Source organism: Sciurus vulgaris (assembly GCF_902686455.1).
Source record: "Sciurus vulgaris genome assembly, chromosome: 11".
Classification (NCBI taxonomy): Eukaryota; Metazoa; Chordata; class Mammalia; order Rodentia; family Sciuridae; genus Sciurus; species Sciurus vulgaris.
In genome coordinates, this window is record NC_136472.1 from 15550914 (window position 1) to 15602807 (window position 51894).

Sequence of the window (51894 nt, forward strand, 5' to 3'; positions counted from 1 at the left end):
AGGTTTCTAGAGACATATGAATTGCCTCAACTGAACGAGGAGGACATAAAGAATTTAAATAGACCAATTTCAAGTACTGAAATAGAAGAAGTCATCAAAAGCCTACCAACAAAGAAAAGTCCAGGACCAGATGGGTTCTCAGCTGAGTTCTACAAAACCTTTAAAGAAGAGCTCATTCCAATACTTCTCAAAGTATTCCATAAAATAGAAGAGGAGGGAACCCACCCAAACTCATTCTATGAAGTCAATATCACACTGATACCTAAACCAGACAGAGACTCATCAAGGAAAGAAAATTTCAGACCAATATCCTTAATGAACATCAACGCAAAAATTCTCAACTAAATTTTAGCAAATCGCATACAAAAACATATTAAAAAGATAGTGCACCATGATCAAGTGGGTTTCATCCCAGGGATGCAAGGTTGGTTCAACATCAGGAAATCAATAAACGTAATTCACCATATCAATAGACTTAAAGTCAAGAATCACATGATTATTTCAATAGATGCAGAAAAAGCATTTGATAAAATACAGCACCCCCTCATGCTCAAAACACTAGAAAAAATAGGGATAGTGGGAACATTTCTTAACATTGAAAAGGCCATTTATGCTAAGCCCATGGCTAATATCATTCTAAATGGTGAAAAACTGAAAGCATTCCCCCTAAAAACTGGAACAAGGCAGGGATGCCCTCTTTCACCACTTCTATTCAACATTGTTCTTGAGACTCTAGCCAGAACAATTAGACAAACCAAAGAAATTAAAGGGATACGAATTGGAAAAGAAGAACTCAAACTATCCCTGTTCGCTGATGACATGATTATATATTTAGAGGAACCTGGAAATTCCACCAGAAAACTCTTAGAACTCATAAGTGAATTCAGTAAAGTAGCAGGTTACAAGATCAATGCTCATAAATCCAACGCATTTTTATACATAAGTGATGAATCTTCAGAAAGAGAAATTTGGAAAACTACCCCATTCACAATAGCATCGAAAAAAATAAAATACTTGGGAATCAATCTCACAAAAGAGGTGAAAGACTTCTACAATGAGAACTACAGAATACTAAAGAAAGAAATTATAGAACACCTTAGAAGATGGAAAGATCTTCCATGTTCTTGGATAGGAAGAATTAATATTGTCAAAATGGCCATACTACCTAAACTGCTATACAAATTCAATGCAATCCCAATTAAAATCCCAATGACGTACCTTACAGAAATAGAGCAAGCAATTATGAAATTCATCTGGAAGAATAAGAAACCCAGAATAGCTAAAGCAATCCTTAGCAGGAAGAGTGAAACAGGGGGTATTGCAATACCAGATCTTCAACTCTACTACAAAGCAATAGTAACAAAAATGGCATGGTATTGGTACCAAAATAGAAAGGTAGATCAATGGTACAGAATAGAGGACACGGACACAAACCCAAATAAATACAATTTTCTCATACTAGACAAAGGGGCCAAAAATATGCAATGGAGAAAAGGTAGCCTCTTCAACAAATGGTGCTGGGAGAATTGGAAATCCACATGCAACAGAATGAAACTAAACCCATATCTCTCACCATGCACAAAACTAAACTCAAAATGGATTAAGGACCTCGGAATCAGACCAGAGATCCTGCATCTTATAGAAGCAAAAGTAGGTCCAGATCTTCAACATGTCGGCTTAGGAACAGACTTCCTTAACAGGACTCCCATAGCCCAAGAAATAAAAGCAAGAATCAATAACTGGGATAGATTCAAACTAAAAAGCTTCCTCTCAACAAAGGAAACTATCAGTAATGTGAAGAAAGAGCCTATAGAGTGGGGTAATATCTTTGCCAATCATACTTCAGATAGAGCACTTATCTCCAGAATCTATAAAGAACTCAAAAAACTCTACTCCAAGAATTCAAATAATCCAGTCGACAAATGGACTAAGGAAATGAATAGACACTTCACAGAAGAAGATCTACAAGCAATCAACGAACATATGGAAAAATGTTCAACATCTCTAGTAATAAGAGAAATGCAAATGAAAACCACCCTAAGATTCCATCTCACCCCAATTAGAATGGCGATTATCAAGAATACGAGCAACAACAGGTGTTGGCAAGGATGTAGGGAGAAAGGTGTACTCATACATTGCTGGTGGGGCTGCAAATTAGTGCAGCCACTCTGGAAAGCAGTGTGGAGATTCCTTAGAAAACTTGGAATGGACCCTCCATTTGACCCAGCTATCTCACTCATTGGCCTATACCCAAAGGACTTAAAATCAGCATACTACAGAGATACAGCCACATCAATGTTCATAGCTGCTCAATTCACAATAGCCAGACTGTGGAACCAACCTAGATGCCCTTCAATTGATGAGTGGATAAAGAAGCTGTGGTATATATATACAATGGAATATTACTCAGTCATAAAGAATGATAAAATTATGGCATTTGCAGGCAAATGGATGAAATTGGAGAATATCATGCTAAGTGAGATAAGCCAATCTCAAAAAGCCAAAGGACGAATGATATCGCTAATAAGTGGAGGATGACACATAATGGGGGGGGGAGGGAAGGGTTAGTATTAGGGTTAGAGTTAGGGTTAGGCAGGGGGGCAAGTATGGAGGAAGGAAGCACTGTATAGAGGGAAAAGAGGGGTGGGAGGGGTGGGGGGAAGGGAAAAAATAACAGAATGAATCAAACACCATTACTCTATGTAAATTTATGATTACACAAATGGTATGCCTTTACGCCATGTACAAACAGAGAAACAACATGTATCCCATTTGTTTACAATAAAATAAAAAAAATAGAATAAAATCTGTATTAAAATGAAAAAAAAATAAATTCAAAAGAAGTTAGCTAGGAAAGAAACTAAGTGTGTAAGAACTGATAAATGGATGAAGAAAATACAATACATATGCATTAGGAAGTTTGGCTCAATTGTAACAAGAAGGAAATCTTGTCATTTGTAACAGATCATTATATAAAGTGAAGTAAGCCAAGTTGAAAGACATTTTCTGAATGATCTCACTCATGTGGAATCTTGAAAAGTGGTTCTCACAGAAGATAAGATTTGAGTAGTGTTTACCAGAGGATGGATACAGTAGGGGGAAGGAGAGGTGGGGAAAGGATGATCATTAGTACTACTTTGCAGTTAGGAATAAGAAGCTCTGGTGTGTCATGGCACAATGGGGAGACTATAAGTAATTATGACCTAGTGTGAATATCAAAATCCAGAAGCAAGGTTTTTTTAAAGTTTTCACCAAAAGGAAATTATAAGTATGTAAAGATATATTTAACCTTATTTAACACAGAAGTTCATGTATAAAGCAATATAACTGTTAGACAATATGTACAATATTTGTGTTTCTATTTATTTATAAAAATATATTTAATTAAAAAAATATAATAATGAGCTTGATCCCCACAGGCACTTTAATTGCTTCTTCCTTAGAAAATAGGACAAGGAGCTGTAGATAATCTCATGGGGGAAATCTCCAGAGGTCTCCAAATCTGTATAATTATCTCCAATTCTCCATGAATTTCCCTCTGAAATTCCTATGACTCCACATCACTTTGTTTTAGAAGAAACACTCTGCATCCCAGCTCCACTGGATATCCTTTCTTCATCTGCATGATTATTGTTCGTATGCTGCCTTCTCCAGACCTGAGAATTTGCTATGAGCCTTTAACTTTGGTCAGAGAAACATTCAAAGGAAAAAAAATCACAATATTATTTTCATGAGACATTCTATGGATGTTTCACTCATTTATGGGCATGACGTGTGAATTATCTGGGAGAGAAGTAATATTATCATATGTATTCTACGTACAAGGAGAGGTAAGTAATTTTTCCTAGGGCGCAAGAAGAACTCATGGTAGATTCTGGATGGTATCATTGTTAACTCTCCTTCCTCCTTTTCTTCTAGTTTACAGAACATGGAATTTCTTGTCAACTACTTGAGAGACACCTCCTCCATAGCACTTATTCCATTTTCCATTCCTGATTTTATGAATTTAAAAGTACCCCTCTGGATAAACTGCCTTTCTCTTCCAGCAGAGTGGTAACTTCTCTATTCCATAACATTTCAGTGAGAAGTATAAGCCACACAAAGACACCGGGCTATCTATGCCTGATATAAGTTATTTGAAATCAGAAAGAAATATTTCTGAATGCTTGTAAAAGCTGAGGTGAGTCTAGGTATAAATGTCAAAACAACTATCATGGGGACTTTAGTGATTCATAGAATAAATCTTGCTTCCTTCAAAAAAGAATACATGAACAAAAAGTATGACAGATGATGCTTTGATTAATTAGTGACCTTATCTTGTTCACTATATATTTGGATGTCATCAGATGCCAACACAAAGAAATGCCAGAAGGAAACTATCCTTCTTTAAACTATAAAATGATCCTAAATAAATTAACAGGCTCTGAACTACATTTAATCTTTTCACCATTGTCTCAGGATTATTCTTGGAAAGTGGCTGTAACTGATGAATTTTGAGTCTTTCTCATACTACCTGTTTAATTTTAGAATCTCACATCAATCCCCATATTCCCAGTAAACTTACTGGTAAAATAAGAATAACAATAAACCTACTTCACACATGCACAGAACATGCAACACTTCTATGCAAATCCCTTATCACTTCTTGTAGAATACAGAATACACCAAAAGTGATCAAGTGCATTGAAACTGGCAACCATGATGTCTTCACGGGAAGGCTTCCAAATTGACTTTGTTAAATACATAGGAGATATGTGTTAGGCTGTGTCTAAATTAAAGTCTGGATTTCAAGAAAGAAATTTTCAAAAGGACTGGTGCATGGAATTGCAGTAGCAATTATCACATGCTTAGAGTAATGAGAGAATCAATTGAGAGCACACAAAACCTAAACAGCCATCGTGTTAAGAAAAGAAGAAATTGGCGAAAGAAGCTTAAGACATCAAGGTATGAGTATGAGTATACACCTCACATGTGATCCATCATCAAAATAACATGGACCATTATTCCATTCTAGTTACATGATAGCTAGCACCCGTCAGGATGTTCTTGGCACCCCAAAATTTCTTTTCCTTAGTGTCTCATTTAGTTCTCAGCTCAAAGTAGATTCATTAATGTCTTCTATTTGCAGATGGAAATTTGATGTTGAGAGGAGTTGCTATAAAATCAATGACTCATGGGTGGGAAATGGTAAGACTGATGAGAATCTCTTCTAGGAGTCTAAGCTCCACGTCTTCTGTTTCTGGCATGCCTTCACTCACAATCACCTCTGCAGGCAGCACATGTTCCCACCATCCAAGCTACCCACCCACAGCCACTGTGTGAGAGATGTACTGTGCTGATTTAAGAGCTGAACTCATCTCTGCCTAATCAAATGTTATATCTTCAGGCACATCACTATCAACATACGTACATGTGCTGCTGATAAAAAGCATGAAAGGTTAATATACAATGCAGAGCTTATCAGTTAATGTAGGGTCCTTCTGTGGTTGAAACAAGGACCGTTTCACTTTTATTGATTTGATTATTTGTTCTGTCTCTAATGAGATGCAAATATTACTCTAAACAAGAAGAATTTTCCATCTAATCACTCCCATGGATGACTATGAAGCCCCGAATGCTGCTTATAACTCACTTGAGCTCCTCAGATTTTGGAACCCTCAGCATGGCTTGATTAGCAAGGGCCAAAGATGAGACTGTCAATGAAAGAATAAATCTTGTGTATGCATTTTCCATTTTCAACTCATTACTTTATAATTCTGTCCTTTCTTCTTTTAGCTGTAAAACCTCTAATGATTCTTAGAAAACTGATGGAGAACAAGACAGCAGTGACACAGTTCATCCTGATGGGACTGATCAGTGACCCAGGTCTGCATCTTCCCCTTTTTGTGACATTCCTCCTCATCTACGCCATCAATCTGGTTGGGAACATGGGAATGATCCTGTTGATCATCTTGGACTCCCGTCTCCACACTCCCATGTACTTCTTCCTTGGTAACCTGTCTCTGGTGGACTTGTGTTACTCCTCAGCTGTCACTCCCACATTCATGGCTGGGCTCCTTATTGGAGACAAGGTCATCTCCTACGATGCTTGTGCTGCTCAGATGTTCTGTTTTGGAGCCTTTACCATTGTGGAAAACTACCTCCTGGCCTCAATGGCCTATGATCGCTATGCAGCAGTGTGTCAGCCCCTACACTACACCACCACCATGACAACCAGTGTGTGTTCATTTCTGATCATAGGCTGCTATGTCTGTGGCTTCCTGAGTGCCTCCATCATCACTTGGGACACATTCAATCTCATCTTCTGTAAGTCCAACGTGGTCCATCATTTTTTCTGTGATGTTCTAGCAGTCATGGTTCTCTCTTGCTCTGATACACATATTAGTGAGCTTGTTCTTTTTTATATTGTTAGTTTATGTATCTTTTTTTCCCTCCTCATAATCTTAATATCCTATATATTCATTTTTATTACAATCCTAAAAATACACTCAGCTGGAGGACATAGGAAAGCTATATCCACCTGTGCCTCCCACTTCAGTGCAGTCTCTATTTTCTATGGGACTCTAATCTTTGTGTATATACAGCCCAGCTCCAGTCATTCTGAGGACACAGACAAAATTGCATCTGTGTTCTACTCTATGGTCATCCCTATGCTGAATCCTGTGATCTACAGCCTGAGGAACAAGGAGGTTCAGACTGCATTCTTGAGGGTCTTGGTTGAAAGAATCAAGTGAGATCCAATTGGTTTTCCTCTAAATGTGACTTCACATTTTTCTCTGGTAGTCTTTAGAATTCTATCCTTATTCTGTATGTTATTCCTTTTCATAATAATATGCCTTGGTGTGGGTCTGCTGTAATTTTGTATATTTTGAGTCCTTTATACTTTCTGTATTTGTTTTTTCATTTTATTCTTAAGGTTTGGAGAATTTTCAGATATTTTTTCTTTGAAAATATTGTGCATTCCTTTGGTTTTTGTCTCTGAAACGTCATCTATGCTGATAAATCTTAAGTTTTGTCTTTTCATGTTATCCCATATTTCTCAGAAGTTCTGCTCATGGTCTCTTGACATCTTTTCTCCATGGTCAACTTTATTTTCAAGATTTTATATTTTGTTCTCATTGCCTGAGACTCTATCTTTGAAATGGTCTAGTCTGCTTTTGATAGTTTTCAATGAATTTTTATTTGGTTTATTGATTCCTTCATTTTGAGCATTTCTGCTTTTTCCCCCAGAATCTATATCTCTTTTTTGAAGTAATTTTTTACTTCCTGTATTTTCTCCCTTACATTGTTCTTTGCCTCACAGATGAATTTAACTATGAACATTCTAAACTCCTTCTTTGACACTTCTTCAACTATGTTGTCAATAGATTCAGTTTAGCATAGTTTTTTTTTTTGTTTGAGGCAATTTGTTCCCTCTTTTTTTTTTTTTTTTTATTTTGTTTGTATGTATACCGATCTAAGAGTTGGATTTGAAGAAGTAGAGTTTCTATCTTGTGGAATTATAGTGTCCCTGAACGTTTCCCATAACTGACAGTTTAGAGGGAGAAAAATAATAACAACTGACACAAACAATTCATGGTGTTAAACTGAATAGCTCTTTGATGAAATCTACAATGTTCATTGTTAAAATAATGAGGAATGATATGGTCAGTTATTGTCCACAGTGAAAATAGTAAGTTTAAATCAGGGCTTATAATTTCATGTGATGAACAGGAAGTGGTGTAAACTGTGCTGATTGTGAGGGAGGAGGAGAAAAAAATGGAAGTAAACAATTAAGGAATATTGAAAGAGAGCAATAGAGTTTGGCTCTTGGTGGAGGAAAAGTGAGACAGAGATTTCAGGGAAACCAATAAGGAAGATAAAATAATATAAAAATAATAAAATAAAATAAAACAAAAAGTAGACAATTGAAAAAGGAAAAATACACAGAATAGAAATAAAAGTTTAAAAGAACAAAATCAATATATACTAATCAAACATTTTAGTTCTCAAAATATTGATTCATGAAAAATAACTATCTTCAAGTGAAATCGGTAGAAATGAGGAAAAAATAAATATATATATAAATATGCATAAGTATGCAGTTAAAGATGGAGTTCTTTAAGAGGAAAAGTAGAGATGGGGTCATGGAAAAGGGTTTGTAGATTCAAGAGGTGAGAGGGACATACACTGAGGTGACATAGGATGTTTTTATGAGAGGAGGACAAAAAAATAGAAGTGAAAGAATTAAAGAGGGAGAGAGAGAGAGAGAGAGAAATAGAGTTTGGCTGTTGGCAAGAAAAAAAGAGAGAGAAACAAAGGAAAGCAGTTATGAAAAGTCAATAGAAAATTGATCCAAAATATCCTAATCAAAAACCTAAACTTCCAAAAAAAAAAAAAAAAAAAGAAAGAAAAAAGAAAAGAAAGAAAGAAAGAAAAGCAGAAGCAGGATGAAAAATAGCTATCTTCAAGAAATGCTAAAAGAAGAAAGAAAATCAGAAACAAATATGTATGTGTATAAATGTAGAAATTTACATCATATGTCAATCACTACCCATTCAGAAACAAAATAAAACATAACAAAAACAAAAAAACAAATAGCCAAATAGTCAATGAGAGGTTTTTTCCTCCTGTCTGTGCCAAACTGTCCTTCCATTTCTCGCTTCCCTTCTCAGCAGGACTGCCTGAGGAGATGTAGAAGGTGCTGGCAGCTTGACATCCTGGATACTGTCCTTGGCCTGGGTATGATGGGTAATTGCAAGTGAAGCTCCCAGGGATGGACTTTCGGTCTGATATTGCCCCAAGTGTTTTATTATGTGGAGTGTTTTGGGGTGTTAATCAACACAGTTCTAGGATTGGATCTCACAACTCTCCACCGGGTACCAACCATGGAAAGGGGGAGTCGTTCTTTCACTGGTTCTACTGTTTGGGGATACTCTATTTTTTTGGCTTCTCTGGGACTATTTCTGAGCACCGAGCTCAATCACTCTGCCTCATTCAGTTTCTTCACTAGTCCTGCTTGCTGCTAGGTTCAAGGGTGCAGGGAAGGGGTGGGCTTTCTCTGGCCTCTCTGATTGTATTATCCCCTGGCAAAATGGTCTCTATTCCAAAAATTCTCTGTGCCAGAGATACTCCTTATTTTCTAGGCTCACTTTAGATCTCACAGGCTTCTGCCTGATTCATGAATTGGTTTCATTCTAGAACTCAAGGAGCTAAGCTCCCACTCTGAGTTCTTGCCACTCTCTCATGGACGTATTAAAGTGTTTTCAGCTTGGGTTCCTGTACATGGCTAGGGGTCTTGGAATAATATATACCAATCTCTGAAAGGAAATGGGTGCCAATCAAGATACTATACTCTGCAAAGCTAAGATTCAGATTTGACGATGAAATAAAAATATTTCATGATAAACAAAAGTTAAAAGAATTCCCAACTAAAAAACCCACAACATAAAACATTCTTAACAAAATATGTCAGGTGAAGAAATAAAAATAAATATGAAAACCAGCAAAGGGAGAAACCACACTAGAAGAAAATCAATTTTTTAAAAAGTGAATTCAAATTGAAAACCAAAAATGATTCAAAATGACAGGGCATAAGAATAAATTCTCAATAAGAACATTGAATGTAAATGGACTAAATTCACCAGTCAAAAGACATAGATTGGACTAAAAAATATGACACAACAATATGTTGTCTCCAAAGGATCCACCTTATAGGCAAAGATATTCACAGACTGAAGGCAAAAGGGTGGGGGAAAAAATGACCATTCACATGGATCTCATAAACAAGCAGGGGTTTCTATCCTCATATCTGATAAAGTGGACATCAAATCAAAATCAATCATAAGGGACAATTCCATACTACTTAAGGGAATTATATATCAACCGACATAACAATCTTAAATATTTTTGCCCCTATAATGGAGCCTCTATATATATCTTAATGTAGATTGAACCCTTTACAATCTCAAGAATCAAATAGATCACAACACAATAATACTGGGTGACTTCAACTTGCCTCTCTCACAAATCAATAGATCTTCAAAACAGAAACTACACAGTGGGAGAAAATCTTTACCACACACACTTCAGGTAGAGCACTAATCTCCAGCATTTATAATGAACTTGAAAAAAACTTTTCACCAAGAATACAAATAAACCAATCAACAAATGGGCTAAGAAACTGAGCAGACATTTCACAATAGAAGATTTACAAGCAAGATTTACAGATATATGAAAGAAATATTCAGCATCTGCAGTAATAAGAGACATGCAAATCAAAACGACCCTAAGATTTCATCTCACCCCAATTAGAATGGCTATTATCAAGAATATAAGCAACAATAGGTATTTGGGGATTTGGGATTTGGGGAAAAAGAAACACTGATACATTGCTGGTGGGATTGCTAATTGGTACAGTCACTCTGGAAAGCAGTTTGGAGAATCCTTAGAAAACTTGGAATGGAACCACCATTTGACCCAGCTATCCCACTTCTATCCACCCAAAGGTTTTAAAATCAGCATACTACAGTGACACAGTCACATCAATGTTTATAGTAGCTCAATTCACAATTGCTAGATTGTGGAACCAACCTAGATGTCCTTCAATAGATGAGTGGATAAAGAAACTGTGGTATATATGCATAATGGAGTATTACCCTGTCTTAAAGAAGAATGAAATTATGGCATTTGCAGGTAAATGAATGGAGCTGGAGAATATCATGCTAAGTGAGATAAGTCAATCCCTAAAAAAGACAAAGATTGAATGTTTTCTCTGATAAGTGGATGATGATACATAACCAGGTGGGGCAGAGGGGATAAGGGAAGAAGGGAGAAAGGATGGATTGTGTAGAGGGATATGAGGGGTGGGAAAGGGTTGGGGGCATGAAAGATAATGGAATGAGACAAACATCATTACCCTAGGTACATGTATGATTACACAAATGGTGTGACTCTACTTCATGTAAAACCAGAGAAATGAAAAGTTGTACCTCATTTGTGTGCAATGAATCAAACAAACAAAATAAAACAAATCCTAAAGGAGGTATTTAGATAAAAACCACAGGCAATATTTTCTGAATATTGGAAACAAAGCTAAAACAGACTTTTCAGATCATTTCAACAACTCTTTTAGGGAATAATAAATGAAACTTGCTTTAATTGGAAAAACTGTGTAAGAAAATGGAATCAGATCCTAAATCAATGTTTTTGAAAGTCAGAGACAATGATATTTACAGAAACACCAATATGCTGGTATAGATGTTTACAAAAGAAATCAGGGAAGTGGTTTGTGTTACAACATTAATGCCTATTTTACAAAGGGACTCCAATGGAGTTGATTTAAAGGAGTTTTGAAAGAACAGTTAAATATCAAAAATTTTCTCTATTGACTTAAAATGCTGTCAATAATTATAAGGAGATTTCATGTCTATATCCAATGTAAGTCTTAAAGTTTGAGTTTAAGTCATGAAAAAATTATATCTCAAAATTTTATTAAATATGAAAATGCTAAAGGAAAAAAGAAGGTATAGAAATAAAAAATACAATTAATAATTTAGTCTTACCAGACATATATAGAATATTTCATCCATCAATGAATGAATACACTTTCTTTTCACCAGCACATGGAACATTCTTGAAAATAGGCCATATGTTATGCCACAGAGCAACTCTTAGCAAAAACAAAAAATTGAGATAATGTGTTACATTTTATCAGATCACAGTGCAATGAAATTAGAAATGAAGGATGAAATAAAAAATAGAAGTTATACTAATATTTGGAGACCAAATAATACACTATTAAATGATGAGTGCATAGCAGAAGAAATCAGGGGTGAAATAAACAAAGATACTTAGAAGAAATGAGTACACCAGTACAACTTATGCAAATCTCCGGGACACTGAGAAGGTGGTTCTATGAATATCATCAAATAAGTAACCTAAAATTACATCTGAAAGCCCTAAAAAAAAAAAAAAGAACAACATCAAAACCAGTAGAAGACAGGCAATAATTAAAATCAGAGACAAAATTAATGAAATTGAACCAAAAAAAAAAAATTGACAGAAATTGGTTTTGAACAAGCAAACAAAATTGACAAACCCTCAGCCAAACTAACAAAGAGAAAGAGAGAAAATCCAAAGTTTAAAATTCAAGGTGAAAAAGGAAATATCACCACAGACACCACTGAAATACAGATAATGATCAGATGCTACTTTGAAAATCTTTACTCCAATGAAAAAGAATTGTGAAGACATTGACAAATTTCTAGAGACATATAACATACCCGAATTGAATCAAGAGGATATTGAAAATTTAAACAGAGTAATTTCAAGCAATGAAATAGGTGACTCCATCAAAAGTGTACCAACAAAGAAAAGTCCAGGATCAGATGGCTTCTCAACCAAATGCTATAGACCTTCAAAGAAAAATTGACACCGATATGCCTCAAAATATTCCATGATATAGAAAAGGAGGGAACCCTTCCAAATTCATTCTATGAAGCTAGTATCACCCTGGTACCAAAACCAGACAAAGACACATCAAGGGAAGAAAACTTGAGACCCAGATCCCTGATGAACACAGATGCAAAATTTCTCAATTAAATGCTGGCAAAACACATACAAAAACCTATTTAAAAGAGTGTGCACCATGATCAAGTAGGGTTCATCATAGGGATGCTAGGTTGGTTCAACATACATAAATCAGTACACATAATTAACTACTTCAATAGACTTAAAGACAAGAATCACATGATTATCTCAATAGATGCAGAAAAAGCATTTGAAAACATTTATCATCTGTTCATGCACAATGCACTATCCCTACCAGAGATAGTAGGAATGTATCTGAACATTGCCAAAGCTCTGTACTCTAAAGCCAAGTCCAACATCATTCCAAATGGATAGAAATAGAAAACATTCTAAAAACTGGAACAAGACAGGGATGCCCCTTTTCACCACTCTTATTCAATAAAGTCCTTGAAACCCTAGCCAGAACAATTAGAAAAGAAAGAAATTAAAGGGATATGAATAGGAAAAGAGGAGCTCAAACTGTCCCTATTTGCTAAGGACATGATTCAATATTCAGAAGACAAAAAAATCTCTTATCATAAAGTTCCTAGAAATCATAATCAAATTCAGCAAAGTAGCAGGGTGTAAAATCAACACCAATAATTTAATTGCATTCCTATATACCAATGTCATATCAGCTGAGAGAGAAATCAGGGAAACTCCCCTTCACAACAGCCCCAAAAAAGAAAAACAAAACAAACAAACAAACAAAAAACCTTTGGGAATAGATTTAACAAAAAAGGTGAAAGATCTCTACAATGAAAACTACAGAATGCTAAAGAAAGAAATTAAAGAAGACCTCATAAAATGGAAAGATCTCCCATGTTCTTATATAGGCAGAATTAATATTGTCAAAATGACCATATTATTAAAAGTTCTATACAGATTTAATGCAATTTCTATTAAAATCCCAATGATTTTCTTCATTGAAAAAGCAATCACGAAATTCATTTGAAAATATGAGACCCAGAATAGCCAAAGCTATCCTTAGTGAGAAAAGTGATGCAGGAGTCATTACAAAACCAGACTTTAAATAATATTACCAAGCTATAGTACCAAAAACAGCATGGTATTGGCACCAAAACAGACTTGAAGACCAAAGGAACAGAATAGAAGACACAGAGACACCCACATAAATGCAGTTATCTCAACTAGACAAAGGTGCCATAAACATACATTGGAAGAAAGATAGACTCTTCAACAAATGTTTCTAGGAAAACTAGAAATCCTATGTAGGAAAATGATATTAAACCTCTGTCTCTCACCCTGCATAAAACTCAATGCAAAGTAGATTGAGGACCTAGGCATTAGACCTGAGACTGTGCACCTACTACAACAAAGTGTAGGACCAACTCTCCATCATGTTGGCTTAGGAACTGACTTCCTCAGTAAGACTCCTACAGTGCAAGAAGTAAAATAAATAATCAATAAATGAGAGTGTATAAACTAAAAAGCCGCTTAACTGCAAAGGAAACAATCAAGAATGTGAACAGAGAGCCTACAGAATGAGAGAAAATCTTTGCCACTTGCAACTCAGATAGCATGTTAATTTCCAGGTTATATAAAGAATTAAAAAACAACAATAACAACAACAAAAAAATTAACGCGATCAATAAATGTAATAAATAGCTAAAGGAACTAAACAGAACTTCACATAATTACAAATGGTCAAAAATTATACAAAGAAATATTCAATATCTCTAGCAATTAGAGAAATGTAAATTAAAACTACACTGAGATTCCATCTCTCTCCAATCAAAATGGTAATTATTAATAATACAAGCAATAATAAATGTTGGTGATGATGTGGGGAGAAAGGTACTCTTAAACATTGGTGGGGGCCTGCAAATTGGTTCAACCACTTTGGAAAGCAACATGGAGATTCCTCAGAAAACTTGGAATGGAACCACCATTTAATCTAGTTATCCCACTCCTTGGTCTATACCCACAGGAGTTAAAATCAGCATACTACAGTGATGAGGCCACATCAATGTTTATACCTGCTCAATTCACAATATCTAAGTTATGGAACCAACCTCAGTGCCCTTCAACAGATGAAAGGATAAAGAAAATGTGGTGCATATACACAGAGGAATATTACTCAGCCATAGGAAGAATGAAATTATGGCTTTTGCAAGTAAATGGATGGAGCTGGAGAATATCATCCTAAGTGAAATAAACCAGTCCCCAAAACAGAAGGCTGAATGTTCTCTCTGATATGTGGATAGTAACTCACAACAAGGGACTGTGGGGAGGGGAAGAATAGAAGTCCATTGGATTAGACAAGGGGGAAGGAAGGAAAGCATAGGGAATGGAAAGGACTAAATCAAACATAACTTTCCTAGCCTTGGATTTGAATACATGAGGAGGGTAACTGTGTCATGTAGAACCATAGGAATAGGATCCTAATTAGAATAAATTATACTCCTTATATGCACAGTATGCCAAAATACATTCTACTGTCATATATATCTCAAGAGGACAAATATAAAATGTTTAAAAAGATTATATTCTAAAAAGTAAAAAGAAAATGTGCTATTTTGTTGTGAACAGAATAATCTTTAGGATTTTGATTTTAACCTGTGGATTGGTGCAAGATTCCTTGATTCATCCTCTCAGGTCCTCTCTGTGTACTGAGTTCATCTGAGGGTAAGTTCTTCATGTGGTGCCTTTGCCTTAGCAAAGTCTGTTTTGTGGGAAAGGAAAACATTAAGTCCAGAAATTAATGCCTGAATTAGGGCTAAGCTACCTTCATGTCTACTTATCAAAACTCTAAGAACATTCATGTGCTGACTCATTTTATGTGTTTTTTTTACCTACCACTAATCAATGCAGATGTATTTAAAACAACAGGACTAGGACAGAACATAAGTAATGCTCACTAGTGTCACTTACTGTCACACACACACAGTTGTGGCAAATTTGCCAGAATTACATGTAATGGGGTTACTTGTTTGGGATAATTTTTGTGTTAATTTGAATAGATTAAGGGATTGCTAGAGACCCAGTAACACATTTTCCCACATGTGTCCTTGAGGGCTTTCCCTGGAGTCTAGTATTTAAAGCAGTGGACTTAGTGATCAAGATGAGGAACCATCTGCCAATCCACTGAGGGCTTGTCTGCAGAACAAAAATAAAGAAAGGGACAGTTTCTCTCTCTCTCTCTCTCTCTCTCTCTCTCTCTCTCTCTTTCTGTCTCTCTCTCTCTCTCTCTCTCTCTCTCTCTCTCTCTCTCTCTCTCTCTCTCTTTCTGTCTCTCTCTCTCTCTCTCTCTCTCTCTCTCTCTCTCTCTCTCTCTCTCTCTCTCTCCTTTTTCTGGGACATCCATCTCCTCTCACCTTGCACACTAGAGCTCTGATCTGACCCTGCACTTTGGCACTCTGGTCTTTAAGACTTGCCCAAGTCATGCTCACCTTCCAGGCTTAGACCTTTAAACTCAGAGGATCCCACCACCTCCTTTCTTGTCCTCCACCTTGCAGATAGCACATGGAGGATGTCCAACCTCAATATCTCCAGAGCTGTAAATAAGAAAGCTCAGGAAAAAATAAGAAGCTTTAGTACATTCATATATTGCCACAAAATTTCAGACCACTAAAAAATTAAATGGAAAAACAAATAATGTTGCACACCTTTGTTTCCGCAAATGCTTTGGAAATTGTTGATTCTGACTACATGTTCACTGTACTTGAGTTGCCTTCTCTTCTCTCATTCCTGAGTACTTCACACCTCCTCTTTCTCACTGATATCTTTGCTCTCTCTTCACAATGAGATCCTTCTTCACGCCTGAGGACTCTTGAGCCTGCTGTTCTCGGTGGGAATGTCCTCACTCAATCCAGGTCTGTGCTTCAATGCCACACTGTCATGGAGTCCTCCCATGACCACCTGTTCAAAATAGACACACTTGACTCATCACAAAAAATGATCCCTCCTCCCTTGTCATTCTTCACAGTTCTTATCAACCCTCACCTACTCTGTTTGCTTGTTTCTTGTTTAACTTCTCCAACTATATAAAATCCATGAGAGCACTGACTGTATCAGGTTTGTCCCAATGTGATCATTGATACATTAATAGATGCAATGTCACAGTCAATTCTAATAAATATATGTTGAAAGAATGAATAATTTAAATTTGCATGTAATTGTACCCGTATTCTGAACATTTTGCACATTGATTATGAAGTGTGCATAATAAAAATCACATAGATCAAAAGTCAGTGCATCTCCAGGCAGCACTTATTTTCTGATTTGGTGAAATCTTTTCCCTCAGTTTTCACACTTTTGACTTTGACCCGAAAAGGTTGTCTTTTTTAAATCTATTTTTGAATTTTTATGTAAATTATTTTATGTTATTTTGTTTACTTTATATATATATAAATAAATATATATATATATATAAAAGAGTAGAGTATATTTTGCCATTTATCATACATGGAGTAAACCTTGTTCTAATTATAATCTCATTTTTTGAGGTTGTATGTGATGTGGGGTGTCACTGGTTATGTATTCATATTTGTACATAGGAAAGTTATTTCTAATTCCAAAATGATGTTCTTAAAATACCAGCATGAGGTAGATCATTTCAGTATCTCAGTATATTTACTAGGAATTGATAACTGAGTAAGTGGCAAGTAACATTAATGAAATAAATATTTGTAAGTAAATAAGCCCTTTTGAGTAAGACTAATCAAGCAAATGCTATTTCATAATTCTTAAAGACACTAAGAATAAAATTATTTAAAAGATGCATATCTGCTTACATTTGAGCAATCACAACATACACCCAAATATGCAATTAACTGAAATGATTCTAAATTTCCAGGTAGACCGTAAACACGACTGTATATAGCACTAGTAAGCATAGGTACATCAGCATGCTAACATAAAGCTGGATCTTCATGTCTTTAATTAGATCCTCAGGGAGCTCATATCAGTGTCTCTGGCCCTTGGGTGGTGGCATTTACCCTACCATGTGGAGATCCCATCAATCTCATTTTTTCAAAATTTCCAAATTAAGTGACCTCATTTTTTCCTTTTAGATGTGATCTACAGGAAAAAGTGGTCACAGAGCTCCTCACAGGTATTTGGTTTCCCTCACAACCTTGTTCCTTCCCATCACTGTGGCAGAAGGTGTGCTTCTCACCATCGCGGTGGGTGAGCAGGTTTAAAATAACATGTCCTCTCTACCCCTCCACCTGTCCTAGGGCTTCCAGTCTCTTCATCTAGCCACAGGGGCTCAGGGTTCTAATTCTCAGGTTAGAGCCATCATTTGTTCTACCTTTAAATGAACTGAAAAAACAAATTCTTGAGCCCTTACTAATTCCCTGAAATAAAACCCTTAATGCAGAATCTCTGATTAGGGGAGTTCATAATATTACTTTGTCCTGAATCAGCTTTTTCTTCCTTCCACAAAGTCTATGGCCTTAATATCTTTTTCCCATGCATGTGCCCAGGGTTTCCTTCCACATCAATTATAAAACACCAATCTCTCATTTGGAGATGAACACATCTCCCCCTATGTCACATGGTGTCTAGGGGCCTTCTGAGACTTGAGTCTAGTTGGAGATCTAGAAGCCAAGAGCAGTGGCTGTGGATCCTGCCCCTCATCTCTTTGTCTTGCAGAGCGACAGCCAGAATGAGATGCAGTAAAATCTGCTTGGGAAACTCAAGTGTTTTCTCTGATATGTGGAAGCTAATTCACAATAAGGGTGGAGGATAGGGAAGAAAAGAGTTACTTTAGATTAGGTAAAGGGGAGTGAAGGGAGGGGAAGGAGTATGCGGGAAGGAATGATAATAGAGTGAAACAGACATTATTACCTCATGTACATATATGACTGCATGAGCAATGTGATCCTGCAATATGTATAATCAGGAAAATGAATATTACACTATTTATGTATGATCTATCAAAATGTATGAATGCATTCTACTGTCATGTACAACTACTTAGAACAAATAAAAAATAAAATTACAAAAAGAACCATATGGTTGTCTTTCCTGTTCCTGTGCCCGCTCCCTTCCCTTCATTCCTCGTTGTCTGATACATTGAACTTCTGTTCTTTTCCTCCCTCCCCTTGCTTTAGGATAGTAGTAACATATCAGAGACAACATTCACTACCTTTGGGTTGTTTTCCACTGGCTCATTTCACATAGCACAATTGTCTCAGGATCTATCCATTTTCTAGAAAGTGTCATAAAGTCATTTTTTTCTGGGTGAGTAATATGCCATTGCATATATATATATCCTACATTTTCTTTATCCATTCAACTCTTGTAAGGCACTCAGGTTGGTTCCATAGCTTACCTATTGAGGATTGAGCTACTACAAACACTGTGTGACTACGTCACTGTAAAATGCTGTTCTTAAGTCCTTTGCATATATACCAAGAAGTGGGATAATTGTGTCAAATATTGATTGCATTCCAAGTTCTCTGAGGAATTGCCATACTGCTTTACATAGTGTTTGTACCAATTTGCAGTCCCACCAGCAATGTATGAGTGAACATTTCTCCCCACATCCTCACCAACATTTACTGTTACTTACGTTCTCGATTGCTTACATTCTGACTGGAATGAGATGAAATATCAGTGTACTTTAATTTTCATTTCTCTAATTGATGGAAATGTTGAACATTTTTTCATATATCTGTTGACCAAAACTCAGCTCAAAGTGCATCAAAGACTTAGAAAATACAAATCCAACACTCCATTGTGTCAGCTTAGGAACTGACTTCATCAGCAAGACTCCTGAAGTACAAGAAGTAAAATCAAGAATCAATAAATGGAATGGAATTAAAATAAAGTTTTCTTCACAACAAAGAAAACAATGAATACTGTGAAAAGAGTATTGGGAGAAATGGGAGAAAATCTTTACCACCTGCACCTCAGATAGAATGTTCATCTCCAGGTTATACAAAGAACTCAAAAAACTTAACATCAAAAGCCCCCAAATAACGCAATTAGTGAAAGGACACCTCACACTTAAGGTGGACACACTGTTGGTTAGGAGTCTAATTTGCATTTTAAGTCAGGCACCCCCAGGATAGACTTCATCTCAGCAGTCTCTGCACTGACTCTATAAGAGATAAGGGTCACTTCCAGGACAAACATGGAAGCCTTCCAGTAATTTCTTCAGTGTTAAAATGATCATTCAGATCCCTGAGCTGGTCCATTTTTCTCCCACTCTCTTCAGCAACCTTAGATTTAACCAGCAGCTTCCTTGTACTTACTAGTTTGACAGAAACATTCATGGTGTCTCAGATTGTTTGTGCCGCTGCAGTAACATACCTTAGAGGTGGTGATTTGTAAAGAACAGGGAGTCATTACCCTACCATTCTGAAGTGTGAGAAGTCTTAGATAAAGGAGCAGGGGATCTGGAGTTTGCTGAGGTCCTATTCTTTTCTTTTTCAAGTAAATTTAATTTTTTTAAAAAAACATTTAAAAATATTTTTTAGTTGTCGATGGACCTTTATTTTACTTATCTATATGTGGTGCTGAGAATCAAACCCAGGACATCACATGTGCCAAGCAAGTGCTCTACCACTGAGCCACAACCCCCGCCCCTTTAATGTTATTTTTACAGACTGCATTTTGATTTGAGGTCCTATAGTTTATGAGACACCATCCTGCTACAATGTCTGATGGTGGAGAGGGAAGAAGGAACAATGCTGCACATTCACGTGACAGGATAATAGAATGCAGTGTCCTCATATGGTCATAGGCAGAGAAGCAGAAAGGCTTCAGCCAAGACCCTCAAGCTGTTCCATAAGGGCATTTATTCCTATCACAGGAAAAGAGCTTCAGATCTTAATCAATTAGTGGCTGAGACTCAATCACCTTCTCAAGGTCATGACTCCCAATGTGATTACACTGGAACTTTGTTGTCCACGTGAACTTTGAGTGGACACATGCCTTGAACCACAGCTCATGGTTACTCAGATCCTTGTTTTGGAGTATTTTATTATGAGTATCCAGTATTTTGTGTTGCTCTATTGCCAGAGTATGTCACAGCCTGCTGTGCTCTATTTAGTACTGAAAATACAGTCATCAGTGCTTTTTCAGTCTAACCATTAGGAGATCCAATTCCAGAATCCCCAGAAGCAAATCAGAAAACTCATCCTTAAGATTCTGCTCCTGTAGAACCAATTTCAGTATTGAAATTAGGTTTAGGCAAAGTTCTTCAGGGAATTGGAACTAAGAATTCATTAATATATACTCCATGTATTAAACATATGATAAGGATGATTCTTGTGATTATGAAGCAGAATAGTCCACATTTCCAGCTGAGAAGAGTCCTCAGGCCCTGAGAGAGTATGAGTATTGGAAGGAGGTTTCAGTAGTGTATAGTCTGTGCTCCTACAGAGCTACATCTGAGATTCCTAATGTTTGTATCACAAAATTCTTTTTTTAATATTCTGTGACCAGTAATAAGCTTATAATCAACGTTGTATGCATTGTTGAAACCATGTAAGGAAAATGTATGTTAAAAGTAGAATTCAATTATATTTTGTTTTCATCTACTTCTCTCGGTACATTCATCAGTTTTCTTGCTTTAGAATAAAGAAAAAACTTACAGATTTATAGGCAGACAGACTCAGAACAATAATATTTGAAGATTTCAATACTCTACCTTCAGCAGTGACAAGATCTCCCACACAGAATTAAATGCACCTAACCAAACGGGCCAAAGAGATGTCTACAGGACATTCCACCCAAGAACTGCACTCGACGATGCAGAATTAGCATTCTCTTCAGCACATGCCGCGTTCTTCAGGATAGATTATAAGGCCACGAATCATTTCAACAAAAAATTCTAATTAATTTCTAACTTGTTCTAGTTAGTTATACATGACAGAAGAATGCATTTATACACTTTGATAAGTCATACATAAATGATGTGTAATTTCTCATTTCTCTGAATGTATGTATTCTGACCACAATATATGAAAATAGAAAGAAATAACAAGTAAATCATTTGAAATCATTCAAATACATGGAAATTAAGCAACTTTTGAACAAGCAGTGGATTGAGAAGGAAATCAAGTGGGATACTTATAAATTTATTGAAACAAATGCACATGGAGACCTTCCCAACCAAATAGATAGATCAAAAGCAGGGCTGAGGACATTCATAGCCTTCAGTGCCTACATCTGAGATGCAAAATAAGCTCAAATAAGCAATTTATCACTCACTGTAGTTTAACAAACTAAAAAAAAAAAAAATTAGAATAAGCCAACTGAAATGAAGTAGAAGAGGCATGACATGGTTCATGGTTCAGAATGCCTGTAATCCCAGTGGCTCAGGAGGCTGAGGCAAGCCAGCCTCGCCAATGGCGAGGTGCTAAGCAACTCAATGAGACCCTGTCTCTAAATAGAAAATACAGAATAGGGCTGGGGGTGAAGTTCAGTGGTTACAAGCCCCTGAGTTCAATTATTGGTACCTCTCCCCTAGAATGTAGTAGAACGAATTTGAAATAATAAAGATCAGAGGAGAAATACAAGAAATGGAAACTTAAAAATAGATCAAGAAAATAAAGAGCTGGTTTGGAGAACATAAAAAAAATAGACAAATTACTTACTAGAATAACTAAAAAAAAAAAAAGAGAAAATTCAATTAAATAAAATCAGAAACGTAAGAAAAGACAATGGACACCTCTGAAATACTGAAGATTGTTAGAGATCATTATAAACAATGATCCCTAAAGGAATTTGATGACTTAGACAACATGGACATCATCCTAGACACACATAACAACCCATAGGGAATCATGAGGAAATAGGAAGCCTGAACCCCAGTAACAAGTAGCGAGACAGAAAAAGGAATAAAAAGCCTACCATAAGAAAATGGCTTCATTGGGGAGTTCTAGGGCACATTTAAAGAAGAAATAAATATCAATACTCTTTAAGTAGTTTTAAAAAAAGAAGAGAGAGAGAGAAGTAGAAGAAGAAAAGGAGGAAAGAATTATTCCAAGTACATTATATGAGGTCAGCATCATTGTGAATCCAAAACCACATGAAGGGCAGAAGAAAAATAAAAAAGGGACCTGCAGTTGAATATCCTTAATGAACATAAATGCAAAATTGCCCAACAAAATACTAGTGAGCTGAGTCCCATAGCATATTTGAAATAGTATTCACACAGTCAAGTGGGGTTCGTCCCAGACAAAAGGACATGCGGCATATGCAAATCAGCAAACAAGATATGCCACATCAACAAAGAACAAAGATAAAAACCATATTATTATCTTCATTCATGAAGGAAAGCCATTTGATGTAGTTTCAGGATTAAAAAAGGCACTTAACAATCTAGGTATAGAAGGAAACTACTTCAATATAATAAAGGCTGTTTATAATAAGCTGTCAGCTAACATTATGCTGCTGGGAAATACTGAAAGCTGTTTGTCTAAGAATTAGAACAAGAACACTCACTTTCATCACATTTTTTTAAGAAATAAAATACAAATGTTTTTACTTATAGATGATATGAAGGTGTGCATAAAAAAACTCAGTGAGTCTATAGACTACAAGCACTAACCAGGGAGTCCAGTCACAGGATGCAAGATACATGACAGTAGAATCCAATCTGATATAATTATGAAAGCATGGAGCATGTCTTGTTCTAGTTTTGTCCTCAGTAATAATTATTATTATTATTCCCTTCCTCTCTACAGATCTTTCTGCCATTTACACATAGTTATTTTGTTAATTAATTTCCTTTGTATGTACACAATGGTGATTTTCACAGTGATGTATTCATATATGTACATAGGAAAGTTATTTCAGATTCATTTCACTGTCTTTCCTCTTCCCATCCCTTATCTCTTCCCTTCCTTCCCTTTTTCTACTCCAATGAACTTACAGTCTTTTTAAATCTCTCTCCCCTTATTCTTCTTACCTTCTCCATATAAGAAAAAAAATATTCAACTTTTGCTTTTTGAGATTGGTTTAATTCAGTTACTATGATAGTCTCCATTTACTGGCAAATGCCATAATTTCATTCTTCTTTATGGCTGAATCATACTTCACTGTGTATATCTACTATATTTTCTTTATCCATTCATCTGTCATAGATCACCTAGGCTGACTCCAGAGCTTAGTTACTTTGAATTGAGTTGCTGTAAACATTGATATGACTGCATCACTGTAGTATGCTGGTTTTAAGTGCCTTGGATATATTCTGAGGAGTGGGATAGCTGGGCCAAATGCTGGTTCCATCCCTAATTTTTTAAGGAATCTCCATACTGCTTTCCATAATGGTTGCACCAATTTAGAGTCTCACCAGCAATGTGTGTGTACACCCTTTTCCCTCCATCCTCACCAACATTTATTGTTACTTGTATTCTTCATTGTCATCATTCTGACGAGTGAGATGACATCTCAGTGTAGTTTTGATTTACTTTTCTGTAATTGCTAGAGATATTGAACATTTTTTTCATATTGTAGACTGTGATATTTCTTCTTGTGAGAAGTATCCTGTTACCCTGTCCATTTATTTATTTGACTATTTGTTCAGATTTTTTTCTTCTTCTTTTGAAGTTAATTTTTTTTTGTGTTCTCTGTATATCTGGGATATTTATGTCTTGTCTGAGGTGCAGGCAACAATTTTTTATAATTCTGTAGAATCTTTTTCATGTTCTTGATTAAACGTTTCCATTGCTATGAAGAAGCTTTTGGTCTTGATGCCATCTGATTATTGATTTTGATTTTATTCTTGTGTTTAGGGGTCTTGTTAAGGAAGTCGGAAGTGAGTTCCTGAGTTTATACATTCAAGCATTAGGCCCACATTTTTTTTCTATCTGGTGCAGAATTTCTAGTCTAATTCTTGGGTCTTTGATCCACTTTGCTCTGGGTGATAGATAAGGGTTAAATTTCATTCAACTACATGTGGCTTTCAAGTTTTCCCAGGACAATTTGTTGAAGAAATTATCTTTTCTCCAACGCATGGCTTTCACACTTATTCCAACTATAAGATAATACTCTTTAGATGGGTTGGTCTCTGTGTCTTCTATTCTAAAAAAGAAAATTCACTTGTAAGTGTCATGATAAGAACAAAGCAAAAATAGTCAACCCCAAAACATGATCAATGAATCAAACACACTACCATAGGAAATCATTTACCCACAAAGAGAATATAAGAGAGTGAGATAAGGAAAGGAGTTGTAATAAAGTCAGAAAACAAATTAACAAATGACTTTAGTATGACTTTCCTAATCAGTAATTACCATGAATGTAAATGAATTAAATTCTCTAGTAAAAAAAAAGGCACTTGAATGAGTGAACAATAAAAACATGACCCAACTATGCATTCCTTACAAAAAAATTCACTTCACATCTAAGGATATAGATTGGTGGAAAGGGAATCAATAGAATAAGATATTTCATGCAAACAGGACTCAGAGAAAAAAAATAAAAGGGAATCTCCATCCTCATATCAGTTAAAGGGACTTCATATCTAAGTTAGAAGAGATAAAGAAGGACAATTCATATGCATCAGGGAACCAGAAACCAGCAAGACATAATGATTTTAAATATTTATGCCCCAAACAATGAGCATCTATTTACATCAAACAAACCCTTTGCAATTTCAAGAATCAAATAGACCACAACACAATAATACTGGGTGACTTTTAACACTCCACTCTCACCACCAGATGGATCCTCCAAACAAAAACTAAACAAAGAAACTGGAGAATTAAATAATACAATCAAGGATAGAGACTTAATAAACACATACAGCGTATTTCATCCATCAGCAAGCAAATACACTTTCTTCTCAGCAGCTCATGGACCTTCTCCAAAATAGACAATATGCTATGCCACAAAGAAGCCATTAGTAAATACAAAAATTATTAGATACTAACTTGTATTCTGTCAGACCATAATGGAATGAAATTAGAAACCAATCAAAAAATAAAAAAGAGAAACTACTCCAAAACCTAGAGATTGAAAAATATGCTATTGAATGATGCAATGATAAAAGAAGACATCAGGGAGGAAATAAAAAATTCTTAGAGGTAAATGAGAATAATGATATAACATATCAAAATCTCTAGGACATTCAGAAAGCAGTACTAAGAGGAAAGTCATTGCATAGACCTCATACATTAAAAGAATAAAAAGTCAACAACTAAATGACCTACCATTACATCTCAAAGCCCTAGAAAAAAAGAACAGATCAACACCAAAAGTAGTAGAAGACAGGAAATAATTAAAATCAGAGTTCAAATCAATGAAATTTAAACAAGAGAAACAATTCAAAAAAGTTGACAAAACAAAAAGTTGATTCTTTGAAAAAGTAAACAAAATTGATAAACCCTTATCCACACTAATGAAGAGAAGGAGAGAGAAAACTGAAATTACTAGAATTCATGATGAAAAAGGAAAGATCATGACAGACACCATTGAAATACATAACATATTTAGAAGCTACTTTGAAAATCTATACTCCAGTAAAATAGAAAATATTGAAGACATTGAGAAATTTTTAGAGGCATATGATCCTCCCAAACTAAATCAGGAAGACATGCACAATTTAAACAGATCAATTTCAAGCACCAAAAGAGAAGAAGCCATCAAAAGCCTACTAACCAAGAAAAGACCAGGATTAGATGGATTCTCAGTCAAATCCTACAAGATGTTTAAAGAAGAACTAATACCAATATTCCTCAAAGTATTCCAAGAAATAGAAAAAAAAGGAACCCTTCCAAACTCATTTAATGAAGCTAGTATCACTCTGATTCCAAAACCAGACAAAGACATATCAAGAAAAGAAAACTTTCGGACAATATCCCTGATGAACATAGATGCAAAATTCCTTAACAAAATTCTGGCAAATCACATACAAAAACATATTAAAAAGAAAGTGCACCATGATCAAGTGGAATTCATCCCAGAGATGCAAGGTAGGTTCAATGTCCGGAAATCAATAAACATAATTCATCACATCTATAGACTTAAAGTTAAGAACCATATGATTATTTCAATAGATGCTGAAATAGCATTTAATAAAATACAGCACCCCTTCATGCTCAAAACACTAGAAAAAATGGGGATAATAGGAACTTACCTCAACATTGTAAAGATTATCTATTCTAAGCCCGAGGCCAATATCATTCTAAATAGAGAAAAATTGCAAACATTTCCTTTAAGCACTAGAATAAGGCAGGGATGCCCTCTTTCACCACTTCTATCCAATATCCTCCTTGACACACTAGCCAGAGCAATTAGACAGACCAAAGAAATGAAAGGGATAAGAATAGGAAAAGAAGAACTCAAGCTGTCACTATTTGTCAATGACATGGTTCTATATTTAGAGGATCCAAAAAACTCCACCAGAAAACTTCTAGAACTGATAAATGAATTCAGCAAAGTAGCAGGAAATAAAATAAATATACATAAATCTAATGAATTTCTATTCAGAAGTGAGGAATTCTCTAAAAGAGAAATTAGGAAAACCACTCTATTCACAATAGCCTCAAAAAAAAAAAAAAAAAAAAACTTGGGAATCAATCGAACGAAAGAGGTGAAAGACCTCTGCAATTTAAACTATGGAACACTAAAGAAAGAAATTGAAGAAAACTTTAGAAGGTGGACAGATCTCCCATGTTCTTGGATAGGCAGAATTAATATTGTCAAAATGGTCATTCTACCAAAGGTGCTATACAGATTCAATGCAAATCTAATTAAAATCCCAATGACATTCCTCATAGAAATAGAGAAAACAATCATGAAATTCATCTGAAAGAATAAGAGACATCGAATAGCCAAAGCAATCTTGAGTAGAAAGAGTGAAACAGGAGGTATCACAATACCAGATCTTAAACTATACTACAGAACAATAGTAACAAAAACAGCATGGTTTTGGCACCAAAATAGACAGGCAGACCAATGGTACAGAATAGAAGACACAGAGACAAACCCACATAAATACAGTCACCTCATACTGGACAAAGGAGCCAAAAACATAGATGGGAGAAAGATAATCTGTTTAACAAATGGTGCTGGGAAAACTGAAAATTCATATGCGGTAAAATGAAATTAAACCTCCATCTCTAACCCTGCACAAGTCAACTTCAAATGAATCAAGGACTTAGGAATTAAACTAGAGACCCAGCACCAAATAAAAGAAAAAGTAGGTCCAAATCATTATTTGGGCTTAGGACCAGACTTCCTTAATGAGACCCCTAAAGCACAAGAAATCGAAGGAAGAATCAATAAATGGGATGGATTCAAACTAAAAAGCTTTTTCTCAGCAAATGATACAATCAATAATGTGAAAAGAGAGCCTACAGAGTGGGAGAAAATCTTTTCCACACACATTTCAGATGGAGCATTAATCTTTAAAATTTATACAGAACTTAACAAAGAGTCAAAATTAAGTCTGTATGAATAAAAAAATAAATTAAAAAATAGGAAAAATAGATACAGATAAGTAAAATCAGTGATGAAAAGGAAAACTTTATAAGAGACATGTCAGAAACATAAAAGCTTGAGATTGAACTACACACAAGGAAATTTAATAACTTCAAAAAATGGACAGATTCCTGCACATAGACACCAACCAAGATTGAATCATGATGGAACAGAAATCCTGAACATAAGCAATAGCAGGAATGTTATTGAATCAGTAATAAAAAGTTCCATATTAATTAAAATCTCAGGCCAGATGTCTTCACTATGAATTTCTAGCAAAAAGAACTATCTTTCAATTATTCCCAACATGTAAGAGGAATGAATTCCCTCAATTATATTCTAGGAGACTGACTTTACTCTCATCCCAAAACAAAGTGAGAACACAATGAAAAAAAAAACTAGAAAAGAGGCCAATATTCTTATGAACATACATCAACATTCTTAAAATAGTAGCAAACTGATTCCAGCAGCATATTTGGAACATTATTCACCATGATCAATTGGGATCTGTCCAGAAATGCAAGGAGGGTCAGCATATGAATATCAATAAACAGGATGACATTTTATCAGAACAAAGGGCAAAAAATATTGTGATCATTCTAACATATGTGGAAAAGGCACTTGATAAAATTTAACATCTGTTTATTAAAAAAAAATGCTGAACAAACTACGTGTAGAGGAAACATACCTTGACACCAACAAGGTGATTTACATTGAGTCCACAGCTAACATTGAACTGAAGGGGGAAAAGCTGGCATCTTTCTCTCTCAAGTCTGGAACCAGGCAAGAGTGCCCACTTTCACTGCTTTTATTCAACAGAGTGTTAGAAGTTCTAGCTAGAGAAATCAGGCAAGGGAATTAATGTGCATCCATTTGAAAATGAGGAAGTCACACTGTCACAGTTGGCAGGAGATACATGATGTGCAGAGACCCCCAAAACCTCAACCAAAGAGTTGTTGAAATTAATAAATGAACTCAGGTCAGTTGCGGGATACAAAATCAACATTCAGTAATCATCACTATATGCCAACAAGGAACTCTTTGAAATGGAAATCAAGAAAGCAATTCCATTTACAACATCTACAAAATAAATAAATCACAGGAATAAATGTGAGCAAGAAAGGAAAAAAGTTTTTCCAAAGAAAATTGAAAAATATCAACAAAAAATGAAGATAGCCCAAGAAAATGGAAAACCATCTTGTGTTTACAGATTGGAAGGAATAATGCTGTTAAAGTATCAGTAGAATACAGAGGAAAATACAGATAGAAACCAATCCCTATCAAAATAGCCATATCTTCACAGAAATAGAAAAAATCCTGAAATTTTTATGGAATCAAAACTTGCTGAAAAGCCAAAGTCATCTTAAGCAAAAATAACAAAGCAGAAACACTGAATTACCTGATGGCAAAATACAACCATGTTGAAGGAATTAAAATCACATATTAATGTTATGAAGTTAGGCACATAAACAACAGAAGCAAAATAGAGAGCCAAGAAATAAATCCACATATCCATAGGCAACCGATTTTTCAAATGCACTTTTTAGAAAACACAGTCTTTTAATAAATGATGTGGAGAAAATTGGCTAGGCACATGCAAAAGAACCCAAAAGAAACTAGACCTCTTTCTCTCATCAGTTCAAAAAACCAACTCAAACTGCATCAAAGACACGAATGTAAGAATAGAACCTATAAAACCAGTGGAAATGGTTTAGAACATTGGAATGAGCAAAGATTTTTTTTTTGTTATGAAAACCCCCAAATCTCATAAAACTAAAGAGTAAATAGACATATGGGATTGCAATAAACTAAAAGAGTTGTGCACAGCAAAGGAAATAATCAACAGTGAAGAGACAACCTACAGAATGTCAGAAGAGATTTGAAAAGTTTACATCTAATAGGGGATGGATATTCAGAATACAGCAGGAACCCCAAAACTCAAGAGAAAACAAAGCAAAACAAAAAACCCAAATGAGTAAATAACCTGATTGAAAAATGGGCAATAGATGTGAACAGACATTTCTCAATAGAAGATATGCAAATGGCCAACTGGTACAAGAATAACAGCTCAACTTCACTAATCATCAGGGAAATACACATCAAAACTCTACTGTGAGATGTCACCTCTCCACAGCAAAAGTGGCCATATTGAAAGGAATAAACCTAACTAGTGCTGGGAAGATGTAGAAGAAAGGGAAGGGACCCTGCACACTGTTGGTGGGAATACAGATTAGGACTGCCATTATTGAAAAGTGTGCAGGAGTTAATGAAAAAATTACAAATAGAAACTCCATGGGATCCAGCAATTTCAACACTGAGTTTAGGTTCAAAGGAGATTGCCTAGGTATGGTAGTACATGCCTCTAATTCCATCTATTCAGGAGGCTGAGGGAGGAGGATGGCAAGTTTGAGGCCATACCAGCAATTTGTGTGACCAGATCACAAAAAATAAATACATAAAAAATAATTTAAAAGGTTCAAGGATATTAGTTCAATGGTAGAGAACCTGTGGGTTCAATCCATAATATCACAATTAATCAACGAATTCAAAGGAAATGAAACCATGATGTAAAAAAGACATTGATAACTTATTGTTCCCTGGGGGACTGCTTCCAATAGCTGAGAAATGGAAACAAAGTGTCCAAGAACTGACGAATGGAATATGAAAACTTGACCCACATGCATTAGGACATTTGGCTCAGTCATAACAAAGAAAGAAATCCTGTCATTTGCAACAGGGGATCATTATATAAAGTGAAATAAGACAAGTTGAAAGACATTTTCTGAATGATCTCACTCATGTGTGGAATCTTGAAAAGTGGTTCTCACAGAAGACATGAATTGTGTAGTGTTTACCAGAAGATGGATAACAGTAAGGGGAAGGAGGGCTGGGGAAGGAGGGCTGGGGAAGGGATGCTCATTAGTACTACTTTATAGTACGGAGCAGGAAATCCTGGTGTGTCATGCACAGTAGGGAAACCATAGATAATTCTAACCTAGTGCACATATCAAAAGGTCAGAAGCAAGGACTCAAAGTTTTCACCACAAGGAAGTGGTAAGGAAAAGACAGATAGGTTTAACCTTATTTAAATGGAACACACTGCATAAAATAATCTAATTATATCAGTCAATATGTAATATTTGTGTTTTCATTGATCAGTAAAAATAAATTTAATTTTAAACTAAAAACATAATCACGAGCTTGATCCCTATAGGCACTTTAATTGCTTCATCCTAGAAAACCAGGACAACGGAGCTATACAGTCTCATGGGAGAAATCTCCAGAGGTCTCCAAATCTCTATAATTCTCTCCAGATCTCCACGTATTTGCCTCTGAAATCCCTGTGACTCCACATCACTTTGTTTTAGAAGGAACACACTACATCCCAGCTCCACTGGATATCCCTTCTTCATCCGCATAATTATTGTTAGTTTGCAGCCCTCTTTGGGTTTGCTATGAGCCTTCAATTATGGTCAGAGAAATATTCAAAGTAAAAAATCACACTGGTTGACTTTTAAATGATATTATTTTCATGAGATATTCTGTGGATGTTTCATTCATGGGCATAATCTGTGATCTGGGAGAGAAGTGATCTTATCTTATGTATTCTACATACAAGGAGGAGTAAGTAAGTCTCATGGTAGCTTCTGGATGGGATCCATGTTTCTTCCTTTTCTCCTGCCTTAGAGAACATGGAATCTTTTGTTGACTACCTGAGAGACACCTTCTCCATAGCACTTATTCCATTTTCCATTCCTGATTTTATGAATTTAAAAGTACCCCTCTGGATAAACTGCCTTTCTCTTCCAGCAGAGTGGTAACTTCTCTATTCCATAACATTTCAGTGAGAAGTATAAGCCACACAAAGACACCGGGCTATCTATGCCTGATATAAGTTATTTGAAATCAGAAAGAAATATTTCTGAATGCTTGTAAAAGCTGAGGTGAGTCTAGGTATAAATGTCAAAACAACTATCATGGGGACTTTAGTGATTCATAGAACAAATCTTGCTTCCTTCAAAAAAGAATACATGAACAAAAAGTATGACAGATGATGCTTTGATTAATTAGTGACCTTATCTTGTTCACTATATATTTGGATGTCATCAGATGCCAACACAAAGAAATGCCAGAAGGAAACTATCCTTCTTTAAACTATAAAATGATCCTAAATAAATTAACAGGCTCTGAACTACATTTAAACTTTTTACCATTATCTTAGGCTTATTCTTGGCAGGTGTTTGTAACTCATGAATTTGGAATCTTTTTCATACAACCTGTTTAATTCCCCATATTCCCAGTAAACCTACTGGTAAAATAAGAACAACAATAAAACCTACTTCACACATGCATGTTTGGGCAACACTTCCAAGCAAATCCCTTATCGGTTCTTGTAAAACACCGTGTACAACAAAAGTGATCAAGTGCATTAAGACTGGGAACCATGATGTCTTCATGAGAAGGCTTCTAAATTGAAGCTTCAATTACTTAGGAGAGATAACTTAGGAGAGATATATTCAATACTTAGGAGAGATATGGTAGGCAGTATCCATATTAAAGTCTGGATTTCAAGAAAGAAATTTTCAACAGTACTGGTCCACATGGAATTGTAGCAGCAGTTATCACATGCTTAGAGTAATGAAAGAACCAATTGAGAGCACACAAATCCTAAATGGCCATTGTGGGGAGAAAAGGAAAAACAGAGAATGAAGCCTAAGACATCAAAGTTGCCCACAACTGAAGGTATGAATTGAACATCTACCTTGTTCAAATCAGAATGGATCATAATCTCATTCTAGCCACATGATAGCTACCACGTATTGGGATGTGTTTAGGATCCAAAGTTTCTTTTCCTTAATGTGTTATTTAGTTCTCACAAAAATGCCTCAAAGTAGGTCTCATTAATATCTTCATATTGCAGATGGAAATTTGATGTTCAGAGGAGTTGCTTTAGGATCAAGAACTCGTAGGTGGTAACTGGTAGGTCTGATGGGCATCTCTTCCAGGAATCTAATCTCCACGTCTTCTGTTTCTGACAGGCCTTCACTCACAATCACCTCTGCAGGCAGCGCATACTCCCACCATCCCAGCTAACCAACCACAGCCACTGTGTGAGAGATGTGCTGTACTGATTCAGGAGTTAAACTCATCTCTGCCTAATCAAAGATTATGTCTTTAGGCACATCACTATCTTCATGTGTAGATGTGCTGCTGATAATAAGCACGAGAATGTGGTGAAAGGTTAATATGTATTGCAGAGCTTATCAATTGATGTAGGGTCCTTCTTTGGCTAAAACACGGATCACTTCACTGTTTTTGATTTGCTTATTTATTCTATCTCTAATGAGAGGCAAACACTACTGTAAACAAGAAGAATTTAGCATCTAAGCAATGACTCCCATAGATGACTATGAAGCCCTACATGCTGCTTATAATTCACCTGAGCTCCTTAGACTTTGGAGCCCTCAGCATGGGTTAAGGATTGGCATGGCCCCAGAGATGAGATTGCCAATGGAAGATTAGCCAATATGAAGGAGTTATTCTGCCTGTTATGCTTTGATACTCACATCAATGTAAGAATGAAACAAACTCATAATGTTGTTCAGGGGAGACATGAAATGCACACTGAGCCTCCAGCAATTGCTGGCAGGTGAGCCATTTAAACTTTTCCTTTTCTTTTCTTGGAGACCTGAATGAACTGAGTGATTTGACCATAGAAATACTTCAGATCAAGCTCTTCAACTGATTATGCTATCAATTGTCTAAACATTTTAAATTGTGTACATGATCCCTTAAGATTCCTGAGATTTCACAGCATGCATCCTATATAAGTGATGCAATCAATTTGATTCTGAAGGTCATGTGTGTACTAGAGAATCTCAGATGATAACTTATTGCTGCAATTACAGAATAAATCTTGTGTATACATTTTCAATTTTCAACTCATTTATCATTCTCTTCCTTCGTCTCATAACTGTAGAACATCTAACAATTCTTAGGAAACTGATAGAGAACAGGACAGAAGTGACAGAGTTCATCCTGCTGGGACTGACCAGTGACCCAGGTCTGCAGCTTCCCCTCTTTCTGACGTTCCTGCTCATCTACACCATCACGCTGGCTGGGAACCTGGTGATGATCCTGTTGATCATCTTGGACTCCCGTCTCCACACTCCCATGTACTTCTTCCTTGGCAACCTGTCTCTGGTGGACTTTGGTTACTCCTCAGCTGTCACTCCCACAGTCATGGCTGGGCTCCTTCTTGGATACAAGGTCATCTCCTACAATGCTTGTGTTGCTCAGATGTTCCTTTTTGGATCCTTTGCCACTGTGGAAAACTACCTCCTGGCCTTAATGGCCTATGATCGCTATGCAGCAGTGTGTCAGCCCCTGCACTACACCACCACCATGACAACCAGGGTGTGTGCATGCCTCATAATAGGATCCTATGTCTGTGGTTTCCTGAGTGCCTCCATCCTCAATGAAAACACATTCAGTCTCACCTACTATAAGTCCAACGTGGTTCATCACTTCTTCTGTGATGTTCTAGCGGTCATGGTTCTCTCTTCCTCTGATAGAAATGTGAATGAACTCGTTCTTATTTATGTAGCCAGCTTCAATATCTTCTTTGCTCTCCTCATAATCCTAATATCCTACATATTTATTTTTATCACAGTCCTAAAGATGCGCTCAGCTGCAGGACACAGGAAGGCTATCTCCACCTGTGCCTCCCATTTCACTGCAGTCTCCATTTTCTATGGGAGTCTAATTTTCGTGTATTTACAGCCCAGCTCCAGTCACTCCATGGACACTGACAAAGTTGCCTCTGTGTTCTATACTAGGGTCATTCTCATGCTGAACCCTGTGATCTACAGCCTGAGGAACAAGGAGGTCAATATTGCATTCTTAAAAGTCAAGAGTGTGTTCATTTGTTTGAGCAGAATAACCTTTAGGATTTTGATTTTAACCTTGTGGTTGGGTGTTTAAGTTTCCTTGATTCGTTCTTCTCAGGTCTTCTCTATGTACTGCGTATATCTGAGGCCACAGTGAGGGTAAGTTCTTTCTTTTTTTTTTTTTTTTGCGGTGCTGGGGATCGAACCCAGGGCCTTGTGCTTGCAAGCAAGCACTCTACCGACTGAGCTCTCTCCCCAGCCCAAGAGTAAGTTCTTGATGTGGTGTTCTTACCACTGCAAAGTCTGCTTTTTGGGAAAAGAAAACATTAAGTCCAGAAATTAATGCCTGAATTAATTAGAATGGCTAAGGTATCTTGACATCTACTTGTCAAAACTCCTACTTAGAATGTAAGTGTAATTACTATTTATGTATGCTTTTCCTACCACATTTTGATGCAAATGTGTTTAAAACAAGGGGTCTAGGAAGGAACAAGTTGTGCAACTAGTGTTACTTAATGTCACATCCTCATGGCTGTGGTGAATTTCCTAGAATTAAAAGTAATGGGGCTACTTGTGTTGGCTGAATTTATGTGTTAATTAGAATCGATTGAGGGGTACCCAGATGCCCAATAACACATTTTCCCACATGTGTCCTTGAGCAGTACACTTAGTGATCAAGGTGAGAAACCATCTGCCAATCCACTGAAGGCTTGTCTGTAGAACAAGAAATAAAGAAAGGGACAATTCTCTCTCTCTCTCTCTCTCTCTCCCCTCTCCCTTTTCTGGGACATCCATCTCCTCTCACCTTGCACACTAGAGCTCTGATCTGACCCTGCACTTTGGCACTCTGGTCTTCAAGACTTGCCCAAGTCATGCTCACCTTCCAGGCTTAGACCTTTAAACTCAGAGGATCCCACCACCTCCTTTCTTGTCCTCCACCTTGCAAACAGCACACGGAGGACATCCAACCTCCATATCTCCAGAGTTGGGTATAAGAAAGTTCAGGAAAAATAAGTTTTAAAACACTCATATATCACTGCAAAATTTCAGACTATTGAAATAGTAAACGGAGAAACAAATAATGTTGCACACCTTTATTTCTGTGAATGCTTTGAAATTGTTAATTCTGACTACATGTTTACTGTACTTGACTTGCTTTCTCTTTTCTTATTCCCCAGTACTTTATACCTCCTCTTTCTCACTGATATCCTTGCTCTTTCTTTACAATGAGACCCTTGCTCATGCCTGAGGATCTTTGAACCTGCTGTTCCCTGTGGGAATGTTCTCACTCTATCTGGGTCTTTGCTTCAATGCCACCCCGTCATGGAATCCTCCCGTGACCACCTGTGTGAAACAGTCACTCTTGACTCACCACAAAAAATGATCACTCCCTCTGCATCATTCTTCACAGTTCTTATCAAACCTCACCTAGTATATGTTTGCCTAGTTGTTTCTTGGTTAACTTCCCCAAATAAGTAAACTCCATGAGAGCACCGAATTCATCAGGTTTGTCCCGATGTGGATATTGGTATCTGAATAGAAGCCTGTTTCATAGTAAATTCTAATAAATAATCATTAAAGGAATGAATAATTTAGATTTGCATTTAATTATACAAATACTTTGAGTCTGTTCAGCATTGTTTATTATGTGGATTTTATTTTGCATAATAAATATCTTATAGATCAAAATTCAGTGCATCTGAAGACAGTGCTTATTTTTTGATTTGCTGAAACCTTTTTTTCTACATTGTCACTTAGTTTTCACACTATTCACTTCCACCCAAAAAGGGTATTTCTTTTTTTAAACTTTTTAAAGAATTTTAATGTAATTTATATTATAATAATATTTCTTTGTTCTTCTTAGACATACCTGACAGTACAGTGTATTTGACATATTATTTCTACATGGAGTACACTTTATTCTAATTATATCCCATTTTGAGGTTGTACATGATGTGGAGTTTCACTGGTTGTGTATTCATATTCCTACATAGGAACACTATTTCTGATTTCAAAATGGTTTTCTTAAAATATAATCATGAGGTAGATCACTTAAAAATGTTTCTGTACTTTTACTAGGAACTGATAACTGATTAACTGAAAAGTAGCATTAATGAAAAAGTACCCTTAGTGAAAAAGTCTTATTGAGTAAGAATAATCAAAACTACTCTTTCATAATTCATAAAAATGCACTAGGAAAAATTATTTAAAAGATCCATATCTGCTTACATTTGAGCAATCACTGCATACACTAAAATACACAATTAACTGAAATGATTCTAAATTTCCAGGTAGACTGTAAATGTGACTGTATATATCACTAGTAAATATAGGTACATTCAGCATGCTAATATAAAGCAGGATCTTCATATTTTTTAAAGTTAGATCCTCAGGGAGCTCCATATTAGTGTCTTTGGCCCTTGGGTGGTGACATTTACCCTGAAATGTGGAGATCCAATCAATCTCAGTTTTTCAAAATTTCCAAATTAAGTGACCTCCTTTCTCCCTTTTAGATTGTCTACAGGGAAAAGTGGTCACAGAGCTCCTCACAGGTATTTGGGTTCTGCTCACAACCTTGTTCCTTCCCATCACTGTGGCAGAAGGTGTGGGTCTCACCATCCCGCGGTGGGTGAGCAGGTTTTAAATAACACGTCCTCTCTACCCCTCCACCTGTCCTAGGCTTCCAGTCTCTTCATCTAGCCGCAGGGGTCAGGGTTCTAACTCTCAGGTTAGAGCCATCATTTGTTCTACCTTTAAGCCAACTGAACAAACAACTGGTTGAACCCTTACTAATGCTCTGACATAAATGATTAATGCAAAATCTCTGGTTTGGGGGCTTTATGTAATTATTTTGCCCTGATTCAGCTTTTTCTTCCTGCCACAAAGACTATAACCTTAATATTTTTCCAAGTTATGTGCCCAAGGTTTATCTGTGCATAAATTAAAACACCCAAGTAGGTCATTTGGAGATGAACACATCTCCCCATATGTCACATACTGCCTAGGGGCCTCTGAGATTTGAATCCAGATAGAGATCTGGAAGCAGAGAGGTGCTGGTGAGTCGTAAAACTCATTCCTTTGTCTTGAAGAGCAACACCTTTAATGTGATTCAGTAAACTTTGCCTGGGAAATGCTAGGTTCGGGTAAACTTTCCTTGGGCAACGCAGGATTGTATCCTGAGATACAATGGAGAGGTTTATTCTGCTAGAAGTAGAAAGGGTAATTCTACTGAGAAAGCAGACTCATGGGAATATAAGGGATGAATACCTTGAGTTTCTAAAGGGTTTTCCTACATATTTCTATTCCAGCACTCAGGATCTAATACCTTCACCGTCAGTATCTTCACTCTTAAAGTAGACGCTCTGTAAGGTTGGGAGTCAACTCTGCATTTTAAGTTAGGCGCCCTCAGGATTGACTTCTTCTCAGCAGTTTCAGCACTATATCTATGGGAGATAAGGGTCACTTCCAGAGCAAATATGGAAATGTTCAAGTAATTTCTTCTTTAAAATGATCATCTGGATTCTTGAGCTGGTCCTTTTTTTCCCCCACATTCTTCAGGAACATTATGTTTAACAAGCAATTCCATTATACTCATTAGTTTGACAAAAATATCCCTGGTATGCAGTAAAATTCCTTAGATGTGGAGATTTATAAGGAATGGGGATTTATTCTTCCACCATTATGAAGTGTGAGAAGTCTTAGATCAAGGTACCAGGAGATCTGGAGTTTGCTGAGGTCCTGTTCTTCATGAGGCACCACCTGCTACAATTTCAGGTTGTGGGGAGGAAGGAGAAGAATGCTGTTGCACTTTGATGTGACAGGATGATAGAATACAGTGTCCTCATATAGTCATAGAGAAGCAAAAAAGATCCATCCAAGACCCTTAGGCTGTTCCAAAAGGGCATTTATTCCCACCATGGGAACAGGGCTTACTCACCTAGTGACTGAGACTCAATCACCTCCTCAAGGTCATGCCTCCCAATGTGATCACACTGGAACTTTGGTCTCACATGAACTTTGAGTGGACACATGCCTTGAACCACAGCTCATGGTTACTCAGATCCTTGTTTTTGGAGTTTTATTATGAGTATCCAATATTGGTATTTTGTGTTGCTCTATTGCCAAAGTATGTCACAGCCCTCTATGCTCAATTTACTACAGAGTTGTTAGTGCTTTTTCAAGCTAACCAGTTTGGAGATCCAATTCCAGAACCCTTAGAACCAAATCAGAAAACTCAACACAAAGATAATTTCAGTGCCATAATTAGGCAGAGTTCTTCGGAACCAGGTATCCTTTTATATATTCACATATTCTGCATGTAATATACATACATATGTATTATGAGGATTGGTTCCTGTGATGATAAGAGCAGAAAACTCTGTATCTTCAGCTGAGAAGCATGCTCAAGTCCTGGGAGTGCTGTTCATAATAAACTTCTATACGGTCAAAGCAGTTTTAGTAGTGTACAAAAACTCTGTTCCTATATAGCTGCATCCTGAGTTTCACTTTATTTCCTCCCCAAACATATTTTTTTATGTTTTGTGACCATTAACATACATTTGTAAACAGTGCTTTATGCATTTTTAAAAACAAGTAAGAAAAAAAAAAAGAATGTAGAAGTAAAATTTAATTATACTTGTTTGTTCTCTACTTATGTAGTTTCATTCATCAGTTTTCTTGCTCTCATATAAACGAAAAACTTAAAGACCTGCAGGAAAAGATAGTCTCCACAACAGTAATGCTTGCAGATTTTAGCACTGTACCTTCAGTGACCAGAGCACCCAAGCAGAAAACTAATGCAGACACAGAAGAGTTAAATGTACCTAACCAAATAGGCCAAAGGGACATCTGCAGAACACTCCATCCAAGAACTGCACTCAACAGGTACAGAATTAGCATTTTCCTCTTCAGCCCATACGATGATCTTCAGGATATGTAATAGGGCCACAAAATGTCTCAACAAATTTTTAAATATTGAAATTCCATTAAATGCCTTTTCTTACCACAATACATGAAAATCAAAATCAACAACAAGAAAATCTTTGTCAAGTCTATAAATATATGGAAATTATCCTACTTTTGAAAAAGCAAATGGTCAAGAAAGATATAAAGAAGGGAATTTAAAAATTTTTTGAGAAAAACAAAAAAGGAAACATTCCAAATCCAATAGACACATCAAGCAGTTTTGAGGGAAGCTCATAGCATTCAATGTCTATGTGAAAGAAGCAAAATTAACTCAAAAAACAATTTGTCACTGCAACTCAAGTAATTAAAAAAAGAAAAAGAGTATAAAAGAAAAAATAAAAGGAGGATCAAAATAATAAAGATCAGAGGAGAAATAGATGGAATAGAAACTTAAACACAACTTATGAAAGATCAAGTAAACAAAAATCTGATTTTGAAAATATAAACAAAATAAATATATCATTAGCTACAATAACAAGAGAAAAAAGTCCTTTAAATAAAATGGGAGATTATAGGAAAGCTAATGGATACCTGAGAAATATTGAAGATCATTGGAGATTACTTTGAACAATGTTACATAATGAATTTGATGACCTAGAAAAAATGGATATAGTGCTAGACACATAAAAGCACCAAGAGGAAATTAGGAAGAAATAGAAAACTTGAACAAGTAAAGTTATTGAATAATAAAAAGCTTACCATCAAAAAGAAAATACATGGCTTCACTGCTGAGTTCTAGGAAATATTTAAAGAAGAATTCATACCAATTCTCCTTAAGTTGTTCCAAGGAGGAGGAGAGGAAGAATTCTTCCAAAGACATTTTACGAGCTCAGTAGTACTATGATATAAAAACTACATAAAGGGCACAAGAACAACAAAAAAGAAACCTGCAGGTGAGTATCAATGAACATATATGTAAAATTCCCCATCAAAATAATATCAAAGAGAATTCAATAGCCTATTTGAAATATAATTCACCATGGTCAAGTGGGATTTATTCCAGATGCAAGCATGTTCAGGTTATGCAAGTGAGTAAACAAGATACACCACATCAACAGAACTAAGGACAAAAATCACATCATCTTAATACATGCAGAAAAGGTATTCAATGTTTTTTCATGGTTGAAAATATAGTTAGCAAATTAGATGTAGAAGGAAAATATCTCAGCATAATAAAACTCATTTAAAATAGGTAATAAACTAACATTAAGCTGAATGGGAAAATGCTGGATTCTTTCTCTCTCTGTGATCTAGAACAAGTCAAGGATGCTTCCTTTCATCATTTTTATTCAACATAGTGCTAGTCCTAACCAGAGCATCAGGCAAGGCAGTGAATTAAGGGCCATCTATATTGCAAATGAGGAAGTCAAATTGTTACTGCTTGAAGAAGATGTGATATTACATTTAGAAAACTCCCCAAACTAGACCAAAGAATTTTCTTTCTCTTTCTATTCTTATGTATTCTATATTGCACAGTTTCTCTGAAACTGGTCTTGAAAATCAGGATTAAGTCCTGTTCAGTCAGGACCTAACAGTCAAGACTGAACACCCAAGAAACCCTGAGGAAGGAGTAAAAAGTTTTATTTAAAGGATAGAACAGACACAGAAAGAGAGAGAGAGAGAGAGAGAGAGAGAGAGAGAGAGAGACTCCTCCAGAGAGGAGGGAGTCCAGAACTCATGCCCTAGGAAGTGGGCATAAATATTAGGTTTCCTTTCTACTTATGCCCGGTTCTCCCAACCTGCCTACATGGTGACCAAATGTGGAGTGACTAAGGGCAGAAGGGAGCCACCAAGGGTACTCATTAACAACTCCTTGATGGGGGGAATAGGTCCCTGGATGCAGGTAATCTTGGCAACAGGTTGTAGGAGGGGTAGTGCTCTGGAGATGTTAGCATTTTATTTCCTCTTCAATCAGCCCCAACCTTCTTGACAGAATCACTCACTATCTACACTGACTGTCCTTTTGCCCTGCTCTCAATCCCTCCTCTGATTAAGGGAACACTACTGTAAGGGAAATGAACGATGACCACTCTGGCTGCTTCTGGCTCAATGGGAATAACTTGGGGCAACTATTCTTCCTTCTTAGGACTGTTTTGGATCAGTCAAGGGGTTCATAGTAAAAGTCTGGTACAGAAAGAACAAGCTCTGAAAACATTTTGGAAGTAATGAATTCAGTAATATTGACTAATACAAAATGAACATTCATTAAAAGAAACATTGCAGTATCACCATAGCAATTTATCTAAGTAGAAATCAAGAAAGCAATCCTATATACAATAGCAATGATATATCTGGACATAAATTTCACCAAAGAAGTAAAAGATTTCTATAATAAAATTTATAGATTGGCGAAAAAAATTAATAGTCACAAAAAATGGAATGACATCCCATGTTCATGAATTTAAAAAAAAAGTCAACATCGTTAAAATGTATAAACCACCCAAAGCAACTTACAGGTTCATTGTAATCCCTAAAGAAATGCCAAAAGCTATTATCCAAACATCAGAATAATGGCATAAATAAAGACACACACCAGGGGAACAAAATGGACCAGAGGTAAACCCACACGTCTGCAGCTGACTGAAAGTTGGAAAGGGTGCTAACACATATCGAGGAAGGAAAGTCTTTTAAATATATGGTGTTCATAAAACTGAACATTCACATGAAAAAATTATGACACTAGAAAATTCTCTCTCGCCAGTTTAACAAGCCAACTACAAATGAATTAAAGATTTAAGTGCATGAACAGAAACTATGAACCTAATAAAAAGAAAAATAGGGGGAATGTTTCAAAAGAAATTGTCAAAGAATTTTGGAGAAGACATGATCCCCCTCTCCCAAGGAACAGAAAACAAAATGAAAAATATACCAATGATATTACATCAAACTAAGAAGCATGTACACAGCAAAGGGAGCAATCAACAGATTAGCAAGAAAACCCACAAAGTGACATAAAACATGTGAAAAATGTACATATGAAAAGGGATTGAATACAAGACACAGAAGAAACTCAAAAAAAAAAAAAAAAACAATTATAAGAAATGGGCAAAAGGTGTTTGAAAATCCAAGATAAACAAATGGCCAGAAGGTATGAGACAAAATGCTCAACATCACTAATCATCAGGGGAAGGCAAATCAACCACAATGAGATCTCACCTCACCACAGGAAGAATGGCCTTATCAAAAGACTAAAAGTAACTACCCTGGGAAGGATGTGGAGGAAAGGGACCTGCACACACTGCTGGTGGGACAGTGGATCAGCACAGCCACTGGGCAAAACTGTATGGAGTTCACCAAAATTAAACAATGGACCTACAACGTGATCCAGCCATCCCAGTACTGAACATAAATTCAAAGGAAATGAAGTCAGCATGTCAGAGGCATCTGCACATGTTCCTTACGCACTATTTACCATAAAAATAGAAACCACCTTGCACAATCGGGTGACTATAGATAACAATAATGCAATGGTATGCATCTGCATCATGAACAACCAAAGAAATGAAAAGTCATACTCCATTTCTGTACAATGAATCAAAATTCAGCCTGTATAAATAAACAAATAAATACATAAAAATTTAAAAAACAATAATGTGCCCTACATTTCAGAAAGGTAGACAAAATAATTTCAAAAGCTTTTAGTATTAAAAAACACTTATCCTGATGTAAACATTAAACAATATACAAATATATATATGAACCTCAAGGTACTCAAAAATATATGTATTTTTGGTTTTTATTTATTAGTTCAAAATAAATTTTATTTTAAAGATATAATAACTGGCATGATCCCTAAAAACAGGTTAATTGGTTCTTCATAGGAAAACTCGATGTGGAGGTTCAGATATTCTCACAGGCAAACCTCCAGAGAGCTCTGAGCTTCTACAACTCTCTCCAGAGCTCCACATGTTAGCCTCTGCAATCTCAACATGACTAAACATCACGTGAATTTAGAAGAAAACCTGAGTCCCATGCCCCACTGGATGTCATTCATTCTTTGAGTGACAGTTGTTGTTAGTGCAAACAGGTCTTCCTCTGAAGAGAGGTCTTCCTGTGAGCCTTCAGGGAAATCACTGAAAAGAGAAATCACATGGACTGCATTTTCAATGATGACACCTTCACCAGGTTTTATAGACCCTTCTTGTTTATTACTTACAGAGACAATCCGTGACTTGTGTGAGAGAAGTTACTGATCATGTTTATATTACAAATCAGAAGGAGGTAAGTGAGTTTTCAAGAGCACTGGAAGAATTCATGTAAATTCAGAAACTGATCATGTTAGTGTTATTTCCTCCCTTGTTCCCTTCCTTGGAGAAGGTAGAAGGTCTGGATCACTACGTGAGAGAAGGATTAGCAGTACCTATGCAATATTGCATAGCTGCTTTTCATATTTCAGAATCACCACTCTGCACTGACTCTTCTTTCATCTGTAACAAGCTATTAAGCCTCTAAAATCCACACACATTTAATAAGAAATGGAATTCATGCAAAAGCAGAAATGGAATTCATGCCTAACCTACTAGGAGTAGAAATAGAAAGAGATGCTTTCAAAATATTCCTGAAATGATGATGTGTGTCTGGGGTATAAATGTCAAGATATTTGGCATGATATGTTCATTGACTTATATAACAAGTCATGCTTCTTTCTCAACAAAAGTATGAACCAAAAATAAGATGTGATATTTTGACTGATCAGTGATATTATCTTATTCACTATGTATTTTCATCTTATTACAGATTAAAATATAAACACACACTCACAAAAATCCCAAAAAACAGAATAGCAAATGAAACCACAAAAGGGTCTTAAGTGAATTAACATCCTCTGAACTGAATTTCAACACTTTCATAATCATATCATGTTATTCTCAGGATGTGGATTTAACTTATAAATCTAGTCTAGTCTTTCTCATATTACCTGCATAAACTTACAGCATCACTAACCTTTGCAAGGTAACAATTACTGAGAGAAAAGAATGATCTCACAATCTCTTACCCATGCACACTTGTATGTAAGTATATTATAATTACTATATGTTGCTTTTCTAGAAAATATGTTCTAGAGCATGATATATGGTAAATGTGATCATGTTAAGACTGGCAACTATAATGTCTTCAGGGCCAGGTTCATAAATTATGTTGCCAAAGATGTAGGGCAGAAATATTGAGGAATAGTAGTAACTATCTATCGCATGGGTATCCTTCAAAACGCATCAGTTCAATACAATTGAAGTTACTGTTACTACACAGGAAGAAATTCAAATGAAATATTGTACAGTGGGGATCTTGCCACAAAACTGTGACCTAATGACACACCATACAATAAAAATTTTCAACACTGGGTCTCTATTGTTTGGCTACGGGAAGATACCACTGAGGCGGAAATGAGTTTTAAGAAAAACAGACTCTTTTACCCAAACTAAATTTTAATATCAGTGGCCCACATGGAATTTCAGGAACTTCAATCACATGCTTGGTTCAGCGACAGTGAGAAGCACTGAAGATCACAGTCTCACAGTGGCCCTGGAGGGGGCGGAAAGCACATTGGGAGGAGAAGCTTCAAGAAGTTCACATCACTTAGGACTGAAGCCCTACATGTTGGCAAACACCTTGACCAAACCTAGAGGGACCATTATCCCATCCTAACAATGAGGTGACACTAACATGTATCAGTTGTGCATAACACCCAGCATTTTACTGTATTTCATGTATTTATTATCTTAATTGATTCTCCCAGTAATGCCTCAAAGTAGGTCTCATTGTTTTCTTGATCTTGCAGGTGAAATATGAATTTCAGGTGAGAACCATACCATCATCAACACGTGCAGATGTGCTGGTGAGAGCTCAGGCAATTTTACCATTCAATCCACAGCTTCTTAATTGACTGAGGACACTTTTGTCATTAAAAGAGGGATCATTTCAACTGCCCTGAATTTTTGTGTTATTTGTTTGGTTTTCTTTACCTTCAAACAAAGAAAAATATAGAGAGAATGGAATGGAATTACCATGTAATCAACCATTGTCTTGTTCACTGTGATATTTCAAACATTGGTTTTGAACCAAAGGAGACAATGAGTAATTATAAGCTCAGTTAAACACAGTTGATTTAAATTCACTTTAGAACCTTAGATTTAGAAACCATTTAGCATGAGTGGATGGTTGGTATGGGTCCAGAGAAAAGATCACCAATTAATATTTTTGCAAATATGAAAAGCTTAATTCTTTTACTAAATAATTTATAGGAATGTAACAGAAAACCAGACTCACAATTTTTAGAGGAGATGGTGAACACACATATCTGAAATGCTTACAGCAGTTCTGACAGGTAAGCGAGTTGGAAATCTTAGGTTTTATTGATCTCAAGAGATCACAGATAGACACATGCAAACAAGTCATTTTTATAACTTTAAGTTGTCTAGGTCTCAGATAACAAAAGCATGAGATTTTAAAATTGTGTACATGATCCATTAAATTTCTCAGTTTCACGGTATACATCCCTGTATATAATTAATGCACTCAATTTGATTATAAACCCTACATACTCTCTGGAGCCTCTTGAAATATGAATTACTACTATAATAACAAAATATGTCCTGTGTTTATGATTTCCACTTTCAGTTCATTTCCTTATCTTATTTTCCCTTTTTATTCCTAGTGGCTAGTGAGCATCCAGTGATTCCCAGATAACACTGGTGGAGAACAGGACAGAAGTGACAGAGTTCATCCTGCTGGGACTGACCAGTGACCCAGGTCTGCAGCTTCCCCTCTTTCTGATGTTCCTGCTCATCTACACCATCACTCTGGTTGGGAACCTGGGGATGATCCTGTTGATCGTTTTGGACTCCCGTCTCCACACTCCCATGTACTTCTTCCTTGGTAACCTATCTCTGGTGGACTTTTGCTACTCTTCAGCTGTCACGCCCAAGGTCATGATTACACTCCTTCTAGGAGACAAGGTCATCTCCTACAATGCTTGTGCTGCTCAAATGTTCTTTTTTGTAGTCTCGGCTACAGTTGAAAATTACCTCTTGGTTTCAATGGCCTATGATCGTTACACAGCGGTGTGTAAGCCCCTGCACTACACCACCACCATGACAACCAGGGTGTGCTCATTCCTGATCTTAGGTTGCTATGTCATTGGTTTCATCAATGCCTCCATCCACACTGGGAACACCTTCAGCCTTGTGTTCTGTCTTTCCAACGTGGTCCATCACTTCTTCTGTGATGTTCCAGCACTCATGGCTCTCTCTTGCTCTGACAGACATGTTAATGAGCTGGTTCTTATTTATGTAGCCAGCTTCAATATCTTCTTTGCTTTCCTCATAATCCTAATATCCTACATATTTATTTTTATCACAATCCTAAAGATGCACTCAGCTGCAGGACACAGGAAGGCTATCTCCACCTGTGCCTCCCACTTCAGTGCTGTCTCTGTTTTCTATGGGACTTTTATCTTCATGTACTTACAGCCCAGCTCCAGTCACTCCATGGACACTGACAAAATCGCCTCTGTATTCTATACTATGGTCATCCCCATGCTGAACCCTGTGATCTACAGCCTGAGGAACAAGGAGGTCAAGAGTGCATTTTTAAAAGTCAAGAAGGTGTTCATTTGTTGTGAACAGAATAATCTTTAGGATTTTGATCTTAACCTTGTGGTTGGGTGTTTAAGATTCCTTGGTTCATTTCTCTCAGATCTTTTATATGTATGGAGTACATCTGCCAGTCACAGTGATGGTAAGTTCTTGATGTGATATTCTTACCTCTGGAAAGTCTATTTAATGGGAAAAGAAAACATGAAGTCCAGAAAATATTGCCTGAATTAGAATGGCTAAACTATCTTGATGCCTGCTTATCAAAATTCCCATTAATTTATTGATGCACTTACTCATTTTATGTTTTTTTTTTAAATCTACCTTACATCAATGCAAACGTGTTTAAAACAGCAGGACTAGGAAAGAACATAAGTAATGCACTCTAGTGTCACTGTCACATACACATGGATGTGGTAAATTTGCCAGAATTAAATGTAATGGGGCTACTCATGTTGGATAATTTTTGTGTTCATTTGAATAGATTAAAGGATTGCCAGAGACCCAGTAACACATTTTCCTACATCTGTCCTTGAGCCATCTGCCAATCCACTGAGGGCTTGCCTGTGGAACAAAAAGCAGAGAAAGAGAATTCTCTCTCTCTTTCCCTCTCTCTCTCTCTCTCCCTTTTCTGGGACATTCATATCTCCTCTCACCTTGCACACTAGAGCTCTGATCTTACCCTGCACTTTGGCACTCTGGTCTTCAAGACTTGCCCAAGTCATGCTCACCTTCCAGGCTTAGACCTTTAAACTCAGAGAATCCTACCACCTCCTTTCTTGTCCTTCACCTTGCAGATAGCACATGGAGGGCATCCAACCTCCATATCTCCAGAGCTGAAATTAGAAAGTCAGGAAAAGTAAGAAGTTTCAATATACTCATATATTCCTGAAATATTTTAGAACATTGAAAAATGAAACTGAGAAATAATGTTGCACACTTTTATTTCTGCAAATACTCTGAAGTTGTTAATTCCAACCAGTCATTTTTATGTTAGTTGAGCTGCATTCTCTCTTATCAGCTATGTGTCCTTCATACCTCTTCCTTTTCACTGATGTCCTTGCTCTCTCTTCACAATGAGACTCTTGCTCATGCCTGAGGACCTTTGAGCCTGCTTTTTCCCGTGGGAATGCCCTCACTCTATCTGGGTCTTTGCTTCAATGACACCCCATCATGGAGTCCTCCCGTGACCACCTGCGTGAAACATCACACTTGACTCACCACAAAAATGATCCCTCCCCCATGTCTTTATTTTCAGTCCTTATCAACCCTCACCTACTATGTGTTTGCTTACTTGTTTTTTGGTTAACTTCCCCAACTATGTAAACTCATGAGAACACTGACTTTATCAGGTTTGTCCCAATGTGATTATTGGTACCTTAATAGATGCTGATGTCATAGTAAATTATGATAAATATTTGCAAAAGGAATGAATAATTGAGATTTGCATTTATCTGCTTCAATATTTTGAACCTTTTGAGCATTGTTTATTAAGTGAATTTTTCATGATAAAAATCTTAGAGATCACAATTCAGTTCCTCTTAAGATTTCATATTTTTTGATTTGCTGAAACCTTTTTGTCTACATTGTTACTCAGTCAGATTCCTCACTTACACACAAAAAAAGGTTTTTCTTTTATCTTTTTTGAATTTTTATGTAATTTATATTATAATAAACTTTACTTCTTCTTTTTGGACATATATATCAGTAGAGTGTGTTTTGCTATTATTCCTACATATAGTGCACCTTAGTCTAATTATACTACCATTTTTGAGGTTGTACATGACATGGCATTTCAGTAGTTGTGTATTCATATTTGTACATAGGAAAGTTATTACTAATTCCAAATGGATTTCTTAAAATGCCATTATGAGGTTGATCATTCCAAAGTGTCCAGCATATTTACTAGGAATGATAATTGATAAAGTGGCAAGTAACTTTAATGAAATGAGTACCCATAGAGAAAAAGTCTTACTGAGTAAGACTAATCAAACAAATGTTATTTCATAAATCATAAAGAAACACTAGGAAAAAATTATTTAAAACATGCACACTTGCTATAATTTGAGCAAATACTACATACAAAAAAATTTCAACAAATTGAAATGATTCCAAATTTCCAGGTAGGCTGTAACATGACTGTGTGTATCACTAGAAAGCAGGGGTACATTCAGCATGCTAACATAAAGCTGGATCTTCATGGTTTTAAATTGGAACTTCAGAGAGCTCACTATTAGTGTCTTTGACCCCTGGGTAGTGGCATTTACTTGTAATTTTGGAATTTAATCAAGCTCATTCTTTCAAAGTTTCCATATCAAGGGACCTTCTTCTCCCTTTTAGATTGACCTACAGGGAAAAGTGGTCACAGAGCTCCTCACAGGTATTTGGTTTCCTTCACAACTTTGTTCCTTCCCATCACTGTGGCAGAAGGTGTGCTTCTCACCATCCCACGGTGGGTGAGCAGGTTTAAAATAACACGTCCTCTCTACCCCTCCACCTGTCCTAGGGCTTCCAGTCTCTTCATCTAGCCACAGGGCTCAGGGTTCTAACTCTCAGGTTAGAGCCATCATTTGTTCTACCTTTAAGCTAACTGAACAAACAACTGGTTGAACCCTTACTAATGCTCTGACATATACAATTAATGCAAAATCTCTGGTTTGGGGGCTTTATGTAATTATTTTGCCCTGATTCAGCTTTTTCTTCCTGCCACAAAGACTATAACCTTAGTATTTTTCCCAGTTATGTGCCCAAGGTTTGTCTGTGCATAAATTAAAACACCCAAGTAGGTCATTTGGAGATGAACACATCTCCCCATATGTCACATACTGCCTAGGGGCCTCTGAGACTTGAATCTAGATAGAGATCTGGAAGCAGAGAGGTGCTGGTGAGTCCTAAAACTCATTCCTTTGTCTTGAAGAGCAACACCCTGAATGTGATTCAGTAAACTTTGCCTGGGAAATGCTAGGTCCAAGTAAATTTTGCTTAGGTGATGCAGGATTAATCCCTAAGATACAATGGAGAGGTTTATTCTGCTAGAGGTAGAAAGGGTAATTCTACTGAGAAAGCAGACTCATGGGAATATAAGGGATGAATACCTTGAGTTTCTAAAGGGTTTTCCTACATATTTCTATTCCAGCACTCAGGATCTAATACCTTCACCGTCAGTATCTTCACTCTTAAAGTAGACGCTCTGTTAGGTTGGGAGACAACTCTGCATTTTAAGTTAGGTGCCCCCAGGATTGACTTCTTCTCAGCAGTTTCAGCACTAAATCTAGAAGAGATAAGGGTCACTTCCAGGGAAAATATAGAAACGTTCAGGTAATTTCTTCATTAAAATGTTCATGCAGATCCTTGAGGTTGTCTTTTTGTCTTCCACATTCTTCAGGAACATTAGGTTTTACATGCAATTCCATTACACTCATTAGTTTGACAAAACTATTCATGGTATGTAGTAAAGTATCTTAGATGTGGGTATTTAAATGGAACGGGAATTCATTCCTCACCATTGTGAAGGTATCAGGGGATCTGGAGTTTGCTGAGGTCCTGTTCTTCATGAGACACCATCTGCTACAATTTCAGATGGTGGGGAGGGAAGAGAGCAACACTGTGACAACATGATATAGTAGTGTCCTCCTATGGTGATAGACAGAGAAGCAGAAAGGGTCTAGCCAAGACCCTTAGCTAGTTCCATAAGGGCATTTATTCCCATCATGGGAACATGGCTTAGTCACCTAATGACTGAGACTCAATCACCTCCTCAAGGTCATGCCTCCCAATGTGATCACACTGGAACTATATTCTCTACATGAACTTTAGTGGGAACATGCCTTGAACCATGGTTCATGGTTCCTGAGATTCTTGTTTTTGAAGTATGTTATTATCAGTATCCAAAGTTGGTATTTAGTGTTGCTCTACTGCCAGATTATATCACAGCCTGCTCTGCTCTATTTATTACTGAGTTGTTCGTCCTTTTTCAATCTAACCAGTTTAGAGATCCAATTCCAAAATTCCTACTATATCAGAAAACTTATCCTGGAAATAATTTCAGTACCAAAATTAAGCTTAGGCAGAGTTCTTTAGAATCAGAATATTCGCATATTGTGCATGTAATGTACATACATATATATTATGAGAATTGGTTCTTGTGATGATAAGGGCAGATAAATCCATGTCTTCAGCTGAGAAACATGCTCAAGTCCTGGGAGAGTTGTTCATACTCAGTTTGATTATTGCCACTGAAGTTTTGTAGTGTACAAAATCTCTGCTCCTATATAGTTACATTCTGAGTTTCATAATGTTTTCATTCCAAAATATATTTTTGTATGTTTTTAAACCATTAACATACATATGTACACAATGCTTCATGCATTTTTAAAAACATGTAAGAAGTAAAACAATTTGGAGGTAAAATTCAATTATTCCCTTGTATATAAAGGAAAAACTTAAAGACCTATAGGGAAATATAGTCTCCACAACAGTAATGCTTGGGA

At 36.4% G+C, this 51894-nt stretch overlaps 2 protein-coding genes across 2 annotated transcripts; both read left to right on the forward strand.

Moving 5' to 3' along the window:
* Positions 1-5807: 5807 nt before the first annotated feature.
* On the forward strand, positions 5808-45696 carry LOC306638399 (olfactory receptor 5B3-like; the record flags this gene model as incomplete). The annotated part of the gene is made up of 5 exons (XM_079101698.1): positions 5808-6101; positions 34258-34873; positions 37361-37476; positions 43971-44033; positions 45592-45696. The coding sequence occupies 5 exons, from the start codon at positions 5808-5810 to the stop codon at positions 45694-45696; spliced, it is 1194 nt and encodes a 397-aa protein (XP_078957824.1).
* On the forward strand, positions 45367-47501 carry LOC306639190 (olfactory receptor 5B3-like). The gene has a single exon (XM_079102590.1). It carries the CDS (start codon positions 46586-46588, stop codon positions 47447-47449), a length of 864 nt encoding a protein of 287 aa, XP_078958716.1. The 5' UTR covers positions 45367-46585; the 3' UTR covers positions 47450-47501.
* Positions 47502-51894: the final 4393 nt, after the last annotated feature.

Bases quoted from the DNA above. Each gene is read 5' to 3' on its own strand.
- LOC306639190 (XM_079102590.1), top strand. From the start codon at position 46,586: ATGTTCCTGCTCATCTACACCATCACTCTGGTTGGGAACCTGGGGATG.